The sequence below is a fragment of the Marmota monax genome, unplaced genomic scaffold (assembly GCF_021218885.2).
Source record: "Marmota monax isolate L192 unplaced genomic scaffold, Marmota_monax_Labrador192_F-V1.1 WCK01_AAM20220418_F8-fsc00215, whole genome shotgun sequence".
NCBI lineage: Eukaryota > Metazoa > Chordata > Mammalia > Rodentia > Sciuridae > Marmota > Marmota monax.
The window spans coordinates 1,943,165-1,997,546 of NW_026695214.1; the positions used below are offsets into that span (position 1 = coordinate 1,943,165).

Genomic DNA, 54,382 nt, shown 5'->3' on the forward strand with positions numbered 1-54,382 from the left:
TTTCACAGTCAGAAAGTGAGACAAAGAAGCAAGACAGGACCCCACACCTCTGATCCCAAAACAGGACTCTTTATTCCATGTTCTAGTGATTCCATGTAGCGTCAGGTTGTGCAGCAGGCTGTCAGTGCCATGCCAGCCCCAACAGCCTCGCAGACAGGCAACAGGAAGGAAGGAAGAAACCCAAAATTATTCAGCACCAGCTGCCTCCAGGATTTAGGCTGGACCTTGGTGTTCCCGGTCTGTGGTGCGCTTACCATAACCCTGGTAAAGGATGTTCAGTGTTCACTCTGCAAAGTCAGTTGGACACTGAGAGGAAACCCACGCGCCCAAAGTCGCACAGCAAATGAATCCACAGATCTGGACCTAGGTTTGCCATCTTTGAAAACTTACGGTCATTCCATTGAACCATGCTTTCCTCTTCTCATATTTAGTGACCTCAAGGTCCAGTAAACAAATCTTTATTGCAAAAATCCATTCACTCAGTAACACACACTGGGGCATCTATATGCCTTCTCTGTGGACGCAGAAATGAAATCATTCTGGCTCTCAAGAATAGGAAAGCAGAGAACAATTCTCATTTGACAAAGAGATTCTCAATGAGGAACCACTTAACACCACAGAATGGCAAACATTTAAAAGTTTGTTCAACTAGTCGTTGGTATGGATGTCCACAAAGGGGGGGCCTCCAGGCATTGCCAGTGAGAATGTAAATTGGTAGAAATAATTCTAGCTTAATCCTAGCTAACACATGGCACCTACTTTGTATTATACACTATGCCAAACATGTTAAAGATTTCTTCATCATTGTAGCAACCATGTAATGTATAACCTTATCTTTGTAAATTAGGAAACTGAGAGAAAGGGCTACTTATCTATTAGACTCAACAGGTACACAAAGTGCCTAGAGCCTATCATACTCTCTTAGGGACTCAAAACATGTTTTTTTTTTGTTTGTTTGTTTGGTTGGTTTGGTTTTGGTTTTGGTACCAGGAATCGAACTCAGGGGCATCTGACCACTGAGCCACATCCCCAGCCCTATTTGGTATTTTATTTAGAGACAGGGTCTCACTGAATTGCTTAGTGCCTCCCTTCTGCTGAGGCTGGCTTTGAACTCAAGGTCCTCCTGCCTAGCCTTCCAAGCCACTAGAATTGCAAGTATGCAACACTGCACCAGGCTCACAAACATGGTTTAATTTATTTTTATGTTACAAGAAAATCAGGCATGATGGTGCACATCTGTAGTTCCTGCTACTTGGGAGACTGAGGTCAGGGATCTCTTGAACCCAGAAGTTTGAGACAGGACCAGGGAATATATTGATACCCCATTTCAAAAGCACTCAAAAGAAAAACATAATCCTTTCTCAGTTATGTTCATCTGCATACCAATGTAGTCATGAAATTAAATTTGTAATGTATTTTAGGATCAAAAGGACCAAAAAGACAGTTTCCAGGGCCCATGAAAGTCATAATGCAACCATGGTATTATTAAATGTCTTACCTAAGATTTCCCGACACTGAGTCATGGACTCATTATATCTCCACCAGTGATTCAAATTTCTCGATCCAGCAATTCAGCTCCCAGGTGTATAATCTGTATCTTGCAAATTTGGTTGTTGTTGTTTGTGGCACTGGTGATAGAACACAGGGTCTGTGCATGCTAGGCATGCACTTTACCACTGAGCTACAACTGCAATCCCCAGGAGTATTATTAGAGAAAACTCCCTTTGGGTTCAAGAAGACATGAGCAACAACAGTGTGGCAGTGTTGTTTGTAATAATAAAAATTTGGACCAACCCAATGTCCACCAACAGGGACTAGATGAAGGTAATGTAGATGATGTAGGTAAACTAGATGAAGATAATATAACTGTCAGTGGGTGTTGCCAATGAGCAATTAAACTGCACGTATTAATGTAGACACGAAAACAATGCCAAGGCTGGAGGAGTTAGAGTTTGCACTGAAGTTACATGATTTATTATAAAATTTTAAAACATGTAGAACAATTTCATATCTTTGCATACCTGTAGCAAAAATTTTAAAAATACATGCATGAACCTGGTGTGGTGGCACCCACCTGTCATCTCAGCAGCATGGGAGGCTGAGACAGGAGGATCACAAGTTCAAGACCAGCCTCAGCAATTTAGTGAGGCCCTAAGCAACTTAGTGAGACTGTCTCAAAATTACAACAACAAAAAAACCCAACCATGCATGAGAATGATGAACAGTAGATGCAAAATCTAATAACCCCAGGCAAGGCAAGAGAAAGAGAATGAATGTTGAGGTACACAGAGACCTCAGGCTGTATGTGTTTTGTATATTTTAAATGTTGTTTTGTTGAGTATGAAGAATTATATTATTCTGTATTCTTTCCTATGCAGAAGTAGTTCATAACAAAATAAATACAAAAGACTTTATGTATCAGTTGAGATAGGTTATGCTGCAGCAATAAATAAGCCCAAAGATCAAAGAAATTAATAAAAGTTTATTTTAAAGGTTACCTATCTGGGACTGTGGTAGAATGTGTGCTTATCATCTTGAGGACCTGGATCAAGGCAGAGTTCGCTACAGGACGAGATTAAAATTCAGTGGCTTAACACAACACATGCTTGCTGTAAACATTATATATCCAAGGCACCAGCTTTGTGTTCATTAGTCACTCTGGAGCCCGGGCTGATGCAAACTTGACTTTGTCCAACAATCTCTGCCCAAACCAGTAAGAATGGAAGACTGTGGGTCGCTCTATGGTTCTTCATGTGTACTGAAGGGGTCACGCAACACTTTCACCTACAAGTCGACGACTACATTTAACTTCAAAGAAAAATGTAACCCTGGGCTGGGGCTAGTGGCAGAGCGCTCGCCTAGCACGCAGGAGGCACTGGGTTCCATCCTTAGCACCACATTAAGGAAATAAATAAAGACATCGTGTCCACCTAAAAAACTTATATATATATATATATATATATATATATATATATATATATATATTTTTTTTTTTTTTTTTTCTTTCTTTTTCTTTTTTAAAAAGCAACCTTATCATGTTCCCCGAAGGAACTGCAAACTTGGGAGCGACGGTCATGTTTTGGGTCTCCTGCCCTGCCAAGGAAACACTTGAGCGTCTCACGGTTCTTCTACGTCTCTTTTCTCCCAGGGCTGCAGTCCCGTCCAGGAGAAAGGGGAGTGTCCAGAGAAGTGCAGTGACGAACTCGGACGGCAGCCAGGAGGCTGGAGGACCGCAGGCGGCGCGAGGAGCCCTGTCCTTGGTGCTGCCGTCGCCCTGCCCCCGAGCGCGGCTCCCACACAGGCCGGCTTCCTCTCGGCACCGGCGAGGCTGCGGTTCACCGAGACTCGTTCTCGACACCGACTTTGAGAACGCCTTCGATTCACAAACTCCGCACCCGGCGTCCTCACGCCCCGCAGAGAGGGCGACCGCGACAACGACACGAGTTCTTCACCTGCGAGGCTCCCGAGCAAGCCCGGCTCGGCCAGCGCCGTGGAAAGGCCCGTCTGGACGCCTCGCCTGCGCTAGCAAGGACCCCGGCCGCCCTCCGCGCCACCCGGCCGCCCTCCGCGCCACGCCGCCTCTCTCCACCCAGCCGCCTGTCTCCGCGCCGGCCCCGAACCGCAGGCGAAGAGCGGCCCGAGCCCCGCCCCAGCCACGCCCCTCTCCACCGTGCAGTGCGCCGGCGCAGAACCTCTGACGCCGGCCCAAGCCCCACCCCCTTGGAGAGCGACCATTGGCCTCGGGGACGGGGCTTGGGCACAAGATGGCCGCTGCGCGCCCGGAGCACCCGAGTCCGAGCTCACCGATCCCAGAGTCGCGATCCCTGGAGCCGCCGGACCTGGTGGGCTCGATGAATGGGCCTGGGCGGGGTGCCTCGAGGCGGGGGAGGTCGCAGGGCAGGGGGCGGGGCCTACGAAGGTTGGCGGGGGTGGAATCAGGGCCTGGGGGCGGGGCTTTTGGGGTTTCGCTGGGGCGGGGCCTAGGGAGGCGCCTATGGGATTCGAGGGAGTGGCCTAGAGGAGGCGGGGCCTGGCGACAGGGGTTGTCTGTGGTGCAGGATTGGGTCATGGTGAGGAATCCCAGGGATTCGTTTGCATAATTAGGGTGGTACCTTCATAGGGGCGGGGTCTTCGGGAAATTCTAGGGCTAGTCAACTTGGCTGGAAGGTTGAAAAGGTGACCCTGAAAGAGGGGTAATGACCAGGTCACTATGTAGGGGTGAAAGGATGATTCTGCAAGTGATGCCTCTCAATGCCCATGGGAAGATTTGTGGGGAGAAATGGGTGTCCCAGATGACTTTGGAACCTCCTCCTTGTTCTCCTCATTCAGGACTGGAGAGTAACTGGGGACATTCATTAATTCAACAAACATTTACTGAGCTGCTTGTTCAGGGTCTATAACAGAGGTGACCAAGACAGACAAGGATTGTGTTCTCTTGTAGCTTGCCATCCTATGAGAGGAGAGAGACTATAAATGAGATTTTTTTTTTTTTGGTGATACATTCTATAAAGAAAATAAAAAGTGAGCTGATAGAGTGGGAGTTGGGGAGCTAAATTTAGATGTCAGAAGTCAGCTGGGTGCCGGCTTCTGTTTACATTGGGGTCAGAGAGATAAGCAGGAGTCAGATCAGGGTGGCTACTATAGCGAGGATTGGGGGTTTTAATTGCATTTGGAGCCATGGGAGGGTTTTGAGTGGAAAGTGGCTTTATCTGATTTACATTTTCAAGAGCCCATTCAGGCTGCTCAAGAGAGGTGGATTATAAGGGGAAGAAGTGGGAACAGATTCCCTCTAGGAGGCTCTTTCAGCTATGGAAGTAGGACAGGGGTTTGAGCTTGGGTGGAGGAGAGGTGGCTGGGTCCTTGATATATTTTAGGCAAGAGGGAAGAGCTGAGGGCATGGGGTGGCATCCTGGGACTTGGTAATGACCTAGAAGGAGAGGGAGCAGTGGCCTGCAGTGAAGCAGACATTTAAGTAAGTGGGGGCTTCTGGGAGGTCTCCAGGCAGGGTCCACAGGCTCCTTGTTCTTCTCCCCCTACCAGGTCCTGGCACCTGATGATGGCCGCCCCGCCACACCCCCAAGTGACCTCATCGAGATCCAGGTGGTGAAGGTCACAGATACCTCCCTGGTACCAGAGCCACCAGAGCCAGGTTCTTTCCACTGTGCCTTGTGTCCAGCTGCCTTCCGACTGGTCTCCGAGCTGCTGTTCCATGAACATGGCCACCTGGCAGGCGCGGATGGGGGCGGGCAGGGTGGGGACCCAAGCCGGTGTCACGTGTGTGGTCACAGTTGCCCAGGTCCCGCCAGCCTCCGTGCTCACTACAGCTTACACACGGGGGAGCGGCCCTACCGCTGCCCGCTGTGCCCGCGGGCCTTCAAGGCCTTAGCGCCACTGCTCCGGCACCAGCACCGACATGGGCTGGAGCCAGGCACCTCCCGCAGGCCTCCGCAAGCCGCAGCAGCTGGAGAGCCAAGCCCAGGGGTGCCGCAGGAGAGGTCAGAGGTGGTGATGGCCGCTGCGGCTGCTGGCGCGGCGGTGGGGAAGCCCTTCGCTTGCAGGTTCTGTGCCAAACCGTTCCGCCGCTCCTCAGACATGCGAGACCACGAGAGGGTGCACACCGGCGAGCGCCCGTATCATTGCGGCATCTGCGGCAAGGGTTTCACGCAGTCCTCGGTGCTGAGCGGCCACGCCCGCATCCACACTGGCGAGCGCCCTTTCCGCTGCACCCTCTGCGATCGCACTTTCAACAACTCCTCCAACTTCCGCAAGCACCAGCGCACCCACTTCCATGGGCCGGGGCCTGGGTTGGGAGACTCTGGGAGCCAGTTGGGCTCACTGGTGGCTGAAGGGTCAGGGAGTGGGTGCGGGACAGATAGCACTCTGGAAGAGGGGCATGGGGAAATGGTGAAGGTGAAGGTGGAAGTTGACCAGTAGGCTGGGAGAGCAGGACTGGGGGTGATAATTCTGGAAGTAGAAGGCAGATTGCAGGGGAGGGTGTGGGCAGAAAGAGACAGGGGCAGAGCAGGGAGGTAGTGAGCTGCTGGTGTTGGAGCAGAAGGAGAGTACCAAGGTTGTGGACTCCCAGAGATCCACACTGCACCTAGGTGAGAGGCCACAGGAGGGGTAGTGCAGCCCTGTGTGTGCCCAGGTGAACATGATACCGTGGGAAGCATTTCACTGCCCTGTTTGCATTCTTGTTAGGTTGTCCTTGGGCAAAACGTAGCCTGTAACAGAACCTGGACTCTAAAAAAGGGGAGCCAGGGTCAAGTGGAAGGTGGGAAAATCTCATCCACCATACTGTTCCTGGTCTAGGCCTTCTGCAGAGTGCTGGACTATTTGGGGCTCCCTAAGGTGGACGGTGGTGGAATCTTTTCCTACCTCACTGTATTGCACTGGACTTGAGTTGCCTACAAACCCCCAGGCAGAAGATGTCCACCACTTACTGGCCCCTTTCTGAAGCTTTAGGCTTAGAGCCTGTGGTCCAACACGTCTGCAAAGAAGCCTCAGGCTTCTCTACTTTCCTCCACTCTGAATTTGAAGCAGTTTATTGCCTAGTCCCAGGCAGTCCCAAGGAAGGACTAGCTAATGGCAGCATGGCCTTCTGGCGGCACTGTGGAATAAGAGGACTTGGAAGCTGGAGGTGGGAAACCTCCAGTCTATTCCTATTAAAGGACTTGATGAAGGGTTTCTCTTTGTCAGTCTTGTATTTGGGTTGTCTTCTTTGAGGAAGTGGGGGAGCAGGGCCATGCTGTGGTCTTCTATAAACATTTAAGTTGCACTGTACCACTTTCCAAGCCTGTGTTCTCACCTTTAGAATATGACTGAATAGGTACTGGCTGTTCAGACCTTTTATTTCTGTGTGGGAGAGGGTTCAGGAAGGCTGGCATAATGTAGGGACCCTGCAGCTGGCACACTTGCCTACTCCCTGCTATGCTCAGGAGGTAATAAACCACTAGTGTCAGTCCCAATCAGCCAGCACAAGACTGCCTGCAGATGAGTTAACAAAACTGACCCATTTCCCCAGGAAAACACTTGTTCTCCCCATCTCAGGAACCTCGACAGGTTCCTGTGGTCTTCCTCCGTCACCTAATCCCTTATCAGTCTCCCCACGTTGCACGTTTAAGTGTCTTTGACATCTGAATACTTCATCATCACTATTCTTGTAGACCAAGACAACAGTGACCTCACATCTGGATAACTGCACAGCAGCCCAGCTGAGGCCCTACCTTCTCCATTCTCCAACACTGGAGACACTTGTATACTTGACACCAATCCACAGCTCCTTGTGACTTTTGAGAAGGGATCACAAATGTAAATACCTACCAGAGCTGCTTGGCCAGATTTAAAGGCAAAAGTATCTGTGAGGTGAAACATGGCAACTGACACTTGGGCTCAGTGTTGGCATTCAGCAAGGAGTGGTGGGATTGAGAGTAAACGGAGCATTTACATTCACACCTCAGGAGAAGGTAATGGCACTCAGTGCCAACAGGGATGCAGATTGGGTTTGATAGATTCTTCAGATTTTCAGAAGTTCCATTAGTTAACATTATGTAAAATCAAAGGATTTTACATAAAATCCTTGGATTCCACAATGTTGCTAACTAAGCCAAGCCCAGGGCCTTGAGCATGCTATCCAAGGGGTCTACCACTGAGCTACATCCCAACCACTCAAAGTTTTTGTTTTTTAATGCACAAACTAAATGGTTTGAATTGCTTCCAGACTGGCTGCTGATAGTTTTCAGCCTTTAGCCTAAAAAACTTCCCAACTGTACAATTTAGAATTCAAGCCCCTTCAGGATCCAGCCACACACCCACTCCAACCTCCAGTTATACTACATTTTAAATTCTCTAGAATGGCTGGATTTAGTTGGATACACCCCATCCTCTTCCTGGGATTATTTGCCCATGTTTTTACCTGGCAAGCTCTTGTTGCTTTATGCCGCTGTTCAGATCTCACCCTCCTTTCGAGGAAGCTTTTCTAACACTTGCCCCAGTCTGGTAAGGTGACTACTCCATGCTCCCTCAGTCTTCAGTGACACTTCCACTTCCAGTTGACCTTGGAGCCCTGGAGCTCTGCTGTAGGCTGTTTCATGGTAGGTCTGCAGCATGAGAACTTGGCACACTGGGTTGCTGCCTTCTTGTGGGTCACACTAGACCTGCCCAGACAGTGTTCCCTGTTTCATCTTCAAGTTTCAGTATTAAAGTACCCTGAGATGAGTCCCAATTCTACCATGAATTTGCCAGGTGTCCTTGGAGCTCTTTTGTTCTCCAGGACCCCATGCTCCTCTTCTGACAAGTGGGATGACTATAAACTTGTACTGCAGGACATATATCACACAGTTCTGTGATGTATGAAAATGAGAGTTGCATAAGTTTTTTTGGTTTGTTTGTTTGTTTTTTGGTACTGGGGGTTGACAAACCCAGAGGTACTTTACCATTGAACTACATCCCCATCCCTTTTTATATTTTGTTGAGACAGGTCTCACTAAGTTGCCCAGGCCAGACTTGAACTTGTCATCCTCCTGCCTCAGACTCCCAAGTTGCTGGAATTACAGGCATGTACCACCATGGATCTCTGAAAGGGCTTTTGAAACCCCAAATCATTATCCTGGAGAGGCAGGTGCTACAAGTGAGCTGTAAATTGAGTCCACACGAGGCTGTGATATGCCTGACAGGAGTTCTCTAGTCTTCTGAAGGGTGAGGGCCATGTCTAACTCACCCAGTGCCCCAGCTTGGGACCTGAAAGACAGGGGTTTCAGGAAATGGTGGCAAGTGAGCAAACACTGAAAGTGCCATGCAGGGCAGTCTGTACCCCCAGCCAGCTCTTGACAGGAGAAACCTACCTGTTTTGCTCACTTTCATTGGCCCAACCAGTGGGCCAATGCTTGGAATGTGGCCAAACCTTAGTGAATACCAGCTGAAACACAGCTTGTGAGGCAGAGGGTGCCTGGGAATCACAATCCCCAAGGAAACAAAAGTTCTCAGCCTTGCATCTCACCAACACTTAACCCCCACTCTCCCTGAGATCTGAAGATAAACTTCATCCACCCTGTTGATAAGATTTATTGTCCTCTGCTCTGTACAAGCTTCGTCTGCCACCCCACCCCCACCCCACCATCCAAGAGCACCCAGACCCCCCTTGTGCCCTCCCAACTCAGCTCATATCTGCTGTCCAGCCAGATTCCAAAGGGGAGGCAGTTCAGATTAATCTCCACCAAAGAGCTCCCAGGGCAGAATGCTGCTGGGGGTGGCTAGTGAGGGTTACAAGAGAGGGTTGGACAGAGGGTTCAGTTCAGTGTCTGACAGAATGAGGGGAGGTCCAGAGATCCAGGATGGGAGTGATTCAGTCTTGATTTGTAGGGCATGTGCCCTGAAGGAGACTCAAAACATATGAAGTTCAGAAGGACAGGTGACAGCAAGGAGGGGGAAGAGTCTGATCAGCAGCCCTAGGAGGGAGGAGTCAAGAAGGGACATCTGATTGGAGTGGCAGATAAAACTCTGGGGTCAGGCATCCTTCCCCAGGGCTCCTGCCCCTGCTCCAGGGCCCCCCAGGCCCTCGGCCTTGTGCACCAGACGGTGTTTCTTCAGGCCATAGGTGTTGGCGAAGCCCTCCCCACAGGAGGAGCAGCGAAAGGGCCTGCCACCCTGGTGGGCCGCCAAGTGCTTACGGAAGTAGCCGGGATCCTTGAAGGCCTTGAGGCAAGCGGGACAGCGTAGCTCGGGCCGCGGGGGCTCATGGGCGCGCTGGTGGCGCAGCACAGAGCTCAAGTAAAAGAAGCCCTTGCCACAGTGCTCACAGCGGTAGGCGCGCTCGCCCAAGTGTAGCCGCTGGTGCTCCAGCAGGTTGGAGCGGTAGCGGAAGGTCTTGCCACAGGCACCGCAGCGCTGGGGCCGAGCCACTGCGTGCAGCCGCCGATGCTCTGCCAGACTAGACGATTGTGCAAAGCGCTTGGCGCACACGCCACATTTGAAAGCCCGCTCACCGGTGTGCACCACGCGATGCTGCCGCAGGTACCATGAGCGCAGGAAACCTCTGCCACACACACCACAGCGATAGGGCCGCTGCTCTGTGTGGCATCGCTGGTGGCGCATCAGCAAAGCTGCCTCCCAGAAGCGCTTCCCACACACCGGACAGCGGAAACCCCGCTTCTGCCGATGGCTGCGGCGGTGCAGGAGCAAGTCATAGGCGCCCGCGAAGCTCTGGCCACAGAGGCCACAGCCCAGGGTCCGCCGCACCAGGTGCACATACTTATGAGTCACTAGGCCCAGGAAATGCTTGAAGCTCTGGCCGCACGTGGCACAGCTAAAGCGTTCAGGACCCGAACTGGCACCTCCACCGGCCCCGGCTACTGCAGCCCCACCAGCGTCCTCGCCCCCAGACACTCCTGCTAGCGCTGCCACAGCCGCCCCTACTTCTCCCGCCAGCCCGTTGTCCAGCACGCTGGCCGCATCAGTGGCGCTGGAGCCATCAGGGGGTTGGGAGCCACCCGGCGTGGGTGCGAGCAGGCGTTCTGGGGCAGCCTGGTGGACCAGCTTGTGCCACATGAGGTTTTCGATGAAGCCAAAGGTCTTGCTGCAGGCATCGCAGCCGTACGGCTTCTCAGACATGTGGGCTTCCTTGTGGCTCATGACGTGGAAGAGGTCTGGGAAGTGTTCTCCGCAGTCTGAGCAGGCGTAGCTTAGGCCGTCCGAGGGCCCCCCAGACGCGGCGGAGGGCCCAGGCCCACAGGCTCCTGTGGCACCCTGGGTGGTGGGGAGGCCCGCGGCCCCGGCCAGGGCACACGGCAGCTGCAGCCGGTGAACCTGGCGGTGACGGGTCAGGCTCTGTGGGTAGCCGAAGACTTTGCCGCAGAGTTCACACTTGTAGGGCCGCTCGCGGGTGTGCACCACGTGATGCTTGCTCAGGTGGAAGGACTCGCGGAACCTCTTCCCGCACACGGGGCACTGGTGGGGCTTCTCTCCAGTGTGAATGCGCTCATGGCGCTTCAGGGTCTCCCGGCGCCCAAAGCCACGCCCGCAGATGCCGCAGCAGAAAGTCTTTCCTGGGACACTGGTGCCAGAGCTTCCAGCCCCGCTGGTCCCTGCCCCACCAAGCAACAGCGGATGGGCACCCAGGAGTGGGACTGGCACGGCGCCATATACCACTGCGGCTGCAGCCGCTGCTGCCTTTTCGCTGTCTGTGGTGGGTGGGTCCGGGGGCAGGAGGTAGGGGCCAGGGGGAAAGGTGGGTGGGGGCTGCGGGACAGAGGCAGCACCGTCCTTGGATGCCTCCGAAGCCGCAGGCTGGGCATGGGCAGCCTTGTGCCGAAGTAGGCTCTGCGGCGCTGAGTAGGACTTGCCACACAGGTCGCAAGGGTACACCGGCCGAGGGCTCCCCGCCCCCGCGTGGGCCGCCTGGTGCTTGAGGAGGTAGGAGGCATCCCGGAAGGCCTTGCCGCAAATGCCGCAGGGGAGGCGCAGGAGGTCTGCGGAGTGTGTCTTCACGTGCCGCTTGAGGCTCTCTCTCCGGTTGAAGCTCTTGCTGCACACGGAGCAGGAGAAGGGCTTCTCGCCCGTATGGATGATCTGGTGCTGGTGAAGGTGGCTGGGCTTCTTGAACACCTTCCAGCAGAGTGGGCAGGCAAATGGGCCCTCACCACCTGTAGTGGACGGAGGGGGCACGCCAACGCCTGCAGGGGCAGTGGGGGCGGTGTTGGCATCCCCAGAGGTGGCAGGCGCGGAAGGTGTGGCTGGGGGGCCAGAGGAAACCGTGGTGGGGACAGCAGCCGCTGCACTGGCTGTGGGGACTGGGAGACCCAGTTGAGGGAGTGGGGGTCCGGGCTGTGGTGGACCCCCGGCAGCTGGTGGCACATCCTTGTGACAGCGGCGGTGGCGTATGAGGCTGGAGACATGGTTGTAGGTGCGGCCACAGACGCCGCATTCGTAAGGCCTCTCCCCGGAGTGGACTAGCATGTGCTGCACCAGGTGCGAGGACTGCTTGAAGGACTTCTGGCACACACCGCAGGGGAAGCGCCTCTCCATCAGGTATTTCAGCCTCCGGAAGTAGCCCTTGTCATCCTTGGTTGGGTCGCAGGCCGCCCCTGCGGCGGGTCCTGGTGGGGTCTGCGAGGGGGCTGGAAGTGGCCCCGGTGCACCTGTTGGAGCACCCAGCCCAGGTGCTACCCCCGGCCCAGAAGCCGGCCCTCCTCGTTTCAGGTTTCCAAACAGGTGCTGGTGTCCCGAGAGGTCAACGATACCCCACTGTGGGGCAGGGAAGGCAGCGTCAAAGAGCGGAGGCGGAGGGGCCCCAAAAGCGGGTGGCAGGGGCGGATCTGGCTTCTTGGCTTGAGAAGAGGACGACGATGAGGAGGAGGACGACGAGGAGGAGGAGGAAGAGGACGAGGAGGAGGAGGAGGAGGAGGAGGAGGAGGAGGAGGAGGAAGGAGCCTCCGCCTTGGGTTTGAAAGTAGATTGGGGTGGGTAGTCATATTGGGGAGGTGGGGGCTGGGGCGGAGGCTGAGGTAGGGGCCCCGGGGCACAGGGCAGGGCTGCCACGGCCTTGGCATGCTCCCCATACAGCTCCATGGGCTCGAAGCGCTGGTGGTTGAGGAATTCCAAGAAGTCAAATGGGTAGCTCTGGAAATGAACCCCGTCCTCGCCCCCGATGCCGCTGCTCCCACCACCCCCGGCACTGCTGCCTGCCGGGTTTGCCTCCATTTCTGGCAGATGGGGAGAAGGGAGACCCTGTAAAGAGGAGGATTGGGCTGAGGAAAGGCAGCAGGCCCCTGGCCAGCAAAGGGAGCTGTGTATCCAGCCTCTTGTCCCCCAACTTTCCCTCTCACTGCACCAGCCCCGGCCCTCCCCCCCCTTTCCCACTTCCCTCCATCTCTCCCCAGCTTTTCCAGGGACCTCACATACCTCCCAGTCCATCTCCAGATCCTCCCCCTCACCACCTGCAAGTCCATTCTCTCCTTCTCAGTCTAGTTCCCCTGGCACTGGGGGAGCCTCTGATCTCAGTTCTAAGACTCTCTGTCACCTCGGGTTCCACTTTCTGTTCTCAGTCCCCTCAGGACTTGCTTGCCTCTGTAAAATGAGGGTAACAGCAGCTCTGTCAGAGTGATTCGGAGAGTGGGCTCCGGAGCGAGAATGCCAAGTTCAAATCTAAGCCCTGCCACTTTCTAACTAAGCGACCACCTCATCTCCAAAGGGGGAAGAAGAGCATATCCCTAGGCCACAGGGCTGTTACGAGGACGCAGTGTTGGCACGTGGAAGCTCTCGAGGTAAAGTGCTGCTGGCATGAATGGAAAGTATCACCACGTGTCGTTACCGCTACTGCTTCTAGGAGTAGAAAAGGGAAGTCAGGAGAAGGCAAGAGAACAGGAAGAGGCGGTCCTGGGGAAGGGGCTCTCCAGGAATTCAAGGTGGGAAGAAGCGTCTGCTTGCAAGGGTGCTGGTGTTTCTGGAGGACAGCCTGATCCAGACAGCACCTCACAGGCCCTGCGACTGGGAAGACATGGGGTCTAATGCCATCTGCTGGGGTCCACACTTTCTCCATGTTTAAAACAGGGCTGGAAGTCCTGAACTGCAGGGGGACTGAAGAGGCTGACACAGCACATAATGGAACACATCTGTCCCCTGAGCTTTGCACACAGCCCTGATGACATCACACACCTGGGGGAGCTCAAGCAAGCACTCCCAGCATCTGCCTAGGAGTACTTAACGTCCCAGACTGCAGCTGTCCTGTCTGAACAGTCGCCCCAGCACTGGCTCCTGCAGTGGCTCTGAGTTCTCAGGACCCAGCCAGCCTTTGAGCCAATAAGAGAGGTGCCCATGGGGTCTGCTACATGCCCATCATCCCTACCCTTGAGGCCTGGCTCAGTGTCCAGCCCACTTTAGGAACCTAGGGGCCTCCCAAGACACAGACCCTCATCCTTTGTCAGCATGGCAGGTTCTCTCCTCCCACAGGTAAAAGGTGAGTGCCTCCTCCAACCCCTGTCCACCGGTATTTTTATCTCCAGCTCTGAGTGTCCTTGTCCTTGGACAAGGCTTGACATTCCATGCCCTTCATACTTTCTCCATTTAATCTCTCTCCAGAAGGAGCAAAGGCAGAACCTAGGTCGGGCCCCAGGGGTTAGGAGAAAACACTCAGTGCAGGAATGCTGGGCTTAGGGGAGCAACTTGGGGTGGTGGGAAGGTGGACATTACCTGTTACTAACAGCTGTGGCTGGCTGGCATTTCCACAGGCTGCCCACCTTTCTGAGCACATTATCCCGTTAAATCACTGAATCCCACCAAAACTGAGATGGGATATTTGTTCTCTCCATTGTAAAGGTGAGAAAATAGAGGCACAGAGGGGCCAAGTGACTTGCTCAAGGTCATAGAGCAACAGTCGATAAGGGAGCAACTGGCCTGAGCAGCTAGAAGCTGTGTCCTGGGAGTGGAGGCAGGAGTCTTATTCCCTCTTATTCCACATCCTTCTGGGTATGAGGGAGGTCTGCACAAGGAACCTGGTAGGAGGGGGTGTTGGCTACTATCTTGGGAAAAAAAAATCAACATGGATCTTTCCTTCTGCCTGGAATGTTCTTCCTCAGAGCCTCCTCCTGGTGGCATTCCCAGGCCACCATCCCACTCTTCTCTACATCCCAGTCACTGCCACTGGCTGGTGATGTCCTCCTCGCTGTGTGTTTACTGTCTGCTCTCACTGAGAGCGCAGACCTGGCCTACCTTGTTCCCTAGTGTGACCCCAGGACCCAGCACAGCACTCATGGACGCTGGGTCGGCACCTGACAAATACTTGCCGATATGTAGAAATTAAACCCCTTCCTAAATCTCCAAAGGGTCCGTCAAGAAATCACAAGGGAAATTTGAAAATGCTTTTTGCAGTGAAAGAAAACAAAACCACAACACACCAAAGCTGAAGAAATGCAGCCAAAGCAGTGCCCAGAGGGACAGGACCGCCGCGAGCGCCCGAGCTGATGAAGCTCTGTGGAGCGAGCAGGTGCAGGACAAGCTGACTGCTCCCCAGGGAGCAGACAGCAGGCTCTGGGAACAGTGCTGTGGCACAGAGGGCAAGGTGGGCAGGTGCGGGGGGTGGTTAGTGGGGAGAGAACGGTCAGTCTCAAGATGACTTCCAGTGGGAAATAAGATACTTCCTCTTTCTGAGGACTCAGTGAGCTTCACATTGTCTCTCTGAGGGGAAATGTGTCACAGAAGGGCTTTATGCAGAGAGGCATAGTGGGGAGAGAGGTCCCACAGTGAAAGCTGTGACCGCTCACATCTACATTGGCCCAGTTTGATGTGTACCATGTCCTTAGTGCCTCACAACAGTCTCGCCATTCTTGGTCCCATCTGCTAAGTGGGGAACTGAGGAGCTGAGTTATTCCCCCAAGGTCACATAGCCAGTAAGAGGGAAGCCAGGTTCTTGATTCTAGTTCTTTCTGATGTCAGGACCTGTGAGCTATTCAGCTGCAACACAGCGCTCATGATGAAATTCCAGCCTGTTGTTATCTAACAGTGATGCACAGAGGCACGGAGCCCTGGGTAAGAGCCTCCCACCAGCCAAGCACTCTTCTAAACCCTCCTCCCAAACACCCTATGAGACAAGTTAAATTAATTTGGTGGTTTTTTCCTTCTGGTACTGGGAAATGAACCCGGGGGACTCTACCAACGAGCTGCATCCCCAGCCTCCCCCACCACTTCCACTTTTAAATTTTGAGACAGAGTCTAAATTGCCCGGGCTGGCCCAGAATTTGGGACCTACTGCCTCATCATCCAGGGTTGCTGGGATTACAGGTGTGCACCTCCATGCCCAGATGGTTACACATATTGACTCTGAAATACAAAGGAAGTAACTAAGAAAGTAACCAAGAGGTAAATTAGTCTCCCAACATCACACAGCAGGTGTGACTCCCTACATATGCCTTCAGTATTTTACCTTCTGAGACAACGGTGGAGCCCCCATTCCATTGTATACTGGAGACATGATCTGCTTCACCCACCTCCCTGCCACCTAATCTCAATCTCTTGGGTGGACTCAATCCATGGTAAGCCACTGACATTTGTTAACTCTATTGTTTGTTGACTCATGTGACTTGTCTCAACTTCACAACAAACTCATAAACATTACTATTCCCATTTAAAGATAGGACTAGAGTCAAACCATGATCTTCTTCTAATCAAAACCCTACAGTGACTCTACTCAGAGCACAACTGAGACCTTAGGATGACCTCCACCTCCCCCACAGGCCCCCACAGACACCAGTGTGTCCACTCCACCCATGCCCAGGGCTGCTGCCTTGCCCAAAGTGCTCTAACTCCTTCTCTCACCTCCTTCCTGTCTGCTCCACTTTGTCTTCTCAAACTGGCTCTTGGTGACCACTGTAGCCCACGGCCAGGCCCACATCCCCACTGCTTCATCTCCCTCCATCACCATCACCTAATGCTCCACACGTTCTGCCAGCCTGTCTTGTTTTGCTGGTCTCCCTCTCCAGAGAGAGTGGTTTTTGTTTTGTTTTGGTTTTTTTTCAATATTTTGTTGTTGTTTTCAGTACTGGGAATTGAACCCAGGGCCTTGCGCATGTAAGGAAACTGCTCTAACCGCCTGTTACAACCCTAGCCCTTTTAAAAAAACGTTTTTTGTATAGAGGCAGGATCTGGCTAAGTTGCTCACATGGTCTCAAACTAAAATCCTCCTGCCTCAGCCTTCCAAGTAGCTGGGATCATAAGCTGGTGCCACTGAAGAGGCGGAGGAAAAAAAACAACGGGGGTGGCAGATACTGGAAAATGAACCCTGGGGTGCTTTACAACTGAACTACAACCCCAGTCCTTTTTAATTTTTGACACAGGTTCTCACCAAGTTGCTTAGAACCTTGCTAAGTTGCTGAGGCTGGCCTTGAACTTGCAATCCTCCTGCTTCACCCTCCTAAGTCACTGAGATAATAGGCACCAAACCCAGCTCAGAAGCAATGTTTACATTTTGTTCACTACTCTGTTCTCAGGACCAACAAGAGTGCCTGGCTTGATAAGTACTCATTGATTAAATTAATGAAGGAGGGGAAGAGAGAAAGTGATTGAAGAGAGAAAGTGCTTTAAGTTATGAGCCCTAGTAGCCCCTCTTAATCATTTGCTCCTGGGGAGAGGGTGTTAAAAGCAGCCCTGTGGTGGGCTACAATTGTCCAGAGGAGTGGGATTTACACCCAAATCTAACTTTTTGTCCTATGGTTTACTGGAGAGTGAGGGAATCTTGGGTGAGGTCTTCCTAAAACCCCAGCCCTATAACTCTGTCTCCTTAGCCCACTATATGACTTTGTATTTCTATGGATTTTGATTTTTAGTTGTCTGCCCTCTTGACAGCATATCCAGTCCACATGGACTGGGATTTTCGCCTGTTTTGTTCTTGTGGCATTTCTAGGGTGAAGTGGGCACTCATAAAATAGCTGCAAGTGTGTGTGTGAACAAATGAATGATGTGCCTTCCGGGCTTGGGCCAGAAGAGGTGTCCTAGGCTCTCTGCCATCAGCCTTCCCTGCAACACTCTTCCCTTCAATTTTCATGCTCCACCCTCACTAGCCTCCTCCACTGCTCCTCTACTCACCATGGTCACAGTGCCCTGTCCCCCCTGGCTGTTTACCAAGATCTTTGCCTTGCTAAATTACCTCTCATGATTCAGGTTTCACTTCCGAAGAGGCTCACCAGCCTCCTGGAGAGCCACCATTATACTGCTTATTGTTTTTTTTGTTTCTGATCTGCCTTAATTAAACTTTAAAACTTCATAAGATGAAAAACTGTCTGCACCTCTCTCCTTCCCAACTATATGCCCTGGACCTGGAAGAGTGAATAGTCACTCCATGAACAACAAATGTCTACAGAAAGAGGTGTGTTGCACCCTGGTGGAGCCAGGGAACCTTCCCTAGGAAGTCCAGGGAAGTGTCATGCAAGCTGGCTGCAAGTGACTACAGAACTGGCTAAGGCTAGGGGAAGGAGAGCATTCTAAGAACGTCCCACTGCCGTGCTCTGTTCTAGAGCAGAAGTACTGAAGGCAGAGGAGGCCAGGATGAATGCAGGAGCAGAGTCTGGTGCTAAGCAGACAGGTTTTTCTGCTGGGGGCCTGGGAGGGGGGTGGCAGGAGGGAAGATGTGGGTATTAAAGGAGAACGCTAGAGGGAGCTGTTCGTTGAGGGGTGTGTTTGAAAGGGGTATTCTTGAGCGGAATTAAGGAGGGGTTACATGGGTAAATAGCATTTTGATCCGAATAGAAAACATTTTTACGACAAAAGGGGCTCTGGGAGTGGAATGTATGTAATCATCGTTAGTGGGGGACAGTTATGTCGCAAAGCACGAATGCAGCCCTCTTCGGAGGCAGTCCTTTAGGGTTCACGAGCCACTGCACTAGAAGAGGAGCAATGCTGGTGGCATCGGGGGACTGCCCTGCAAAAGAAGCAATGACGGTGAACTCTGTGAAAGAGATCCTAGAGAAAGCATTGGTGGGGGGCCTGGCAGGTGAGGGGACCGTCACGAATGAAGGCGCTCTGGCAGCCGTCCGAGCAGGGGGCGTTCATGCGGGACACATCTGGAGCGGCCTTTTGGAGAGCAGTGTGTGTGGGGGGGCCCTGGCTAGCGCCCGGCACAGAAGCACTGACGTTCTGGGGGGGCGTCCTGAGGACCGCTGCAGTCCAGGGCGGAGCCCCCCGCCCCCGCCGCCCGGGCCCCCGGGCCGCGCGCCCGTCACTCACCGGCGCCGGGGTCTCCGCCGGGAGGAGGCCGAGAAGGCGGAGGAGGCTCCGCCGCTCCGGGGAGACCCGAGGGCCCTACCGGAAGTGCCGCCCCCTCCCCCTCCCCGGCAGCCCCGCGCCGCCCGCCCGGAAGCGGAAGTCGCGCCCGTTCCCGAGGCGCCGGCGTGGAGGACGGAAGGAGGCGGTAGCGGCGGCGGCGGCGGCGCGGGGAGGGGCAACGCGCCTGCGCACTATCGCGGGGATAAGGGCGGGGAAGGCCTAGGCGGCTTCCGGTGGGTCAGCGGAGTCAGGTGCGCCTGCGCTATGTGTGCCCGCTTCTTCCTCCGGCACCGCCCACGTGCTGCGGACATCCGGTTAAAGCACACCCTGAGCTCCGGTCCCACGCTTGGGCCACGCCCCCGGACTTTGAGCCACGCCTACCTTGTTGCAATCTTTATAGGCTCCGCCCTCGCCCCAACCCTGTACCTTTCGCCCCACCTCCACCAAGTTTCTCCGTCTTTCCTCTCTCCAAGACTCTATGCTCTGGAGCTCCAGCCTCCCTCCCAAGCCCTGCCACGCCCCTTCGAAGCCCTGACCGGAGGGGGGGGCTCTTAAACTGTGTCTGCCCCTTGGATTTAAGCTCTGTCCTTCTTCCCACAGCTGCGCGACCCTCATAACTTGTGTGTATGGTTATGCCTCACACTTAAAGCATCTCCTTGAACCAGTGGTTCTTGAGTAGCAAGGATCCGTCTCCAGCTCCTTGCCCCAAACCTCTCAGTAGAAGAGACCTATGTGGTGGGGCCTAGCGTCTGTGTTTGAAAATACCCTTCAGGAGGGTCTCTTGAGCTCAACCACAGCTTTACCACACTTGACACTGCTCCCCTCACATAACTCCATAAACCTCCCAACTCAGCCCTACCTCAAGTAGGGAAACCCAGATCTATTTAGATCCCCCTCTCTCAGGTACCTCCTTCTCCTTAGTCATGTCCACCCCCCAGCACTTTCTAACAGTTAAGTCATACTTCTAATACTTTGTCTTTCAAAAGCTCTCTTTCTAGTCCCATCCCTCAGGTAAACTCTCGCCCATTCTCTGGAAGTCATTCTCTCTCTTCTGGCCAACCTTAACCTCTTTAAACCATCCCCAGCCTTTGCACCTTCTAAGACCCACCCTAATGCCCCCTAACTGCCCAATAAGGCTTGCACTTCGGCCAAGCCCCCCCCCCCTTTCTTTTGATAAACCCTACCGAAATTCAGTCCTCTTATCTTCAAGTTTTGTGTTTTTTGTTTTTTTTTTTCCTTTTTAGTGCTGGAGGTTGAACCCAGGGGCTTGCATATATGCAAGGCACACAGTCTCCGACTGAGTTCTATCCCAGCCTTCAACTCAGTGTTTCATTGCAAACTGTGGGTCCACCGAGGCAGGACCTACATGTCAGGAATTTGGCAAGGATGAGGGGAGCCTAGAGTCACATTTGCATAGAAGATCACTGTTTTACTTAGTCTGGCTTTTTATTGGTAGTACTTTGGGGTCCGGTGGAAATGGGAGAGGAGCAAAGGCTTCTTCTGAGCCATTCTTTGGCGCCATGCTAGCGAGGCACGTGACGTGGGGTTATTTGGAATCCCACGCACTTCTGTCAGGGCGGTGCAGCCGCTGAACACTGCAACGGAGAAGAGGCATCATCATGGAACACACACAGGAAGCCAGTAGGCAGGGATTTATTGCCACAGCCCCTGCCTCCAGGGGCCTGTTAGTCCGTAGGAAGGTGCCACAAGGCAGCAGGACCTGGAGGTGTAGGTCCCTAGCCTCGACCCCCTCCCAAGACAGGAAGACCACCAGAAGCGAGGGTGTCCTGGCCCACTTGCCTGGGCCCGGTGCCAGCTGAGCTCCTGGCTGTAAGCCAGGACCGGGAAGCAGAGGCCGAGGGTGCAGGACAGGCGGGCTCCTTCCCCTCAGGCCCCTCCTCGCACACCCCAGCTGTGGCCGGGATGCCTTCTTCTTCGTCCCACGGCGTCTCGGGCCTTGGGTCAGGGGGACACAGGGGCATTCCCAAGGCCTCTGGGTGCTTGCGTTTGGAATGGCGCCGCAGGGTGTTGGCCTCGGTGAAGCGCAGCCAGCACACTGGGCACTGGTATGGGCGCTCACCGGAGTGCACGCGGTGGTGATGTGCCAGCTCGCCTGCCTCGCGGAAGCGGCGCGGGCACAGCTGGCAGCAGAAGGGCCGCAGGCCTGCATGGATGTTGCAGTGCCGCCGCAGGTGGCTGGACCGCTTGAAGGTCTTGCCGCAATCCTTGCACTCATGCGGCTTCAGCTCCGAGTGTGAGATGCTGTGGCGCTCCAGGTCGGAGAGGTAGGGGAAGGCGCGCAGGCACACAGGGCAGAAGTGCGGGGCCCTTCTGGAGACAGAGCCCTGGGGCCCACCTGCAGCCGACCTTTCTGAGACTGTATAGGGTACACCCTGATCATCGATCAACAGGAGGTCGCTGCCACCACCACTGCCCACCTGTGAGGTCAGCTCCTGCGCCAGCGGGGGCTCTTGCCCTGACTTGGGGGGGCGGCCCCGCTTGCGAGGGAAGGAGGCCTTGAGGGTCCGATTTGAGGAGGCGGCTCCCCCGGGAGGTCTGCCTCTGCGGCCCCGGGGAACGGGAGGAAGTAAGGCCAGAGGTTTCTCTTCCTCCCCAGTCAAAGTCGAAGGCAACGGGTCTGGGCTGGGGGTGTCCATTGAGCAGTGAGGGGCTTGGGTCTGGGCACTGGAGCCGGCTAAGAGGAGAGAGGGGCAGCGTCAGTGTGGGGAGGGTCTCCAGCACCCCGTGTACCCCAACATGTCACCCAACCCTGGCTCCAAGTCTCTTGACCTGAATATGATTGACCTCACCCAGACAATTATAGCCATGCTGGTGGGTAAAACAATAAGATAATTTAGTACTGGTTCATAAACGGGCACTGCCCTGATTTCCACAAATGTCCCCCATGCCCCACAATCTGTTCCCTTGACCAGGGAATTCAAGATCAACATTAGCTAAATAAAGAAAAATAAGGGTTCAACTGAGAGTGCAAGCCTCAAAATAGCCCATCAAATTCCAGAGCCATAGAGGTTTCAGAGATTTCCTTCCTGATTAGCAGAAGAAGGGAATGGTTCAGGACTAGAAGAAAGGAATCAGTCCTAGGTGAAGTTTGACCCTAATTCGTGCAAGAGGAAATATATCCACATTGCTAAGTTTGGCCTCTGGAGTCAGATATCCCAAGTTCAAATTCAGAGTCTGTCACTTCCTCTCTGTGGCCTTGGGCAAGGTGTTCACTTCTCCCAGCTCAATTAAGTCTTTCACAAAATGGGATTCTGTTCTACTTGCCCGCCCAGACATGCCATAGGACAATATTTTACACAGAAGAGCTCTCATTAGCATCATGCCCTCTTCATTAGCATCATGCCGCAGCTAAGTCTCACACCAACCTTCTGAATGAGGATGCACCTTCCCCATTTTGCAAATGGGGTAACTGAGATACAGGAAAGCCAAGTCAGCTAAGTTCCCTCTGATAGTTAGTGCAAGGCCAAGACTCCAATCCGGTGTTGCTGACCACAGTGGCTCAGGGAATGAGAAGAAATGGACCCAAGGAGATAGAGGACAGCATGAAGACTCTCAGACCCAGGTTTAAATCCAGCTCTACCCATAATAAGCAAGTGGTAGTACGTCTCTGAACCAGTTTCCTTCTCCGTAAAATGCTATATCTGGTTTGTGGGAAAGTAATAAGGAAGGGGCTTTAAAATGCCCCAACCTACTGGTGCACAGTGAAACGACAACCAACATCACCATCTTCCCGGAGCCAACTATAACCTGGGAGCATGGGATCGGGGTATAACTGGAGGGGTAGCACGAGTGCGCCGCGCCCCCGTTTAGACTTGTTTTTTTGTGGTGCTGGGGATGGAACCCAGGGCCTTGACTATGGTAAGCAAGTGCTCTACCAGCCGCAGCCCCCAACCCGCTTTAATGGACACACAGCGGCCTGAAATCCAAAGCGCGACAATCTCTCAACGACCATATGGTTCGCTCCCGTGGGGTAACCCGGACCGGGAGGTGGACCTCTGAAACACGGGAGGAGAGCACCTGGTCCCTCGACCCTCCCCCCACTCCCATTCCTTGCGGGCGCGCGCCCGTCGGACCGGAGCGGTGGAGCCCGCGCGCGGGGCGGGCCCTGCGGGGGCGGCGGCCAATGAGCGGCGCGGGGGCCGCAAGCAGCGAGAGCTGCCAGGAGGGGGTCTGCGCGCGCGAGCCCGGCGGCTCCGCGGGGCGCGAGGTCGGCGCGCGCAAGGGCGAGCGCGGGAGCAGGTGTTGGGCCGCGCTCCGGCGCGCTCCCGGCCACCTATCCCCCATCCCCCTCCCCCCTCCCGGGTCCCCCGCCTCCCGGGTACCTCATTTGCATGCCGCCTTGGGCTCGCGTGTGTGCACGCGCGCGGGGGGCGACGGGCCGGCGCGTGGGAAGGGGCGGGGGCGAGGGGGCCCTGCCCCTCGGCGGCGGCGGGGCGGGGACGGGGGCGCGCGGGCCCGGCCCCGCCCCTCGGAGCGGACGCCAGCGGCCCCTCCCCTCGCCGCCCGCGGGGAACAAAGGGTACTCGCTGGGTCCTAAGGACCGGTCACGTCCGTGCCGGCAGAGGCGCACAAGTCGCCGGATTTGCCCCAGTGGGAATGAGCCCATCACCACATCCCTGACCACATCAAAATGCCTTTCCTCCCAGAAAGCACCCAACCGGGTGATCCAATCAAAGATGGGTCGGAAAGATGAGAAGCGGGAAATGTCTACTTAGTGCCCGTAGCTAACATGGCGCCTGATTGCTTCAAGGCCCCATGGAGGATTAAATAGAAAAGATGGTGCCTGGTGTTTTCGATCTGTATTGCACTTGGCACAATTCAGTTTCTCTCTTCCTTCCAGATGCAACTCGGCATCCTGTAAAGAAGTAGTGCGAGACTGGGGAAAAGGAATCATAACTGTCTATGTTAGCACCAGTTAGCGTCATTGTAGACTGCAGGAATCCGCAGGCTGAGCTTATTGCCCTGACGCTATGCAGCGCCGGGGATGACCATAGGCCCCGCCCCGCTGCCCTCAACCAAGATGGCGCCGATATGGCTTCTCTAACTTTCAAGCCCAGGAAAGGGAAAGAAGGAGAAGGGCGGGGTGGAGTGGAAAGGGGGAGTCGAGGGGGCGGGAGAAGGGGGGGGGGAGAAGGGAGCCGAGGCGGAAGTTGAGGGGCCCCCCGGGTGGAAGTGACGCTACCCCCGCTGCCCAAAATGTCGGCGCCCAGAGGGAGGTGTAAGTAATTAAAGAGGAAAGCGGACTGATTTCCCTGGCCTCTCGAGGCCTCATCAAGCTTCCAGGACCTCCGCCCTGTTTGAGCGAGGTGGACCTGCTCGGTCCCGGCCCGCCTGACCTGCCCCCGCCCCGAGTGCCCGGGGCCGAACCTTCTAGGGCCAGGGGGAGGGGCACAAAGGGCCGTTTTTCGGGCCTGGGTCTCTGAGCCGACTGTGCTGGGGGGGCCGGTTCTGCTAGCCGTGGGGAGCACGAGGGGGCGGGGCCTAGTGGTGATGTGGGCGGAACAGGGACCGGAGGAGCCGAGGGGGCGGGGCTTGTTGTGGGTGGGGCTTCGTACATTTTAAGGGTCTGTGGATAGAAACTGGGAGGAGCTTAGGTAAGGGGTGGGGCTTTAATACTGTGGTGGGTGGGGCCTATATTGAAAGGCAGAGAAGGAACTCTGTTTAAGGCCTGCTGGGAAAATAGGGACCAGGAAGAGGGCTGGAGGAGCTTAGGGTAGAAGGGGTAGAGTTTGTCTGGGGTGGGGTTTGGTGCTGAGAGGGGGGCCCAGGTTTAGGTGTGTAATTTGGTGAGTTCCATAGAACTATCAAGTCTTTATAATAAAAGTGAAAGAATTTGGAGAGGATGGAGAGGGCTCAGTAGCCAACTAAGAAAGGGTGGAGGAAGTTATAGGAGTGGAGTGGGGATTGATCTTGGAAAGGATGGGGCCTATTTGAAGGAAAAAATGTATGGTATTGGAAGTCAGATCTTGTTAAAGTACAAAGATTGGAGAAGTCGGATGACTTGGAAAGCATGGGGGTGCTAAACTAAGAAAGTAGGAGGGCCCTTACAGATAGGGGTAGTCAACAGCACACTTGCTGAGTCTCGACTGTGCACTGGCTCACGTGAGCACAAGCATACTTGCCTGGCTGTGGCTTAGTGCCTGCTACCATTCCATGAGGTAGGTACTAGAATCTTTCCCTTCTTACAGAGGACCAGAGTTTTGACTGGTTTTATCTAGGTTGCACAGCTAGTTTTGGTCTTCCTGGAAGCATGACACTGGTGTGCTTAGCTGCAAATCCTTGTCCTCCTGTTCACTAAGCAGTCATCTTCAAAGAAGTGTAGGAGAGGCTTTTGGAGGGAAAGTGGCATGGCTAGGGATACGTGATGTTTAAGGAATAGAACTAGTGTCTCCAAAGGAGTGGTGGGACCTGCATCAGAGTGGGAGGGGTTTAGAGAGGATCCAGAGAGGCTTAACACGGTGACTTGAGTAGAAGTGACACGGTAGTGGTTATGAAGATTGGCAGATGAATGAAGAAGAGGGAGAAAGGTTTGTAAGAAGAATCTTAAGAACAGTGGGTGTGGTTAGTGTGGTGGGCGTGGCTTAGCAGTAGGAGGGTCTCCAAGGGGTCTGGTGTGGGACCTGTGAGCCTAAGGGGCCAACAGGGAGGTGATCCCTTCAACTGCTCTGTGTTTCCTCCCTACTCTAGAAAGCCCCCAGCCACCATTGTGCCACCTGTCACCATGGATGAAGCCCGGCTGCCGGCACCCCCGGCTCCTGCCCCTGCACCTGCTACAGCACAGGCAACACCTGCTGCAGCCCCCCGCGTCCCATTTCACTGCAGCGAATGTGGCAAGAGCTTCCGCTACCGTTCGGACCTGCGGCGTCACTTCGCTCGGCACACAGCTCTCAAGCCCCATGCGTGTCCACGCTGTGGCAAGGGCTTCAAGCACAGCTTCAACCTGGCCAACCACCTGCGCTCCCACACGGGGGAGCGGCCCTACCGCTGCTCTGCCTGTCCCAAGGGTTTCCGCGACTCCACAGGCCTGCTGCACCACCAGGTGAGTCTGCAGGCCCATACAGCCCGCACAGGGTTGAGAGGCAGCAGATCGAGGCCCGTGCACTTGTTTCCTCCCATAGAGAGTTTCTCCTTTCCTCCCTCCGCCCATCACACACACACAACATGCGAGTAAGTTGCCCCTCCCATGTGGCCCTCGCTCTGGCCCCTGCCAGGGCCTACCCTGTGCATCCCTTCCCTATCGTAAAATAGTGTTACCACATGTACATATAATTTCTTTATTTCACAACTACCAACTGAGGGCTTTGCCTGGGCCCAACACTGAGGTTGCCAGGATAAAATCAATTAAATATCAGCTTTCAGAGAATTTATGTTCCTTTGGAGAAGGACAGTGGCCAGGAAAGTGATAAGAAAGCAGTTCCACAGATAAGAATGTTCTGGGAAAGGAGAAGTGTCGGGAAGGATGTTTTTAATAAATAAGTAAAATCGACATGGGGAGTGCAGGAGGGGAGATGGAGAAAGGTCAGGGCAAGGCCATGTTTGAGCTGGACCTGAGTCTGAGAAGGAGTCCATGTGGGAACAGCATTCCAACAGGAGGGATGCCCGCACAGAGGCCCCAGGTGGGAAGAAGCTTGGTGTGTTCAAGGACTGATTGGAGACTGTGGTTGGGCAGGGTGGAGGCAGGCGGGGCAGACCCACATCCACCCGGAAAACCATGTCTGAGGGCCAGACACCCTGCTAGGGCCAGGCAGACCTGGTTGACAGTGGTCTTCCACATCCCCATCTCTGTCCCCTGGCATCTCTCTTGGTTCAGAACATCATGTCCTTGATGTTGGCCCCAACTCTAGTGGTGTCCCCTCCTCCTGTTTCCCTCTCTCATGTCCAGTGTTTTCATCCATCAAAGAGACCAAGTACCCACTGCTTACAGTCCTTAATGCTCAGGCAACAAGTCCCTCCACTCATGGACATCTGCCCACTCCCACCAGAAGGTCATGGTCCGATGGAACCCTTCAGTGAGCCCGACTCTAAGTCAGGTTCTTCAGGGAAAACACAGTCCCCCTTCAAAGCCCCCACATCCAACAGTCCAGGGAGGGGGACATTGATTGACACCAGGTTAGTAACCGTTAGACTGCTGCCAGAACGTTTCGGGGGGTGAGGAGAGCTGGTAAAGTGGGTTGGGCGGGGTCGAGGATGCTGCTTCTGAGAATGATACCTCTGCTCAACAGGCAGGAGAGGGCTGCCCAAGCCCAGGAAGTGCACGTGTTCATGGAAGCAGGATAGGCATTTCAGGAGCCGGATGTGTGGCCAGGGACAGTGTGGCCAGGGGGCCAGGGACAGCATGGTACCAGAGAAGGCTGCAGAGTCCACTGGTCCTGGGGCATCCAGTAAGCACAGGACCCTGGAACCACAGCAGTAAGCAGACTGATCTGGTTCCTCTTTCCTCTTTGCTTATGTGCTGGGGAGACAACAATACCCAGATGGGTTGTAGAAACTCAGAAGGGAGAGGATGGATGCCAGGAGGGAGCTGAGGGCAAGGGAGCTGACAGATACACTGACACTCTCCCCAGTAAGGGAGGAGCCTGTCATGGAAAAGAGCCTTCCAGGCAATGAAAACAACATGTGCAAAGGTCCTGAGGCCAGCACAAGCTTGTGTGTTAGAAAGGCAGGTGGACAGAGAATAAATCTAGCAAGAAGAGAGAGTTCCATGCACCCCATTGTACTGCAGACATCACCATGTCTGGAGCCAGAATGGCAGATCGGCACCACTTCTGGTTCTTCCTTTAGGTCCTTGCCCCTGGTAGACATTTCAATTACACCGAACTCTCATCAACCCTCACAGGCCTCAAGGCAAATATTACCAATCAGTAGGACTCTACTCTCAGAAAGCTCTTATCCATAAAGGTGAATGATGTTTCAGATTTCTGGTTTCTCCCTGTCTGCAGGCCGAGCTGAGCCTCAGAAAAACACATTTCTGGGAGAATCTGATTTCCTAAATCTGGAAGTGATTCCCTGGATCGATATTTGTTTTAAAAAAAAAATTAGGTGGGACTCTGAAAAGCAGCCAGATTTGGTTCAAATCACAGCTCTGCCTTGATAGACCTGAGGGCCATTAGTGACCGGCTGGTGACAGCAGGCTTGACACTGGGTGAGGCCCCTCCCAGGCTGGCCTCTGGGACTCCGGAACCATTAGCTGCAGTGAAGGGGGGGCAGCAGGTGTGGCCTGTGCTGCAGCAGGGGCAGGGTCGGTGATGCCGGCTGCCGGGCTTCACGCATGGTGACAGGTGGCACAGTGATGGGTGGGGGCTTTCTAGAGTAGGGAAGAGACTGGAGTGGGTGAGGGCGTCACCTCCCTGTCTGTGAATGTGGCTAGCGCTTCCAGTGCCCTTCAGGCCTGCGCTTCACCTCTCCAGGCACACGGCCAGGCCCTCACTGGCACCAGCCACATTCCAATGCTCAGTAGTAGCACATGTGCTCGTGACTAGTTTATCGGGCAGTATGAATGTAGGACATTTCCATCATCACACAAGTCTGTTGGACTCAGAAGGTTCCCCGTGTACCTTGAAACGCCACCTCCCACCTAGGCATATGTAAGAGCCCTGTCCACCTGTCCCATTGTATGCTGGTTTAGAGAACACGGAGAGGGTCGTTAGCCATGGTAGCATGCCGACCTAGTAATTATCTTGTGGCCATTTCCCTGTGTCCTCACAGCAGCACTGTGAGATGGCTAGTCTCATTCTGCCCATTTACAGAAGGGAAAAGCAGAGGTCAAGAGATTCAAAGCTGGGGCTGGGGCTCAGCATAGAGCGCCCACCTAGCACATAGGAGGTCCTGGTTCGACCCTCAGCACACATAAAAAATAGATAAAATGAAGGTATTGTGTACAATAAAGAATAAGTATTTTTAAAAAGAGAGATTCAAAGCCACTTGCTTCCGTATGCACAGAATAGAAGACCCCAGGGATTTGACCCCAGGCCTGGACCACTCTCCCAGGGAGTCACACCCCTAAGTAGGCCCATTGGAGAGGATTAGGACTTAGCCAGGAAGAGTGGCAGGAAGTGTGTCCACCCCCCACCCCCCACGCGCCCTGGGCACAGCATCTGCAGAGGTCCTAGGTGGAAGGGACTTGGTCTTGAGCACTGAAACATGCCTGCGTGGCCCAAAGTAGAGAGTGGGCTTGCGCGTGTGGAATCCGGGTGGGAAAGCTTGGGCCTCCTCCTTCTCGGTGTCCCGGAATCTGCCACACGGAAAGCCCCTCTGCGCTGACACTGTGTTCCACTCCCAGGTCGTCCACACTGGTGAGAAGCCGTACTGCTGCCTGGTCTGCGAGCTCCGCTTCTCCTCGCGTTCCAGCCTGGGCCGCCACCTCAAGCGCCAGCACCGCGGGGTGCTCCCAGCACCGCTGCAGCCTGGCCCGGGCCTGCCCGCCCTGAGCGCACCCTGCTCCGTCTGCTGCAACGTGGGGCCCTGCTCAGTGTGCGGGGGCGCGGGGACCGGCAGTGGAGAGGGCCTGGAGGGCGCGGGCGCGGGCAGCTGGGGGCTGGCAGAGGCGGCAGCTGCAGCCGCAGCCTCCTTGCCTCCGTTTGCTTGCGGCGCCTGCGCACGGCGCTTCGACCACGGCCGCGAGCTGGCAGCCCACTGGGCCGCGCACACAGACGTGAAGCCCTTCAAGTGCCCGCGCTGCGAGCGCGACTTCAACGCGCCCGCGCTGCTGGAGCGGCACAAGCTGACCCACGACCTGCAGGGTGCTGGCGCACCCCCTGTGCAGGTCTGGGTCCCGGGGGCCAGCAGTGGGCTGGAGACAGCCCGCGAGGGCGGCTCAGCCGAGGCAGGCGACGCTCGATCGGCTTGGGACGGCGGGCTACTCCTGGGCCCCACCGGGGGTGGCGTGCCCGAGCTCGGGGGGCTGCTTCCGGAGGGCGGCGGCGAGGCCCCAGCGCGGGGTGCAGCGGCCGAGCCGTCGGAAGACACCCTGTACCAATGCGACTGCGGGACGTTCTTCGCGTCGGCTGCGGCGCTGGCCAGCCACCTGGAGGCTCACTCGGGTCCAGCCACCTACGGCTGTGGCCACTGCGGGGCGCTGTACGCGGCGCTGGCGGCCCTGGAGGAGCACCGGCGGGTCAGCCATGGCGAGGGCGGCGGGGAGGAGGCGGCAGCGGCGGCTCCTGGGGGGCAGCCGGCATCCGGGGAGCCTGCGTCGGGCTCCGGCCGCGGCAAGAAGATCTTTGGCTGCTCTGAGTGCGAGAAGCTGTTCCGCTCCCCCCGCGACCTGGAGCGGCACGTGCTGGTGCACACCGGCGAGAAGCCGTTCCCGTGCCTCGAGTGCGGCAAGTTCTTCCGGCACGAGTGCTACCTCAAGCGCCACCGGCTGCTGCATGGCACCGAGCGGCCCTTCCCCTGCCACATCTGCGGCAAGGGCTTCATCACGCTCAGCAACCTCTCTAGGCACCTGAAGCTGCACCGGGGCATGGACTGAACCGCGAGGCCGCGCAGCCCTCAACCCAACCAACCCAGGGACTGGACTTGGCCCTGCCAGGGACCTCAGGACTGTGCGCAGGTGAGGCCCCGGCCCTTCAAGTCCAGAGCCAAGGCCCTAAGATGAGGCCCCGACCTGGCGATGGGGCCACCCAGATCCCACACAGGCCCCTGAGCTGGGGGACCACAAAGAAAGAGACCTCTTCCAACGAAGGGGTCGGAGAACATATTCATTGGGGGACCTAAACCTACAGAGAGACTCCTGAGCTTGAGACCCCAGGAATGCGTGTGGGCAACCCCAATCAATAGGCCTCTAAGATGTGGGGACCTACAAATGAGAAATGGGTCTCCACCAGCACCTCTCAGCTAATTAAGTGTGGGTATCTCCAAGGGAAGACTGCCCGCTCCCAGACAGCCATCGTTCTCCATGACCTTGATCTGGGGAATGCAGGGACCGTGTTCCCAAATCTTCCAGGATCCCCTCCAAATACTACCCACCAGTCACTGGTGACCCCAGAAAATGAATATAGCCGAAATCTGCCTTTCCCCCATTTCATTCCCAATACTGAAAGAGGACCAGGGTAGATGACCTTGCCTTCAACTCCCCCACCTTCCAATTAGGTCCCTTTCTTTACCACTGAATGGATCGACCCTAAGGATCTTCCCCCACCCCCAAACACTAGGATAGACTGGTCCGAAATCCCCCTAGCCAGTAGGATGGACTGACCCAAATGCACTGGGCTGGTCCACATAGTGGTCTGGCCCCACCCTTCTTAGAGTGAATAGGACAGACACTCCCTTATCCTGTAGAGTGTGGCTGGGTCCACGTTACTCCACATCCTGTGACCTCATCCAGGTGGAGGTGGTGGGCTTCGGGGTTTTCCTCCCCCGCTCCTGTAGCACTAGTCCATCTTTCTCTCCATCTCTGTTGGTTTGTCTCTGTGTTCCTCCTAGCCCCAAGGGGAAGGGGGGAAATTGGCTAGGGGATTCCCCCCTTGTGAGCCTTGACTTTGCCCCCTTCTCCCACTCCCCAGTGTCTCCAGGACCCCAATAAACCTTGTCCTGTCAATCACTACTGTCTCATTTTCTGATTGGGGCTTAGAGACAGCCCAGGAAAAGACTCTGCCCCTCAGACAGCCATCTGGCAAGATCCTTAGATCCTAAGAAAGACCTCTAGATCATCAGGATAGGTGGTACCAGTAGCCCGGTCACATTCACACACACAACTCTGGGAGTCAGGCCTTGTACCCCCTCTGGGACCCCACGGTAAGCAAATAGCTGATCCCGGCTCTGGTACATTTACATTCTAGTGATTGGGTAAGAGGAACCAACAGTGGAGGTGATTTCAGGTGGTCCTGAGCACTCTGAAGGCAACAGGAAATGGCGAGTGGCTAGGCTATGCCACCTCCCATGAGCAGTTAGGGTGGGCTTCCCTGACATTCCTCCACTTCGGAGTCCTGAAAGATGAGGAGTGGCTGGCCAGGAGGAGAGTGAACTCAGGAAAAGAGGGAGGAGATGAGGTGGAGAGGTAGGCAGAGGTCAGACCACGCAGGGCCAGGGAACTCAAGATGAGCATTTGACCGACCAGAAGGTTACGCGGTGCAGATGGCCAGCTCTCTGGCTCAGGGGAGAAGGAGCCGTAGCCTGCAAAGGGAAAGAAGTAGAGGACTAGTCAGTCTGCCAGGAGGGAGTAGTGAGAGTCTGGGCCAGCTGGTGAGAGAAATAGTGGGAGGATTTGGTGTGAAGGCTGGAGGTAGAATGCAGAGGCTGGGTTGTGTGCATGTGTGGCTTACCTGTGTGTCCAAGGTGGGAGGAGCGTGCACTGGAAAGGGAGGAATCAGAAGTAAGTGGGTGGGTGGTGGCACTTGGAATCAGGACCAGAGGACAAGTTAAGGTCAGGGCTTGAGGAATCAGAGCTCTTCTATGTAAACTGAAGATGCCCGGTAGATTGGCATTCTCTAAGATTGAATGCCAATATGCATTCCCTGCGATGCAGTGATTCTGCCAGCCATAAACCCTGGAGTCAGTCATGTTCACCGGCACTAGGAGACCCAGGAGAATGTTCACAGCAGCAATGTCTATATACCCAAATTCAGAACCACCAAAATGTCCATCAAGAACACAGTAGAGGACTGGGGATGTGGCTCAAGCCGGTAGCGGGCTCACCTGGCAGCCCGGGTTCAATCCTCAGCACCACATACAAAGATGTTGTGTCCGCCGAAAACTAAAAAAAAATAAATAAATATTAAAATTCTCTCTCTCTCTCTCTCTCTCTCTCTCTAAAAAAAAAAAAAAAAAAGAACACAGTAGATTGGGCCTAGGGGTAGCTCAGTGGTAGGTAGAGCACTTGCCTAGTGCGTTGGAGCCCTGGGTTCCATCCCTAGCACCCCCCAACACACACACTCATGAGTACAGTGGCTAAATGGTGATGGTGCATTAGGCCATGGAATACTGAGCAGCACTGAGGGTGGACAAGAGCACACACAGGTACTTGTGTGAAAGCACGACTCCATGCACACGGCATTCCAAGGCAAGCTGCTGCAGTGTTCAGGATGCATCATGGGTAGTAACTGGTACAGAAAAACTCTTCTCTATAAAACTCAGAGTAGTGGGCTAGACAGCTAAGCTCAGGCGGAGGCCAGAAGGTTTCTACAGTTGCTGATGGACCGTGATGTCCTGTTTCTTCATCTGAGGATCATCTTAAAATTTTTGTTCAATTATTGGTTTGTGTTGTGCAGTTTCCCTAAGTTTTAGTTTGCAAGGGGAGACCATGTTAAGGAGGGAGATGTGGGGGCGGAAACAAGTAACAGTTTGAAGCTCAAGGAAGACTGGCTGAGATCCACAATTACCAGTTTGAAAAGGCTCCACCTCTTGGGAACAAGGTCAGCCCCGCCTGGGGGAGGGGACGCTAGACCTTGGACATACTCCTCTCTACACCACCAGACTGATCCCTGCGTGTTGCGGTGGGATGCGGTGGTCCCTGTTGGAGAAGCAGGGCCACCACCTTAGGTACAGGCACCGCCCCCAGGGACAAGACAGCCTCCTCTCCAGTCCTGCCTGGAGACAGCTGTCCAGGGGTCTAGGGCTGGACCCATGCCAGGGTTGTCATGGAGATCGCAGCGGGCTGCGGAGTTAAAAACAGGACCCTGCAAAGCCTGAGGCTCCCACCCACCTCACCTCTCCCACAATCCTGGTGCTTCCCAGGTGCAACAAGAGCCTCTTTTCATTTCCTGAGTGCCTCCCAAATGCGCGCGCTGAATTGCCCTCTGCTGGTCTCACTGTGGCCGGGTTTCATAGATGTGCTAATTTAAGAGAGGCCGGCAGCTCGGGGCCACCTGATCTCCGCAACTCCCCTCCCCTTATCGCTCCCTTTACACAACACCCGAGTTTTCCTCATTCCTCCCCACCTCTGTGTTTGCCACAAATATTTGGTGCTATGGGTAGACTGGTTTGGCAAATGGGCAAGACAATCCCTTGCCCTCGTGGAGTTTCTGATCTAGTGGGAGGGGAGGCCGAGCACAGGTGGTCCAGGGTCGGCCGCCGTAAGGATGATTGATACCCAGAGCTTGGCCTTGTCTCCATGCCAATCCAATAAGAAGGACAAGGTTTCGAGAAAAAGGGAAAAGAAGTCTTTGCTAGCAAAGGAGAAGCCAGGGGACTCCTGTCCCCGAGGCTGTGCTTCTGTCAGGGGAACAGAGGCTTTTAAAGAGGCAGTTCAAAGGCCACACGGCAGCTGCGCCCCGTGGGCAGTCGTGATTCATCTGCAGCCTTGCCAGCTGTTTCTTAGGTCCTCAGGGGCCCACTGCAAAGTCTGGGCTCCATTTTTGTCCTCTGTGAACCAAAGGACAGATAACTCGGCCTAGGATGGGAAAAGGTTAATCTTTCTTCCGCCATGGTTATGGAGAGAGAAAGGGGAAAGCGGGTGGGGTGTCCGTTTAACAATAAACCACAGCGACAGGCAGTGATATGTTCAAGGGCGAGGTGGGCCTGTGGCACAGTGCTGAAGATGGAAGGCAGTTTTAGCTAGGGAGGACAGGGCAGGAGGCTGGGCTCCGCGCGGAGTGCCGGGAGCAGGGGAAACTCTACCAAGTGGCACGTGCAAATGCCCTGAGCCCAGGAAGAGAAGAGAGGGTGTTGGCGGGGCCGAAGAAGCAGGAGAGCCGTCCTCTAGGAGGAGAGGGGCATGCAGAGCCTTGTGGCCGGGGGTTCGTGTGCCTGTTAGGGTCAGCGGGGGAAGGCCTGGGTTTATTCCGGAGGACGTGAGGAGCCACCTGGGCGGCTTTGGAGGCAGGGGACTGGACACCGGCGACGACGTGAAGGGGAAGAGCCAACGAGGCGGCGGTAGCCCCGGACCGGCAGCCCCGCCTGTCCCTGGGCGCGAGGCCCCGCCCCTGCCCGGGCCGCCTCCCGCGGGCCCAGCGCACCTGCGCCCGGGCCTCCTCCCCGCCCGCCCGGTCTCCCAGGCATCCGGCCTGGCCTCCACGGGTCCCGCAGGGATTTTTCCAACACACTAATCAGATCATGTGACTCTCCTTAAAACTTTTCAGTGCTTCTCAGTGCACTCGGAGCGACTCCAAGCGCAGCCTGCACCAGGAGGCCCCGCACTTCCCGGCGCAGGGCGCTGGCCTCCAAGCCGCCTTTGCTGCCCAAACCAAGCCATCAAATCCCTCGCAAGCCACAGCCCCCTTACCGTCTTCTGCTTATATTCCTGAATTCTTATTTTTTAAAGAAAGAATCCTGGCCTTTGCAATGGATGACAAAATGACATAGGTACATACCCCAGGGAATTCAGAACAGCTAGCTCTCCAACGAAAATGTTCACAGTGATGTTTACAGCAGCACTATTCCCCATGGCAAAAGATGGAAGCGGCCCAAATGTTCACCAACAGATAAATAAAATATAGTTTATTCTTGTAATGGAATATTATTCAGCCACAAAAAGGAATGATTCGCCTATTCACCTACAACATGGGTGTTTCTGGAAAACATGAGGCTAGGGGCCGCAGTTGTGGCTCAGTGGTAGAGTGCTTGCCTAGCATGCTATGAGGCACTGGGTTCAATCCCCAGCACCACATTAAAAATAAATAATAAAAATAAAGGTATTGTGTCCATCTACAACTTAAAAAAAAAAGAGGCCAAGTGGAAGCAGCTGTTGCAAAAGACCACAGGTTTTATAATGTCATTTATATTAGACACACACAGTAGGCGAATCCAGAGCCGGCAGACGGGAACCAGGCATGACTGCTTAGAGGATGGGCCTGGACAGCATGGATGGTTGCGCCATATTGTGAATATACTTGCTACTATGACCACTAAATCGTACACTTTGAAAGAGTTAAAATTGTCAGTTTTATGTTCTATGTATTTTACCAAATAAAAAAGTTAGAACACATACACACACATACACTACCAGCTTTGAAATATTAGAGATACATCTGATTGCCTCTTCCTTCTCAAATGGAACCCCCACCCCCAATTGATTATATTTCCCATAGATGTTTTTAGATTTTTACTCCTTATGTATATATTCTTTAAAATATAGTATTACTGACCAGATTTTTTTTTAAATCATGCTTCTGATCCACTATCATTTCTCCTCTTTGTGAAGTCAAAAACTTTAGTGAGACTCACTAGCTTTGAAACTAGTGTCTCATTTTCATCTTCTGTAGAGGGGGAAAATAATGTTATCTATTTCAAAAGGTAAGGAGAAATATGGGCTCATTTAAATTTTTTTTTTTAGTTGTTGATGGATCTTTATTTTCTTTATTTATATGTGGTGCTGAGACTCGAACCCAGTGCCCCCCACATGCTAGGCAAACACTCTACCACTGAGCCACAACCCCAGCCCTGGGCTCATATTTTTAAAGCACTTAGAAGAATCAGCTATTTTCATTAAACCAGGCAGAGTGGCACATGCCTGTAATCCCTGAGACTTGGGAGGCTGAGGCAGGAGGATCCTAAGTCTGAGGCCAGTCTGGGCAACTTAGCAAGTCCTTGTCTCAAAATAAATGAAAAGGACTGGGGATGTAGCTCAGTGGTAAAGTGCCCCCCTGAGTTCAATCCCCAGGGCCAAAAAATATAAATAAGCTTTATAATATTCCTTTTATTGTCAGTATCCCCACTTAATTCATTTCCCCTTTACTTTTTTTTTTTTTAAATATAGAACACATTCGAAGGTTTCAAACTCGGAAATTACAAAAGGATGAAGTGTAGTGTAGTTAAGTTTCAGTCCTGGGAACAGGACTTTGTTGCCAGATTCTTCTGTGGTCCTCCAGTTCTTCAGCGCGGCCAGAGCGCACAGAGCAGGCCAGGCTGTTCTTCACCCTGCCCGCCCGCTGCCCCCATCACTGCTTGGATACTTTCCACATCTTTACACAGTGGGCATCTTCAGTCTGTTTATGAAGGCTAGGACTCCACTGGCTAGATCAGTCATGGATTTGTCACTCACACCTCCTGGATGGGCATCTAGATTGTTTTGAGCCATTTGCAGAGATGTGCCACACTAGCAAGTAACCTGGTACAGACATAATTTTGCATGTTTCTGATCTCTCTTAAGGAGAAATTCCTGGAATTGCTGGCTTGTGCTTGTACATAGCTCATCCCAGCTAAGTATAAAAGGAACTGTTCGCCCACTCACTTGCCAACAATGTTTGGCATGAATGGAACCTACAAGAAACAGAGTCAAGCACAGGTATACACCTGCAACATGCCTTTTCTGTGCAACGTGAGGTTTCTGGGATGTGGTCATGCTGTTCCATCCTGCAGGTTTCCACCGAAGCACTCGCCTCCTAGAAGACTTCATGAACCACCCCAACTCCCAGTGTGAGCTCAGCCCAGAGCCCCTCTCTTCCTGCATTCCTATAGCATCCAACTTCCTGCATCAGAGCAGTCCCGCACCCCCACTGGCTGGTTTGTCTGCCAGTGGATGGTGATCTCCTGGGACAGGGTGCAGTGGCCTCTGTTTTGGACACTGTCCTTCCAGTACCAAGGACAGAGCTAGCCCATAGTAGGTGCTCAGTAAATACTGGCCACTTTCGATGACATGAATATATGCAAGGGCTTATCACAGAGAAGGAAACGAGGCCTGGAGAATAGATTCGCTTGCCCAGACTGCCAAAGGAAGGCTGGAGCCAGGTTCAAATCCAGCATGCCAGTACTTTCTGAAGACTGTCGCTGCATTCAACACCCTCCCCCACCTGCCCTCTGGCCCAGCACAGTGCCTGGCACAGACAGGGCTTGATAAATGAGTATTTGTTGAAAGAATGAATGAATACGTGCATCTGCTGGGGAGTGGGGGATGGCTGCATTCAGCCTCCCGGGCCCGAAGCCCCCTCCGTCTCAGCGGCCGTCTCCCCCGCACAGGTCCCAGGAGCCACAGCTGCCCTGCCTCCCGGCTCCCGGTCCCCGGTCCTCCGCTTCCGGCTTCCCAGACAGTCTTTCCTCTTCCAGGCTCCGACCAAAGGCCGAGTTTCCGGGGGGAAGGCTTAGGCGGTGACACCGAGCCCAGCCTCCTCCTCCACCCCCCACCACGCTCGGCCCCCTCCCTCCCCGCCACCACCGTCCGCGTTCGGCCGGCCGCGGGGAAGGAAGAAAGGAGCGAAGGAGGCGGAGGTAAGACCCGGCGCCCAGCAGCCAGAGCAAGCCCCAGGCCCCGGGCTGAGAAACCCGCAAGGCCGCCACCCGCCGCCCAATTCTGCAGATCATGCTTGCGGGGAGCCGCAGGCTGGGCCCTGAGCGGATCGCCCCCTCCGGGACCTAGGGCCCCTGTCGCGGCAGCCTCCGCCCCCCGGACCCGTCGACCGGTCCAGGGTCGGGCCCTCAGCCTCCTCCTCCCTGGGGATCTCCAGCATCCAGGCTCCCAGACCCCTCCTCCCCTTGCTCTGGAGCCCGACCCCCTCCCCCAACCCCCTCCTCCACCTGGATCCCGGAACTCTGTGTCCTACCTACCAGGCGGTTAGACCACCCATCCCATCCAGTCCACACCCAGAAGTCCAGACCCCAGGTCCTTCCTCCCCCAGACCCAGAAGTCCAGACCTCAGCTTCAGACCCAGGGGTCCAGACTCCAGCCCTCCTCCTTCAGACCCAGGGGTCCAGGCCCAGCCTCCTCCCTCAGACCCAGGGTCCAGACCCAGGGGTCCAGGCCCAGCCTCCTCCTTCAGACACAGGGGTCCAGGCCCAGCCTCCTCCTTCAGACCCAGGGGTCCAGATTACAGCCTCCTCCCTCAGACCCAGGGTCCAGACCCCAACCACCTCCCCCAGACCCAGGGTCCAGCCCCCAGCCTTCCTCCCTCAGATTCAGGGGTCCAGCCCCAGCCCTCTGCTCTCAGACCCAAGGTCCAGCCCCCAGCCTCCTCCCTCAGATTCAGGGGTCCAGCCCCAGCCCTCTGCCCTCAGACTGGGAGTCTGAGCTCTCCAATTCCCTGGCGTCTGCAAGCCCCTGCCTCTGGGTGCAGACACTCCATTTCCTGGGCCTCAAGACTTGAAATCCCACCCCCTCCATTTTGGCCCCTTGGGGGCTAGTTTCTGGCCTCTCCCAAAAATCCCACCGTAGGGCCCTTGAGCAAAAGCAGCTGGCTGACTCTCTGTCTCCTCTCCTGTCTCCCGTTGTCCCTTCGGTCCCTGCCTCGACCCTCCCACTGGCCTGGTCTGCTTGCACTTTCTGCCCCTGGGTCTCTAAACCTCTCCCTTTCCCTCTCCTGGATGCTCTCTCCATTTGTGCTTCTTTGCTCCTCTTGTTTCTGATTTTCCTGACTCTGTCCCATCTCTGCTTCTGATCTGGGTCTGTCTGCCCGTCGCTCACCTCTGCCCACCTTCCTGCCTTCCTCCTCCGTCCCTCCCCTCTCCCTGGGTGAGCGCTGACCCGCTGTCCCGCCTTTGCCTGTCTCTGTGGCTGCCCCTCTCTGCCACACCCCACAGACCTCCCTTCACCTCTGCCCGCCTCTCCCCTTTTTCCCCACAGACATGGATCCGCAGCCCCCTCCACCTGCCCAGGGCAGCCCACCACACCGGGGCCGGGGCCGGGGCCGTGGCCGGGGCCGGGGCCGGGGTCGTGGACGTGGCAGGGGAGGCGCTGGAGCCCCTCGGGCGCCCCTGCCCTGCCCCACATGTGGCCGCCTCTTCCGCTTCCCTTACTACCTCTCCCGGCACCGGCTGAGCCACTCAGGCCTCCGTCCCCACGCCTGTCCCCTGTGCCCGAAGGCCTTCCGCAGGCCTGCCCATCTCTCCCGCCACCTGCGAGGCCACGGGCCCCAGCCCCCGCTGCGCTGCGCCGCCTGCCCTCGCACCTTCCCGGAGCCCGCCCAGCTCAGGCGCCACCTGGCCCAGGAGCACGCGGGCGGCGAGGTTGAGCTGGCCATCGAGAGGGCAGCCAAGGAGGCGGCCGAGTCCAGCTGGAGCCCTCAGGAGGAGGGCGCAGAGCAGCCAGCCACTGCAGTGGCCGCGGCCGCGGAGGAGGAGACAGCGTGGCCGGAGTCGTGGCCTGCCGGGGATCCAGCCCCACTGGCCGCCCCCGAGAGCGTCGAGCCCCGGGAGGCGGAGGCGGAGGAGGCCGAGGCTGGGGCAGCCGAGCTGAGAGCCGAGCTGGCGCTGGCGGCCGGGCGGCAGGAGGAGAAGCAGGTCCTGCTCCAGGCCGACTGGACGCTGCTATGCCTCCGCTGCCGCGAAGCCTTTGCCACCAAGGGCGAGCTCAAAGCGCACCCGTGTCTGCGCCCCGAGGGCGAACAGGAGGGTGAAGGGGGGCCCCCGCCACGCCCCAAGCGACACCAGTGCTCCATCTGCCTCAAGGCCTTCGCCAGGCCCTGGTCCCTGTCGCGCCACCGGCTGGTCCACTCCACGGACCGCCCTTTTGTGTGCCCAGACTGCGGCCTAGCCTTCCGCCTCGCCTCCTACCTCCGCCAGCACCGCCGCGTCCACGGAGCGCTCAGCCTGCTGGCCCCGCTGCCCGGGGCGGGCAAGAAGGACGACAAGGCCTCAGGTGGACGGAACTCGGGGAAAGGGCCTGAGGGGGGCGAAGGGGCCGAGTGCGGGGGTGCCCCCGAAGGGGGAGAAGGCGGGCACAACGGAGGAGACACCGCCCCAGCCCGGCCCCCAGCGGGGGAGCCCCGCTTCTGGTGTCCCGAGTGCGGCAAAGGTTTCCGACGCCGGGCACACCTGCGGCAGCACGGTGTGACCCACTCGGGGGCGCGCCCCTTCCAGTGCGTGCGTTGCCAGCGGGAGTTCAAGCGGCTGGCGGACCTGGCCCGCCACGCGCAGGTCCACGCTGGCGGCCCGGCCCCGCACCCGTGCCCCCGCTGCCCACGGCGCTTCTCGCGAGCCTACAGCCTCCTTCGCCACCAGCGCTGCCACCGCGCAGAGCTGGAGAGGGCGGCAGCGCTGCAGGCGCTCCAGGCCCAGGCCGCGCCTTCGCCCCAGCCACCTGAGCAGGATGCGGAAGGGCTCCCTCTGCCCCTCTCACACATCAAGGAAGAGCCACCCTCCCCCGGGACCCCACCCCGGTCCCCTCCCGCTCCCCCCGTCTTCCTCAGCGCCTCCTGTTTCGACAGCCAAGACCACTCGGCCTTTGAGATGGAGGAAGAAGAGGTAGACAGCAAAGCGCATCTGCGCGGCCTGGGGGGCCTGGCCTCCTGACCCTCGTACCCACCCTCCGCCCCTCCGTTCGAGCTCTGGGTTCGCAGTATGGAGGAGGGAAGTTGAAGGAGAGGCACCTCCTGTCTACCCTGCCCCAAGCCCTTGACACTAAGGAGAGGAGGCCCTGGGCCACCCACCGTCCCCATTGCCCATCCCTAGACCCCTGATGCCGGTTAGGAACCGATCGCCCCGACCCATGTCTTAAGGCAGAACCACTTGGAAAAGGAGGCGGAGGACATTTGGCCAGAGGGACTCAGACTGGTGGGTTTGCCCCAGCCTGCCTGTTCCCTGTGACATACACTGGACACCATCACCTCTTTGGAACTGCCAGACCCTGGGGGTTTCCAGTGATCAAAGGTCTGTCCCTGTTCCTCTGTCTGTGAATAAATGTGAGTTCGTGAAACCCAGGAGTGAGGCTGTGTGTGCAGGTGGGGGTGGGGTGTGCTTGGGTTCTGAGCAGGAGAGACCCTGTGCCCAAGCACCTTGGCCTGAGAAGAAGCAGGGGTGCAGCACCATGGACCACCAGTATGGTAGCCCTGTGGGTCCTTGCACTCCTCTTGCAGCCAAGCTTGCCCTACATTTCCTCTGCGCCAGACCCGTGCTGAGCCCGGCAGGAACTGAGGAGGAAGGAGCTAAGTCCCCTTCTTTGAAGAGCTGGAGTCCCAGGGCTGCTCTGCCCACTAGACTTTTTTGTGGTGCTGGAATGTTCTAGACCTTTGCTGTCCAATAGGGTGTCTAGTAATGGGTACTATTTTAGTTAAATTTAGAATAAGTAAGTTTAATTCAAATGAAATATAATTAAAAGTTCAGTTCCTCACCAAATATAGCTGGTGGCTTCCATATTGTACAGCACAGATCTAGAATATCCCATCATTGTGAAGAGTTGTAGCGGACAGCACTGCTCTAGGTAATCCGTATGCATCATGGTGTTGGTATTGATGAGGTCCGCTGAAGGTCACTGTGGAGGGCACTGGAAGGTGGGGCCTCTCTGGGGAGGTGGTGGTTGGCCTGAATTAAGATGGAAGGAACCAGATGTGAGAAGGCACTGTCTGGAAGGAGCCGGGCGCGGAGGGACAGCCAGGGCCAGGCTGTGAGGTGGGCAGGTTTGACATGTTGAAGAAAATACTCTCAGGGGTGGGCGGGATGTTTAGAGTTGACTCAGGTGTTAGACCCTGGAGTGGAGGGGAGGGTACCTGCCAGTCAGCCTTCTGCTGGCATCCTGCCCCTCCCCCTTCCAAGGCTGTCTCGAGCCCTGGGCAAATGATAGCAGCATCACTACTTTAGGTGTCTTCCTACCTGCAAGAAAAGGCCAGACTGTCCCCACTGTCCAGGGGGACTAACTGAGGTTCTGCAGGGAAGCTGGTTTCCCTGGTGAGCCCTAGGACAGCTGGCCTGTCGCCCATCTTGGCTAAGCCTCAGAGCAGGGTCTGTTGATCACCACTGTGTTGGAGCCAGTGGTTGGCATTAGCATTCAGTGTTGGGTGAGACCACCTGGGTGCCTGTCTCTGTGGGCCTGACAGTTCAGCTCAGGACAGTGGTGATAATCAGGCACAAATAAATTAGGGTAATCAAACGAGGCTGGTTCCCTAGAGAACCAGGTCCTCGAGAGTTGTCTCTACCCCTCAGTGCTGGAGAAATGGAGGGATTTGTTACATCAAATCCACTCCCTCCTTGGAACCTCCTGGGCTCCCAGTCACCATATGTCAATGCAGGCCACTGTTTAGTGACTGCCTTCTGAGGCTAGCCCCGTGGTCAGCACAAAGTCAGGGGAAGAGATCATAGGTCACTTTCAGAAGGGACAAGTTGAGGCTTGAGGCAAATGTCATCTGTGCTGCTTCAGTCATGCCGACGGCAAGGGACCCTTGTATTAAATGGGCTACTTGGTGGAAAGGGCTGGACACGATGCCCGGCACGTGCAGGAAGAGCTGCTGGCTAACTCGTGACCTTCCAGGTGGATGTGAACCATGGGGGCCCCAGGACATTTGCGACCTCCCCACTTGCCAGAGATGGTGACCGCCCGGGAAGGCCCTTGCCCAGACCTCACAGCTGTGAGGATTCAAACCCAGGTCCACGAAACCCTCCGCATCGGCTCCCACACAACCCCACTCAGGCCCCATTTCGTCCCTTCCTGGCCCTGAGGGCCCACTCCTGCTCTCTGGTGGGCCCACCTTCCCCTCAAACACTGCCCCCAGAGAGGAACACGCCCAGAGCAAACCACGTAGCTCGGGGAGAAAAGGACCAAGAAGGAGCCCAGCTCCCCCATGCAGGTGGGAACCTGGACCCAGAACCCTGGGACAGACCAGCAAGTGGCAAAGCCACGGCCGAGCACACAGAGGTCCCAGCAGTGGCGCTTGGGCCCTTCGGAGCCTGTGCTCTGAGCCCTGTCACCCAGCATGTTCACTCGGGACCTCGGCACGTTGGCTGGTGAAGTCTGGACACGCGTCTTGTGGGCCGCAGAAGTGGGCTCACTTACCCCTCACGACGGCCGGGGGACAGGGCGCCGGCGGAGGGCTCTGTCCTTTCATTCATGTCTCTGCTTTGTCTCTTGAACAGCTTAATGCAATGTCACTTCCAGGCCTCAGAATTCACCCACTTCACGTTTCACTCACTGATTTTTAATAAATTTAACCAGTGCCACAATCCAGTTTTAGAGCATATTGACACCCCCCAAACAGCTCTCCGCCCATGGAAGTCCCTCTCGCCCCACCTCTACCCAGCAGCCCCGACCCACTGTCCCTCAACTTTGCCTACTCTGGACATCCGAGACAGTGGATTTGTAGATGGTGGCTTGGCGCCTGCTCTTTGACCCAGCACAACGCCTCCAAGGTCCTTCCAGGGTGTGAATTTCAGACCTTCATCCCTTCCTCCGGCTCAGTCATGTTCTGTGTGCCGACAGACCATGCCGTTGACCCTCCTCGGCCAGCGGGTGTGGGGCTGTTTCTGCTCCTGGGCTGCGGAGGAGCACTGCTCTAAACATGTGCGGACACGTCTGTGTGTGGACGCTTACTTTCATTTCTGTTGGGCAGAATCACGAGGCTGAATGAGAAGTCCGCAGTTTACCTTTCGAGAAAGTGCCAGATTGCTCTCCAAAGTGACTGTACTATCTACAGCCTCCCTGGTGATCGTGGGGGTTTCCCACAGGGACCATTTCCTGGGAACAGAGACGCGAACTGGCTTAGCCAAGGCAGGAAGCAACAAGGCCAGTGGGACCCTGGGCGCTGCAGCTCCAGACCCTTACACAAGGATTCATCCCCATCCTGCCCACTCATCACTCTCCCAAAGTCTTTATTGAGCCCCTACTGTGTGCTGGGCACCAGCCTAGGTGCTGCTTGTGCTTCAGTTAATGAAACACAAATACCTCCTTCTCTGGGGCTTCCATTCTAGGGGGAGGAGAGGGTCAGTGGTGGGCAGTGGCCACACCTGTGATCTCTGCAAATCCGGAGGCTGAGGCAAGAGAATCACAAATTCAAGGCCAGCCTCAGCATCTTAGCCAGGCTCTGTCTCAAAAAAAAAAAAAAAAGTGGCTGGAAATGTGGCTCAGTAGTGGAGGGGCACAGGAATCACAGGCCGTGGAAGCAGGAGCCGGAGGACAGAGCCATGGGAAATGAGGATGTGTCCCCAGGGAGTGCATAGCTGGGGCAAACTTCTGAGGAAGAGTCAGACTGGCTGCTCACGGGGCACAGAGGCCAGTGTGAAGGGTCGGAGAAGGAGAGTGTGAGGAGGGGGGCAGGGGCCGCAGGGGCAGCAGATCAGGTAGGGGCTCAGAAGGACCGTCTTCCACTCAAAGTGAGGTGAGGAACATCAGAGAGGTTCACCCAGACGCTGGAAGGATTTGACTTTCTTTTTTATTTTTGTCATGTCATTGTGAGACCATAAAAATTGAAATAGAAAACAATCATATACTAACCCCCAGAGTCTACAATTAGCATTTTATTATATTTTCTATTTAATGAATCTGTCTATGCATCCATTCACCTATCCATCATGCATTCATCTATCCATCATCCATCCACTCATCCATCTATCATCCATCCATCATCCATCCATCATTCATCTTTCCATCATCCATCCATCCATCATTCATCCATCACTTATCCATCCATCCATCCATCATCCCTCCATCATCCATCATCCATCCTTCCATCTACCATCATCCATCCATCCATCCATCATCCATTCATCCATCTACCCACCATGCATCTATATCCATCTATCATCCACCTTTCCATGTATCCATCATCCATCCATCCATCATCTATCAATCCATCCATCCATCATCCATCCATCCATCCATTCATCATCCATCCTTCCATCTACCATCATCCATCCATCCATCCATCATCAATTAATCTATCTACCCATCATGCATCTATCATCCATCCATCATCCATCCTTTCATCTACCCATGCATCAATTCTTCATCCACCCATCTATTCATCCATCCATCATATTTTTTTACTCAGTAAACTTTATTTTTCAGAGAAGTGTTAGGTTCACACCAAAACTGAACAGAAGTGACAGGATTCTCATGCATCCTTAAAAATTTATTTTTCTTTTGTTGTAGATGGACACAATACCTTTATTTCATTTTTAAGTTTTTTAATGCAGTGCTGAAGATCAAACCCAGTGCCTCATGTGTGCTAGGCAAGCACTAAGCCCCAAACCCCACCTCCATATACATCCCTTTAAAAAGAAATCATTTCAAAGCAGTTTGCAAGTATCAATTCACTCCAAACATTTGAACATGCATATAATAACAAGATATCGGATACTTGAGCTTCTTGTCCTCAGCACATTTTAAATACAGCCAGTCATGGTGGTGCACAGCTGGAACCCCAGTGACTTGGGAGGCTGAGGCAGGAGAATTGCAAGTTCAAGGACAGCCTGGGCAACTTAGTGAGACCCTGTCTCAAAGTAAAAAAAATAAAAAGGGCTGGGGATGCAGCTCAATGGTAAAACATCGCTGGCTTCAATCCCTAGTACCACAAAAATAAATACAGAAAAATTACATTTAATGAATTTTTATGAATGCAATTTATAGCACAAATTCCTCTCCTGACTTAATAGATTCTGCCTTCTGCTTGAATGATGGTTGTGAGCTGGACAGAGGTACTCATAAGCCTGGTTTTCCTTTTTAATAACCTTTTTTAAAAAAATCTTAGAAACTTTGAGATTTATAGAGAATTTGCAGTGATTCTAGATTCCCTTTGACCCCTCAACCAAATATCATCATCTGCCATTACCGGCCCTAGTATATCTGTCAAGATCAAGAACCTGGGGCTAGGGTTGTGGCTCAATGGGAGAGCACCTGCCTGGCACGTGTGAGGCACTGGGTGCGATCCTCAGCACCACATAAAAATGAATAAATAAGATAAAGGTATGTGTCCATCGACAACTAAAAATAAATAAGTAAATATAAAAATAACGAATCCAAGAGGGGCTGGGGTGGTGGCTCAGTGGTAGAGTCCTCGCCTAGCACACATGAGGCACTGGGTTCGATCCTCAGCACCACATAAAAAAAAAAGTGAAATAAAGGACTTGGAAAATGAAAGAAAGAGAGAGAGAGAGAGAGAGAGAGAGAGAGGGGGGGGGAGAGGGAGGGGGAGAGGGAGGGGGGAGAGGGGGAGAGAGGGAGGGGGGAGAGGGGGAGAGAGAGAAAGACGGGCACATTACTATTAAGGAAACGACCCTCTATTGGGATGTCACAAATGTCCCTCAGTGGCCCAGGATGCCACCCAGGAAGTCACATGGCTTCCCCAGTGGGCCCCTCCATCTCCTGTGGCCTTGGGTGCTGGGCGTCACACCCAGGGCCTCAAGCTGAGCCTGCTCTGTCCCCAGCTGACCAGGGATGGCCTGGGTGGTTTTGAGGAGCCTTGGGGGGAAGAGTCTCAAAGGCCCTTGTCACCGAGTCCACCACCGCCAGGCAGGCCAGGAGTTGCCCACGTGACTTGTCGCCCCTGACCGGGCCACTGGAGGGGCTCTGCATGGCGAAGTCCGCCTCTCGCGGAAGGCTTCAGCTGACCTTCTGGAGGAGGAGCTATCTAGGAAATTCTTTCGTGTGTGTCGGAAATCGAGCCCGGGGTGCTCTACCACGAGCCACATCCCCAGCCGGGTTTGCAAGAGCCAGAGGTTGGCCTCGAACCTTCGGTGCTCCTGATCAGTCTCTGGGGTCACCGGGAGGCGGCATGCCCCCTCCTCCCGGGTCTGTGCTGGGCCATCCCTTCGCAGGGGCGTGGCCGGCTGGGGGTGTCTGTGCTTAGCTGGCCGTCCGGTCCCACCTGTGTTCGCCCCAGCTGCTAACCGGAACAGCTTGGAGCCAGGAAGCAGGAGCTGGTCCCCAGAGAAGGGAGATGTGGCCTCGGCTGGGCTGGAGGAGGGGCCGGGTGCGGGTGGACGGAGCGCGAGCCGAGCCGGGTACCCCACTTTCCACATGCGGCCCAGGGCACCGCAGCCTGCCGGTCCCCCAGCGACGCCGCCGCGCCAGCACCCGAGGCGCCAGCCCTTCCTGCGGAATGCGCCCCCGGCCCCGCCCAGTCCCTGCGCTTATCTCGCCACGCCCAGCGCCGTGCCGGGCAGACCCCGCTCCGTAAATATTTGCTGCGGGTCAGAGGCGCCTCCCGCCTGCCCAGCGCCCGCCGCCCGCTCCCTCCGCGGGGCCTTTGCGGAAGGAGAGAAGGGGGCGTGGTGGACGGGGGCTGGAAGCCAGGGAGAGGGCAGCAGGCCACCAGGCCACGGGACACGGGGTGGTCAGGGAGAGAGGGAGAGAGAGACCGAGACACGGACAGGGGGAGAGAGGGGGAGAGAGGGGGAGGAGCTGGGCTGCCTGGACTTCCAGGACCCGGTCATCGGTCATCGGGTCGGCCCGCGGCTAATCTAAGGTCCTGCCCACTGGCGGTGCCAGGCGCTCCCGCTGTTTCTACCTTGGGTGTTCTCCGCGGCTCTGTGGGCTCCTGGCACAGGGCCTCCCTTGTGTCCGCCTTGGCCAAGCCGTTCTCTTGGCCTGGAGCGACTCCCGCCCTTCCTTTCTGTTGTCCCTGTAGATTCCCTGCAGGAAGCCTTGTGTGCCCCTCTCCTACACCCCACCTCCCTCTGGATCCAAGGCGACCCCCGGGTCCTTGCTCTCAGTTATTCCATCTGATGCTTTCCTAGGCACAGCTGTGGAGGGATGTTGCAGGTGGATTTAAGGTTCCTAATCAGCTGACTTCAGGGTAGGCAGATGATGGCCCTGGTGGGCCTGGCCTAATCGGAGGAACCCTTAAAAGGAACAAGGCTCTTCCTGAAGCCAAGGGGATCCCACTCAGGGGAAGTTCTCCTTGCGGCCTTGAAGGTGGAAGTCACCCCACGGCCAGGAACACAGGCAGCCTCCTCAAGCCAAAGGCAGGTCGTGGCCCCAGCCGGCAAGGGACGGGGTGGCAGGAACCCGAAACCTCTGTGCCCCCACCAGGGGAACTGAGTCACAGCCCCGCCCAGCTGCACCTCGATTCCAGACTTGTGAGGCCTGGAGCAGAGAGCCCCGCCAGGCCTCCGGACACCTGGCCCATGACCGCAGGCTGCCGCACAGACAGTGAACGCAAGCCCACTGTGTCTCTCCTGGCGATGGCCCCTGAGGCCAGGCAGCGCGTCTCTGTCTCTCCCTCCCACTCCCCGCCTCCAAAGACCGCACACACAGAGCCCTCTCACTGCACCCTGAGCCCCGTCAGGGCTGGTGGGACCCACATGACTTCCCCTCCTGGATGCCACGTGGACAGGCCTGGGAGGGGTCTGCACGGCAGCCTCCCTCTCCAAGCTGCACTTTGGAGACGGGGCACTAAGCGGGCCCACATGTGGACCTGGAGGGAGGGGATTCTTCTTGATTGCCGGAGTCTCTGCACCTGTTTGTTTCCTAGGGCTGTTGTGACCTGGTCCCATAAACCCGGGGCTTAAAACAACATGAATAAACTATCTCCCGGTCCTGGAGGATGGGGGAGATCAAGGGCCCTCCCGGCCTTGCCCCAGGCCTTGGCACCCCTTGGCGCTCTACCCGCGTTGTACCTCTGACTCCATGTGGCCTTCCTTGGGGACACCTGCCACAGGCTATTGGGAGCCCCTCCACTCCAGCACGACTGGACCGTGGGCCGCATTTTGAGGTGCTGAGGATTGGACTTCAGTGTGTCTTACCTCCGGCTGCATGTGCAGTGTGCAGGTGCCGACCTCAGCTGGCCTCCATGTCTGGCACGCAGTAGGTGCTCAGGAAAAACACTGCTAGTTCACCTGAATTAATTATCTGGCCTCTTTTCTCGTCTGTCTGAAACCACTTTCTTCGCCGTTTTCTTCCCATTTGTCATGGGTCTAGTTGACTCAGGGGTGGTCCACCGCCACCCCCCTGGAACGCCAGCCCCTCGGGGCTCACTCCCGGTCCCAGCACCACATCCTCAGTGCACACATCAGTGAGCGCAAAGAGGACAGTTCCTATCCCACCCCCGTGTTCCAGAGGAGGAATCGGAGGTTCAGAAAGGTCTGGAGACTTGTTCAAGTTCACAAAGGGAGGGAGTAGCAGAGAGGGTCTGGGGGCTCCTGCCTGTTAACATGGGTGCCTGTCCCAATAGGAACAGTGACCACAGCCCAAGCTAGCCCCTGCCTCCTGGGGCACCCTCCCGGTGAATCCCCACCCCTCAAAGGGCCCAGGTTTACGCCTTCTGATAGAAAGATCAGGGAGAGCAAGGGTGTCCTTGTCAACAGTGGGCGAGGAAGACGGCTCCTGTCTGGCTGGCCATCTCTCCCCACTTTCCTCTCTGAGGAACCAGCAGCTGCGCCCTGGGGAGCCCACCTGGCAGAGCTGCAGGCAGCACTAGCCAACAGTCCGGTAGCCCAGGGGACACTGAGTCCAGCCACGAGCACTGGGTGAGCTGGGTGCAGATCCTCTCCCCAGCCTTCAGCTGAGACCTCAGCCCGGTGACCCCTTGAGGGCAGGTTTGTGAGTCCTTGAAACAGAGGAACTGAGAAAGGGGGGCGCATGGGGTCTGAGCCCAGAGTGTTCTGCACCTGAGCCCTTTTTTACCTTTACTTTTGAGTCAGGGTCTGGCTAAGTTGCCCAGAGGGGCCTTGAATTTGAGACCCTCCTGCCTCAGGCTCCTGAGAAGCTGGGATCACGGGGTTCGCTATGGAGCCTGGTGTGGTGCTGCTCGGAGTCCCTGAGGACTGCTCTCCAGAGTTAGAAACAGATAGGCATCTATTAACACCGAGTTTCCCTGTCGGCCGGTGACACATGTGCAAGCATCCCTGTTTCACAGATGGGGAAACCGAGGCACAGGGTGGCGCTGCTGTCTGCTTTGGCTGGGATGTGAAATCACACTCCAGCCACTACTCGACCGTGGCGGCCAACTTGTTCCATAATGGTGCGTCTGTCGACAGCCCTCTGCCACACTCCACCCTGGGCCCAGTCTTCATGCCACCCACAGTGATGTCTCGGCCACTGCAGTGCTTGGTCCTTGTCCCCTGCAAGCTGCAGTCTGGCCGGGGGTGGATGGACACCCTCCCTGACCTTCGGCCACTCCTGCCTCTCCATCCCCTGCAGGAGCTTCCAGCCGATGACCCTGCAGCAGGGCCACCTGGAGAGAGAGAGAGGAGACGGACAGACTGTCCCTGCTGCCCTGAACGCCCAGGGAAGGGGTCCTCCTTTCACCCTCGAGACTCGTGGGGAGCTCCTGGAGCTGTTCCCCCCAGGGGCGTCCTCTGTCGCAGGCCGTCAGGAGGACCACACTCCCTCCAGTGGCCCCGCAGCGTCCGGCTCCTGTCCCCCACCACTTCTTTGTTTCCGACAGTTGGATGGGCATACAGTTCTCCCCTTGGGGACTCAGGCAGCCGTGTGCCTGCCGGGGAGGTGGATGTGCAGGGACACTCACAGGCTCGTCCTGGCGCCTTCCCTCACTCATCCTTTAACAAGCACAGCGCTGCCCCGGGAAGCTGAATCAGAGAGCCTCATTTCTGCAGTTGGCCCCCTACTCCTACCCCACTACACGCGCTAATGTGGATTGAACCCAGGGGCACTCGGCCACCGAGCCTCATCCCCCGCCCTATTTTGTATTTTATTTAGAGACAGAGTCTCACTGAGTTGCTCAGCGCCTGGCCCTTGCTGAGGCTGGATTTGAAATCCTCCTGCCTCAGCCTCCCACGCCGCAGGGATTACAGGCCTGCGCTACCTGCCGGCTCACACGTTCATTTTGGGAATATGCTCGCGGGGGGCCGGGAGCCCTCAGATTCCCGGTGCTGGCCATTCGCGTCTCCAGCTCCTGCAGCACATGTCCCTGCTGGGTAGGACGGTCCTGACAAATAGATAGGAACAGGCGGAACAGCCTGAGTGACTGCCCTGCCGTCGGCTGTGTGAGCACGGAGCTTGTATTTGTGCACAGAGTTTGATCCTGTTTGTTGATGTTCATATTGACAGTGCAGCGGACTGAGCCCAGGGGTGTTTTACCGCTGAGCCACATCCCCAGCCCTTTTTATTTTGAGACAGGGTCTGGCTAAGTTGCTGAGTCTGGCCTTGAACTTGGGACTTGGGACATAGGGGAACTTTAAATGCATGTGGTCAAGTGAAAGAAGCCAGGCAGCGGGGAGCCTGCCTGACCCCCTACTTGAGCTCTGGAGAAGGAAGAAACACAGGGTGCCAAGGGTTGGGGCAGGGAGGCAGAGGGCAGAGGGTGTGGAAACCACCCCGAACTGTAAGGGCCGACCCCCCCCAACACACCTCTGTCCAAGCCCACCCTGCACCAGGGTCTCCAGAGTGAACCCTGAGAACCCTGGGCTCTGGAGATGACCTGTCACCGGATTCATAGACCAGAGAAGGGCCGCCCAGATGGAGGTGTTGGTAACAAGGGGGGCCCCCGCAGCGGGGCAGGGAGTCTTCTGGAGATCTCTGTGCAATGCGCTCCCCTTTTCTGTGAACCTAAAACTGCTCTAAGGGATGAAGTCCATTACTTTTTTTAACGAGGAAAGAAAATCACCAATCAAGAGGAAGATTCCGAGGACCACTACTGGAAAGAGTTGTGTACGGGCGGAGGAGGTCAAAGTTCACGGGACTTGGGTGTCCCAGGTCAGCTTCCCTGGGGCCTCCCCCAGGCCAGGCTGGTGGCTTTGCTGCCATGTCATGCACACGCCATGCCATCCACCCACGGGAGGTTGGCAGGGGGTGGCATGGCCACCGGGTACAGCCGTGGCCACCGTGGGTCTTGGGTGCTGTCACCCATCCCCAGCCTTGCCCCAGCACCCCCTCCGCCCCATGCCCCCCGGTCGGGCCTGGGAGAGCAGGGCATGCCTTGCCCTCTGCTGCAGCTCCAGAACCTGCCCACTTGCTGCCCGGCAGTGGGCGTGGGGCTCAGCATTACCGAATGGCTCTCCTTGCTCTACCTGGAATCCCAGGAGACCGGGTGGCCTCTCCTGTCCTCGTTTGGCTCTCTCTCCCCCACCCGGGTCCCATCGGGACTGGTGGGAGGCACTCCTGGGCTCCCTCTGCCCCACAACTACAACAGGAGCACCTGCTTCATAACCGCCTGCAGAGCCCCTACACGCACCCGGAGGTGACAGACCGTCGGCTGCCAGCCGCCGCTCGGGGCTCAGCAAGTGCCAGGCCCCAGGAAGTGAGTGGGGAGGCTGAAGGCCACCAGAGAACTCCACAACCTTGACCTACACGTGCCCCTAGCTCCCTAGCTCCCGGCAGCCAGAGGCCAGGGTGTGAAATGCAGGCTGCTCCACTTGACCCACAGCAGGACACGGGCAGGGGACTTAATCTCTGTGAGTCGCTCTTTCCTCAACTATCAAACACAGCTAAGAATAGTGCCTATCTCCCCAGGGCCGCTGCGAGGCTTAGCACAGGGGCTGGTAAGATGCAGAGTTCAGTAAATACAAGCTAGAATCATTGCTAATCGCAGAGGATTTACGAAGCCATTACGAAGCCACTGCGCTTGGCCTCCGCCGCTCTCCTGACTGCACACTCGCTTCCTGAGACCAGGGAGAGAAGCCAGCTTGCCCTGCGCACTCTGAGTCCTTCTTAGGACTCGGGTGGGGGTGAGATGGGCGCAGCAGGAGATAAGGGGCAGGTGCCGGCTCCAGAGGGCTCCCGTCCTGGGGAGGTTGGACTGCATCCCTAGGGCAGAGGGCTGCGTGGAGGTTACTGTGAGGGGGAGGGATGGGTCTGAGGGAGCATTGGAAAGCTGCCTTGGGTGGGGGGTGAGGCACCCCGGGAGAGGCTGGAGGTGGGAAGAGGCTGCCGCAGTGGGCCACGTTGCAGGGACGAGGTCTGGAGAGCGGCCACTGGGGATGGAGACGCCCCTATTCTTGGCCAGTGGTCTCCTTGGTGGATTGCAGTGGGGGCTTCAGTCCCAAATAAATTGGGTGAAAATGATCTCGATGACGTTGACTTCCACCGGGTGCGAGGATTCTCTTGGCTCAGAGCTGTCTGTGAACTTGCAGACAACACCCCACCGGCAACTCTGAGTCAAGCGGGGAGAGAGGGTCAGGTTTCCTGACAACTTTCCCATCAATGATGGACGCAGAGCCTTGCTCCAGCATGCACTTCTGTTTAAAGACACCTTTTAAACACGTTGTGGAGCCCCCGAGTTCACAGCCACAGCACTGCAGCTGGTGCCTGAAGGAGGCTGACCGGACACGGGGCTTCCTGAGCCCTTGAGCGAAAGTGGATGCCTCTCAGCCTACACATGTGAGCCTGGCAACCCCAGTCACCAGCAAAAAGTGCAAAAATGTGGGAATCGCAGCACAACCAGCTCCCGAGGACACCTGCTCGCAGGATGAGCTGAGAGCGAGACCCAGACCAGCACCGGGCTCCCGTCATGTGAGGCTCCATGCCACCCTGCAAAGGCAGTGTGAGCTTTTAGGGTTCCTTCCCCCCTTTATTATTTTTTTTAACTTTTATTATTGACCAATAAAAATTGCTTGCATTTATGGTGGGCAACCTGATGTTTTGAAATATGCACACATCGTGGGGTGGCTAATCACAGGGACCACGACGCACTTTTCATTGGTGCCTCTCGATCACACATAACAGTGAGATTCCCTGCTACCCATTTGTACCTCCACACAACCCGGCTCAGAGCAGCCGGGTCTCAGGGCTGAAGAGCCCCAGGTGGCTAGCCGCTGTTAGGGCCGCTGTCAGGGCCACTGTCACCTGCTTTCTCAGATCCTCCAGGGACTCGATGGACCCAAGATACAGAGATCAGTAACAGTGAGCAGCCTGGAGAGCGGAAGGCATTGTCTTGGAGAGCAGCGCAGGCTCGACCTGTTTCCCCGTAGGAGCAATGGCTGCACCGCTGCGGGAAAGAGTACAGGGCTGGAGAGACCCCTGTGTCCACCGTCCGAAGAAGGGGTGCCCCCAAGACAGCAGGGCAGCTCTGGGCTCTTGAACAGCTCCGCAGAGGGAACAGGGAACCTTACCAATGTGCTGAGCTGTTGGAGCCAAAGGCAGCCAAGAAGCTCCCACACATGACACTATTTATGTGGCATCTGACAACTAGCAAGGCGACACAGTGAT

At 55.8% G+C, this 54,382-nt stretch overlaps 5 protein-coding genes across 18 annotated transcripts; 3 read left to right on the forward strand and 2 right to left on the reverse strand.

Annotated features, from left to right (window-relative positions):
• The first annotated feature begins 3,621 nt into the window (after positions 1-3,621).
• On the forward strand, positions 3,622-6,687 carry Znf784 (zinc finger protein 784). Of its 2 annotated transcripts, XR_009225597.1 has the most exons (3): positions 3,622-3,842; positions 5,041-6,136; positions 6,262-6,687. XR_009225597.1 is itself a non-coding variant. In XM_046431034.2 (2 exons), the coding sequence occupies exons 1-2, from the start codon at positions 3,765-3,767 to the stop codon at positions 5,932-5,934; spliced, it is 972 nt and encodes a 323-aa protein (XP_046286990.1). In that variant the 5' UTR covers positions 3,622-3,764; the 3' UTR covers positions 5,935-6,687. The 2 variants fall into 2 exon arrangements, 1 of the variants encoding a protein (XP_046286990.1); XM_046431034.2 differs by having other exon boundaries at positions 5,041-6,687.
• Positions 4,356-18,885, reverse strand: Znf865 (zinc finger protein 865). Of its 8 annotated transcripts, XM_046430900.2 has the most exons (4): positions 18,709-18,882; positions 15,740-15,810; positions 12,898-13,062; positions 4,356-12,723 (listed from the first exon to the last, which is right to left on the reverse strand). In XM_046430900.2, exons 3-4 carry the CDS (start codon positions 12,907-12,909, stop codon positions 9,505-9,507), a joined length of 3,231 nt encoding a protein of 1,076 aa, XP_046286856.1. In that variant the 5' UTR covers positions 12,910-13,062; positions 15,740-15,810; positions 18,709-18,882; the 3' UTR covers positions 4,356-9,504. The 8 variants fall into 8 exon arrangements, with proteins under 8 accessions (XP_046286856.1, XP_058430709.1, XP_046286855.1 ...); XM_058574726.1 differs by lacking the exons at positions 12,898-13,062; positions 15,740-15,810 and adding an exon at positions 16,306-18,403 and having other exon boundaries at positions 18,709-18,885; XM_046430899.2 differs by lacking the exon at positions 15,740-15,810.
• A 1,270-nt stretch (positions 18,886-20,155) lies between these two features.
• Positions 20,156-23,204, reverse strand: Znf524 (zinc finger protein 524). 3 transcript variants are annotated; one of them, XM_046431057.1, is made up of 3 exons: positions 22,134-22,844; positions 20,548-21,442; positions 20,156-20,342 (listed from the first exon to the last, which is right to left on the reverse strand). In XM_046431057.1, the coding sequence occupies exons 1-3, from the start codon at positions 22,159-22,161 to the stop codon at positions 20,294-20,296; spliced, it is 972 nt and encodes a 323-aa protein (XP_046287013.1). In that variant the 5' UTR covers positions 22,162-22,844; the 3' UTR covers positions 20,156-20,293. The 3 variants fall into 3 exon arrangements, with proteins under 3 accessions (XP_046287013.1, XP_046287014.1, XP_046287012.1); XM_046431058.1 differs by lacking the exons at positions 20,156-20,342; positions 22,134-22,844 and adding an exon at positions 23,091-23,204 and having other exon boundaries at positions 20,385-21,442; XM_046431056.2 differs by lacking the exon at positions 20,156-20,342 and having other exon boundaries at positions 20,385-21,442; positions 22,134-22,842.
• Positions 23,205-23,912: 708 nt separating this feature from the next.
• On the forward strand, positions 23,913-31,309 carry Fiz1 (FLT3 interacting zinc finger 1). Of its 2 annotated transcripts, none has more exons than XM_046431060.2 (3): positions 23,913-23,986; positions 25,456-25,807; positions 29,048-31,309. In XM_046431060.2, the coding sequence occupies exons 2-3, from the start codon at positions 25,490-25,492 to the stop codon at positions 30,236-30,238; spliced, it is 1,509 nt and encodes a 502-aa protein (XP_046287016.1). In that variant the 5' UTR covers positions 23,913-23,986; positions 25,456-25,489; the 3' UTR covers positions 30,239-31,309. The 2 variants fall into 2 exon arrangements, with proteins under 2 accessions (XP_046287016.1, XP_046287015.1); XM_046431059.2 differs by lacking the exon at positions 23,913-23,986 and adding an exon at positions 24,523-24,926.
• Positions 31,310-37,702: 6,393 nt separating this feature from the next.
• Znf579 (zinc finger protein 579) lies at positions 37,703-41,266 on the forward strand. 3 transcript variants are annotated; one of them, XM_046431065.2, is made up of 2 exons: positions 37,703-37,848; positions 39,154-41,266. In XM_046431065.2, the coding sequence occupies exon 2, from the start codon at positions 39,199-39,201 to the stop codon at positions 40,861-40,863; it is 1,665 nt and encodes a 554-aa protein (XP_046287021.1). In that variant the 5' UTR covers positions 37,703-37,848; positions 39,154-39,198; the 3' UTR covers positions 40,864-41,266. The 3 variants fall into 3 exon arrangements, with proteins under 3 accessions (XP_046287021.1, XP_046287020.1, XP_046287018.1); XM_046431064.2 differs by having other exon boundaries at positions 37,716-37,848; positions 39,197-41,266; XM_046431062.2 differs by having other exon boundaries at positions 37,763-38,470; positions 38,572-41,266.
• Positions 41,267-54,382: the final 13,116 nt, after the last annotated feature.

What these genes read in the sequence shown, in the direction of transcription:
- Znf784 (XM_046431034.2), top strand. Translation starts at nt 3,765, where the DNA reads ATGGCCGCTGCGCGCCCGGAGCACCCGAGTCCGAGCTCACCGATCCCA. An exon ending in CCCTGGAGCCGCCGGACCTG is followed by an intron (nt 3,843 to 5,040) that starts GTGGGCTCGATG and finishes TCCCCCTACCAG; the next exon opens with GTCCTGGCACCTGATGATGG.
- Znf865 (XM_058574726.1), bottom strand. Translation starts at nt 16,395, where the DNA reads ATGAAGCAGTGGGGATGTGGGCCTGGCCGTGGGCTACAGTGGTCACCA. An exon ending in GTGGAGCAGACAGGAAGGAG is followed by an intron (nt 12,724 to 16,305) that starts GTGAGAGAAGGA and finishes TCCTCTTTACAG; the next exon opens with GGTCTCCCTTCTCCCCATCT.
- Znf524 (XM_046431056.2), bottom strand. Translation starts at nt 22,161, where the DNA reads ATGGGGAAGGTGCATCCTCATTCAGAAG. An exon ending in GGTGCATCCTCATTCAGAAG is followed by an intron (nt 21,443 to 22,133) that starts GTTGGTGTGAGA and finishes CTCTCCTCTTAG; the next exon opens with CCGGCTCCAGTGCCCAGACC.
- Fiz1 (XM_046431059.2), top strand. An exon ending in CAGGCCTGCTGCACCACCAG is followed by an intron (nt 25,808 to 29,047) that starts GTGAGTCTGCAG and finishes TTCCACTCCCAG; the next exon opens with GTCGTCCACACTGGTGAGAA.
- Znf579 (XM_046431065.2), top strand. Translation starts at nt 39,199, where the DNA reads ATGGATCCGCAGCCCCCTCCACCTGCCCAGGGCAGCCCACCACACCGG.